Consider the following 72,089-nt stretch of genomic DNA (forward strand, 5'->3'; position numbering starts at 1 on the left):
ATATTCAAATACAAAGGAATAATAATCCTACTAACAACACTGAGATTAACAAGAATTTGTCTAATCAACACAAGGACAAGATGCAACACCTGAAGAAGGAGAAGATCACCAAGGATAGGATTGTAGCAGGAGATGTCAGGTTGTTGACTAGTCTTGACTATCATAGCAACAAGGGAAAAAGGACGGGGAATAAGAAGAAGGTTCAAGATAAAGACAAGCAGCATGAGACAATCTGGAATAACAACTATGTCATGATTAGAAACAAGCACATTTAGAGTACCTCCAAACCCAAAGACACTAAGCTGGAAGAGAACATATTAAAGTTGATGAAGCAGGAGAATTGCCAGGTAGAAGCTGACATACATATTCAAAGGAGGCCTGAGAGAGGAACAACTAAGGAGAAGAGTCACGCCCAGTTTGGAAATATAAGAAAAATTGATCAAGAGTAGATGAGAGACATAAACAACAATAACAATCAAAAGGGGAGAAAGGAAAAAGGAAAAAATAACCTGAACAATCTGAATCTGAAGCTTGAAGACACATATATATATATATATATATATATATGGAAATAACAGAAAGTGGGTCATCAACAATAAGGAGAAAAGTAACCACACCTACAAAGCTGATAAAAAGATAACAAAAGGTTGGATACCTCCGGAGCACGGATGGGTGAAAACGAACATAGATGTTAGCCTAATTGAAAAGGGTATGTGGGGTTTAGGGGAATTACTCGCAACGCTGATGGTTAGCTTTAACACTGATAGAGCTTACAATGACAATGATCCAGCGACGACAGAAGTTGCGGCCATGCATTGGGCTATGAAGAACAAAGTGAAGAAGGGGATAAAAAGAGTTATTTTTTAATCTGACAACTTTGAGATCATCAACGTGATGTGTGGAATTGAAGAAGACATCCCGAGAAACAGACTGGGGATGATTTGTCATGTAATGTGGAAGACAAAGACCCTGTTGGAGGGGGTGAAGTTCAAGCATACTCCCAAAAAAAATAACCAAGAGGCACATTTCCTTGTTAGGGTTTGTGGGACGAAAACAAACAGTTCTAGGAGTTGGGAGGATTTTGTTGGGCCTAAGGCCCAATTGTGATAAATTAATAAATATAATGGATAAAGGGTTAAATAAATAAAATTTATTTTAGAAAATTATTTAAGTCTTCTTGTACTAGAAGATATGATCTTTATTTATGTCTCACCAAAAAACTCTTAGCTCAGAACTATGAAGGTTTTGTTCGTTGGATTAAAATTTAATAGTTTGAAAATATAAAAAACTTAGTTTTAATTTTTTAATTTTTTAATTTTAAATATTGAATTAGAATTGGAATCCTTTTATCTTAATTGAACGATGAATGTAATGTGAATGTATGATTGCATGCTTCTAGTGACCGAAGGGAAATCTAATATGTGAATGTATGATTGCATGCTCATAGTGACCAAAGGAAAATCTAATCCTCAAATAAAAAGGGGATTACTTGTTGTTCCCTTAGTAGTGATCATGCACCCTTGTTAAAAATAAATAAATAATATCCCTATAATACGAGAGTGCATTTTCGAAAGCATTTCATATACACAATATTCATTCGTAAGTGAGTCACACTATCATTTTATAAAAAAGTAATACAGAGATGCATATCCGTAAAAAATACAGAAATATATCTTTGGATGGGTTTTGAGACAAATACACGTCAAACTTCCCCTTTTCTCATTTCGAACAAAACATTCTTTAAGCCAAAGCAAAAGGTGTGCGTGAGAACCCTCAAATCCACCATTTTTCAACCTTGTTCAATTTATCTACTACATTGCTTCTAATTTAAGAGGTTTATCAATCACTTCTCAAGTCCATTCAATCCAATAGGTTTCACTTCTCACATTTGATAAGTTTTTTCATTTCCCTCATTTTTTATTTATTTGTGATGCATGCATTCCTAAATAGGTTGTTTAAGGTATATTAGGTTATGTTAGACTCATAATACATAGTTTATTAAGGCATGTATTGATATTTAAAGCATTGGGCATGAGACATTTTTGTGTTTTCTACCATTTATGTTTTTTAGGAAAATACGGAAGTGCATTTCCGTATTTTCACTACATTGTTTGATTTTGTCTGTTGTGATTGTATTGTTTGATTATGTCATATGGGTGTGATTTTTCCTGCTTTGTTTGTTTTATATGGTTTAATTGTAAGTTAAATGAGTGGCAACCAATAATGATTGAGAAACAATAGAGTTTCCTAGCATGCATCTATTCGTAGGGAGAGAGACTGAACCTCACGACCACCAATTGGTGCTAGTTCATTTGATGCAGAGGTGTCCACTTATAAAGTTTAGGTGTCTCTGGCTTCGTCTTCCTAGAGGAAAGTGTCACCTTCTACTGTATAGAAATCCCCACATGTTCATGTTAATGCACCTGATGTTGATGTTCTTGAGATTTTTTGGATAAGACCTCTATGACACTTCCCTACTGCCTCTGCATGCAAACCATGATGCCAGGCATAGAGGTAATATATATGTATTTATTCTTTGAAACACATGTGTTACAATATTTGAACTTTTTGACGATGATGTATTTTATTTTTTTGCAGTATCATGATGCTTTAAAATGCATCAACCATGGTAGGAAGGTTACGAAGTTGTAGTAGTCTGAGGAGAAATTGTTTCATGATGTCATGCAACTATCTGGGCTGTAAGATTTATGCATTACTGGTTATATTGTTATTAACCATTTTATGATGTTAGATATCGATGAGAGATGACACATATAGACGTCATTTTTTCATCTTTCGCATGGTGAGATGTCCATCATTTTAGATGATGTGTCATCCCTGCTATATCTTCTTATCAAAGGAATATCATTTGACCACTCCATAATCACCAGACCTGGTGCATTAGAGATGATGGTGGCCTATTTAGAAGATGATGCAAAGGATGCTCAGAAGGAGATAGATAACATCAGAGAGTGTCATGTTAGATTTTCATTTTTGGAGAAGATGTATATATACCACCTTGTTGTGAGAGTGAAGGCTAATGGTGATGATGCATAAGTTTTGCATGATAGATGCATACAGTCATACCTCATGTATTTAATTGGCATGTCCATATTTATGGATAAAAGTGCTTATTAAGTTTATATGGTTTACCGTAGATACTTCATTGACTTCAATCAGATTCATGAGTATAACTAAGGAGTCGCTTGTTTGGCTTACCTATATTCGAAGTTAGTTGAAGGTTTTCTTTAGAAGACCAGACAGATGATAGAAAGTTGCATGTTGTTTACGATAATATATTTTCATCTTTACTGTTACTAATATTTCATAACACTTGTGTTACGTCATTACTAATATTTCATCTGTACCATTTTTAGACATGAATCCTCCAACATTTTCCATGTATATCTAGTTGATCATATGTTAATAACTACTTTGAGGGTCATCCATATGCTTAAACATTCTTCCTGCTCATATGGAATCATAAGACTGCACCCTTCAAAGTGTTTCTTTACCGCACTGCAACAAATGATATACAGTACACATCATACAACGATCACCGTCAGACGCGTCCCTTTGATGACATAGGCTTATACTTTGGATGATATGTTTATGGGTAACACTTGATGAATGCACATCTGCCTGAGCGAATCATGCGCATGTTCAACTTTCTACACATTGTTCTAAGAAACCGTTTTATGTATGCTTCTCCTGAATGGTCCGCATAGATGTTGACACGATGTTTGATGATTTCTATAATCATTTAGCACTAGAGGAAGCACAAAGTAGGTCAGATCCTTAGCCATGAAGTAGTGCATTCATCTACATCTAATGGTGTTTCGGGATATCACATCCTTACATGACACCATATGCTCACGAAGTTCCACCTAGGTCAGCTCATCAGAAGATATCAGATGAGGAGCAAACTACAGAAGATCATGTCGTTGGTCTTTTACCTGCATATTGTCGTTTATGGACATTGCGCAAGCTGGTATAGAGAAAGGAAACTTTCTAAAAGTCACTCCTAGAAGGGCCACTGTAGATGTCATTTTATCCGAGACACCGACGACATTGTAGTACATGAGGAAGGTAATGCACAAGGGGTTAGATATACCCAATAATATTTGATAGGATTTGTATTATAGATTCTGGATAATATTAGGGTTTGTAATTTCTCATTTTAATATTATCATGGATTCTGGATTGATTATAATATATGACATTTTAATCCTATTACATCAGTATATGATTTAATTAATAATAACTTATTATGATAATATACTTATTATAAAATGGCCTATTACATCAGTATACTTATTACATCATTGTATTTCTTAAAAAATATCAAATCTTACAACCTAGGAGAGGAGTGTTCAAAATAAAACCAAACAAATAGAAAACCGCTAACAGAACCAAACTAAACTGAAAAACCACAAAAGACCGCATTTAGTTTGGATGTGTTTGGACCATTTTTTAATAGAACCACACAACTTGGTTTAGTTTGTAGTTTGTATTTTGCAAACCAAACCAAACCAAACTAAATTGCATTATGTCACAACTCAAACTTAACTTAACCTACATCTAACCTAAATCCAGACATGCCTTAGCCTTACCATTATGAATAATTTTATCTTCCTCAAACTTAAGGTTTATATTTCATCCTTCATAAATCTCTCCTAGCAGTATCGCGTATTCTTTTCATCTTCTTCGTCGGGTTCATCTCATTTCTGTTTCATTATAATGTTTTTGAGATTGTTTTATGCTACTGTTTTATGTTTTTCATTTCAGTTTTGACTAATCTGATTTTTGTATATCAAATGATAAGTTGTTGTCCAAATGCGATGAGTTTTATTATTATTTGGTAATATGTAAATGATTAAACAAAAAGTTATGTTATCCTATATATGTGTATGCATGACGCAATAAAAATCTTGTATAAAAACCAACCACCCGAACCAAAGCAAATCAAACGAATGTGGTTTGCTTTGATTTGATTTCTAAAAGTCAACCGAACCAAACCGAACAACGCATTTTTTCTCTTACGATTCATATGACTTTTAGCGTCAAAATTGTCCAAACCGCACCGCAAACACCCATATCTAAAGGTTATTACGAATATATACTTCCGTAAATTTTACAAAAATACTTCTTCGTATTAATTTATAACAAAATAATAGTGTGATTCACTTGTGAAATAATGTGATGTACGGAATGTGTACGAAAATATATTTACAATTTTGATAAAGACAATTTTAATTTTTAATAAGGTGACTCTTCACCACTAAAGGTGAGAACAACAAACCCAAATAAAAAAATAAAAGTCTCCCCTTCATATACAAATTGATATCTCTAACATTACCCACCCATCAAAAGAAAACACAAACTTCAATAAATATTTACATTATAGTGTATAATTTGATTTTTTTTATATAACCAACTTTTTAAAAAATAATTCAAAAAAAAAATTATTTCAAAAAAAAAACAAAATAACCACATTTAGAAGGGGATGCGCCAGATGAACTGGTGCATCCCTTAAACATCAAGAGGAGGCGCCCAAGGCATTGAAGCCTGCATTGGGCTCCTCGTGAGGAGGTGTCGATGCTCTTGGCGCATGCATTGACCCTCATGAGGAGGCATCAATGCCTCTGGCGCCTGCATGGTGCATGTGGTGTATGCGCCAATTCATCTGGCGCATACACCCTTGTATTATTTTTTAATTTTTTTTTAAAATTTTAAATTTTTTTATTTATCAAATAAAAAAGAATAATATAAAAAAAATTATTCATGTGGTAATAATTGTTACATGGGTTGACAAAAATTTAATGACCGGCCTGATCGAAACGTCCCCTTGTTCCACATCCAAGTGAGTTAGTTTGTCTCTGAGGTCTCCCACAATTTTCTTGAGGTGTTTGAGGTTTTTGTGTGCTGACCTAATCGAACGATGGCTGGTGTGATAGTCCGACGGAAGTTCCGGCGGTATTTGACAGATGTGTCATCATATGTTCCCAATATCCGGAGGGGCTTTGGCCAACGACGCTTCCTTAATAGAGTTCGCTGCCCATGTCATCGTAGTTAGGTCGATGGAGTTGGGTGGATTGGGGATGGTATAGTTGTCCAAATTAGGATATTGAATCATTTTGGAAATGAAGCAATGGTTCCTGGGGCGTACTATAGTTAAACAATGATTGTGTGTTTTGGTGATGGGATGTTTGAGTGGTCATTGCTGGGGGGCTATGACGAAGTGACCCATATGAATCATTTAGGCTATAGACGGTTATGGTTGCAGCGTATGGTTGTTGGTGGGTAGGGTTTGATTCTTGGTTTTGTGGTTGGGTGGGTGGCATGAATGGATTGCGACGTTGGGTGGTTGGTTGTTGGGTGGATGGCATGAACGGGTTGCGAGGTTGGGTGTTTGATTGTTGTGTGTATGTGGTAGGTTGATGTTGTGAGGTTGGTTGTTGGGCTTGGGTGGTTTGACATTGGTGTTGGGCGGGGAATTATTGTGGGGCATACGATGACGAAGCTAGTTGGCATGGATCCATCAAATACCGCAGCTCAGATACAAATTGTTGAGTTGTTACCGACCTAAATCATGCCATATATTGTTGAGTTGGTCTTGCACCATGGATGATTGGTTCGTTTAAGATGTGTTATCGTCGATTCCTCCATTGACGACACATCTCTTTTGCAAAGTCTCTCCAGTCTAAATAATCCCATTATGCATCAACCCTTTTTTGATGTCAATTCCCCAAACACGTGAGAGGTTTTAAAATCTGTTGTTGCATGCTGAACTGCAGTTTGACCCGGTCACTCTGGTGCATTTCCATCATAGTGAACCGGATAATCGGTGTCTTTGTTGTCCAAACTGCAGCATCGACATGGTTCACATCATGATCAAGACCCAGATATGGCCTCCAGATAAACTGTGAAACAATACGAGACGATTAGATGATAAATAATTTGATAAGTAGTTTTAAATTAAAATACAGTTTTGTAGGAGTATTACATCGTCATGTCCAATGTGGTCCAATAGATTGCGATAGACTGCAATAGCGTGTTTCAGACACCTATTGTAGTTCATCCCCCTTACTAACCATCTTAGATAAAAAAAATGAAAAATATTATTTACAGTTAATTGTAATATAAAATATAATTAATTAAATGGTAAAGTGTTAGACTTACTTTGTTGCAAACGGGAACATGAATGGGTTTTCGTTTATCGAGGCGAATGACGACATTCTTGATCAACCATATGCTTATAGCAAATACGCACATGTAAAAAACGTATAAGTATTCTTTTTTGCATTTTTACACATTGCATTATATAGATGGGCCAACATAACTGAACCCCAACTATATGTGTTTACCTTATTAATGTTGCGTAACAAAGCTAAATACATAATATTTACTAAATCATCTGTAATTTCTGGAAATAAAAAATTACCAAATAAAATCATAATATAACACCGAGCTTTAATTATTTTCTCGTACTCGGTTGATTCTTCGAACAATATTATACTCGCATAATATTGTTTAAGGTATTTTAAATTTATACCTTGCCCCCCTTGCTTGATCGGATGACTCTCCCTCAGTTTGGTCGTCGCACAAAGGGGCACCCAATAATTTGTTGCAGATAGAGTTGTCTTAGTTAACTCTACCATTCACGGCATTTCCATCTATACAGAGACCCAACAACATGTATACTCCTCAAGTGTGACGGTACACTCACCGATAGGAAGGTGAAATGTGTGGGTCTCGGGTCTCCACCTCTCCAACAAAGCAAGAATGAACTTGTAGTCCACCGAGTACGAGACAATGTTGAGGAGATTTCCAAATCCACATCCTCTAATATATGGTTCTATCAAAGGATCGTGGGGTACATATTCATTTACACGGCATCGAAAACGCTTGGGATCCTAATAACACATAAGTAAGAAATACAATAAGAAGAAGTAATATATAATACAAACATAGATAACAAAGGTATATGACTTAAAAATGGAATAAGTAAAAAGAGAGTGATAACATACAAATGTCGAGATATTCTCGAGTGTTCCTCTGTGTTCATCACCCATAGTCAACATAGACATAATTTGATGTTGCAGAGCTTGAGTGTGGTAGAGAAATAGTATGGTAAAGAAACAGTATAGATGAGTAGTGTTGGAGATGATTTGATATTGTGATTTTAAGGCTATTTATAGATGAGTGAGTTACTAGGTTTGCAACCTACGAAGCATGTGATTAGTTTCATGCAATGACAAAAGTAGAGTAGCCATAGTTTTAGGCGCATGAATGTGAATATTCACATGCAAGGAAGAGGTGCCCTTGCTCTTGGCGCCTGCATGTGAATAGTCACATACAAGGAAGAGGCACCCTTCCTCTTGGCGCCTAGGAGTACTTGTATAGAAGGGGCGCCCTTCCTCTTGACGCCTATGTTGCTTTATGCGCCTGGAAAATGGGCGCCTGTTTGGACTATTAGGGCAGAGATTCTCTTGTGAGATTCCTTGCTACAGAGATTCCATGGGTGCATGTGTGTTCTTGTCATTCTGGTTACTGCATGTGTATTCTTTTCAATGCATGCATGGTCAAGTCTGTACAAACGAACCGAGTGATCAATGCATTCAATGTTTACGCTATTTAAGTATGTGCAGATGAGCAATTTAACAATGCATTCAATTTCAGTATAGAAAAGAAAGTTAGATTTTAAAAAAAAAATATCTTCCTCACAACATTACATGATCAGTGCCCATATCGAAGGTGAAATATTTGATCATCAATTATTCGGTTTTTGTTTTTACAATACAGAGGTAACTCGGTTTACAATAAATCGACGATCAAATTTTTCACATCTGAAACAAAGAATAGAAAAGAAATTTCAGTGCAATAATGTGGGTTTAATCATCTATAAAAATCTGGTTTGGTTTGCAAAAAACCAGGTGAAGTTTTATCAGAAGAAGATTCGAGATGATGACGATGTTCAACATATGTTTGTCAGTCACGAACAATATGGGTACAATGATATAGAGTTGTATATACTACCACATCAACAACAACTGTCTCAGTTCATTGATCAGTCACAAGTGTTTTGTGAAACTGATGGCGAACAAGTTGAGGTGAATGTTCCAGATGACGAAGAAGAAGAAGTCGAGATCATGGTTGATTCAATGGTGAACGTTGATGAGGAAGAGGAGCCAATACCAGTTAGTCATGTATACTGTCCACCCCAACACATGACAAGGTTGAATTTGAGTTCTGATGAACCTTCATCAAATATATGGTACAATCCTTATGTGCAAATGCAATGATATTTGAAACAAGGAGACACATTTCGCACAAAAGAGGAATGTGTAAAAGCCATTAAAAAAATTCACATGCAACTATCAGCTGATTTCAGAGTTGACAGAACTAACGCATTGAGGTACAAAATTTATTGTCCGAATGAGCACTGCCTTTTTAGGTTGTCAGCTTCGTACCGGAAGAGGGGCGAGTCTTGGGAGATTGGATCCATGGGTCCAGATCACACATGCATGCTGACAAACCCAATGCGGGATCATCGAAAATTAAGCTCTCAGCTAATATGCGATGAAATATTGTTTGTCATTGACGAAAATCCGTCGTTAAAGGTGAGTATAATAATCTCACATATTAGGACAGAGTACGAGTACACTCCATCATATAGGAAGGCATGGATAGCTAGGACAAAGGTTGTTGAAAAAGTGTTTGCCAATTGGGAGGAGTCTTACAAACAACTTCCAAAATACCTGTTGTCTCTAAAACAATATCCTCCAGGGACTATTGTCAAGTTGGAAACGTTGTCCGCGTATACACTAGACGAGACGTGTGCTGTTGGAAATGGAATATTCCACCGTCTCTTCTGGGCGTATCAATCATGCATCATAGGTTTTTCTTTCTGTAAACCAATTATACAAATTGATGGTACATGGTTGTACGGGAAATGTAAAGGAACGTTACTGATGGCAGTGACACAAGATGGCAACAACAACATTTTTCCAATCGTCTTTGCCCTAATTGAAGGGGAGACTACTGAGGGATGGATTTTTTTCCTAAGAAATCCCCGATTGCATGTTGCACCTCAGCCTAACTTATGTTTGATCTCCGACAGACACCCTTCAATCATCAGTGCATATAATAACATTGATAATGGCTGGCAAAATCCTCCTTCGACACATGTCTTCTGTATTAGACATATTGCTCATAATTTCATGCGGGAAATCAAAGATAAGACGTTGTGAAAGAAGGTTGTCAATGCAGGTTATACATTATCAGAACCTTCTTTCAAACACTACCGTGAAGAAATAAGATTGTCAAATGAAGATGCAGTACGATGGATCGATAGTATTCCATTGGAGAAGTGGACTAGGGCATACGACAGCGGTCAACGTTGATGCCACATGACAACAAATCTTGTGGAATCAATGAACTTTGGCTTCAAAGGCATCTGTAACCTACCTATAACCGCTTTGGTGCAGACAACATATTTCAGGCTAGGGGCGCTATTTGAGAGTAGACATTCCAAATGGAGTTCAGTGTTGCAATTTGGGCAGTTGTTCAGTGATGCTTCAATGAAATTCATTAGACATGGAGCTGCCAAAGCAAACACACATGTAGTCACGGTGTTTGACTGCACTAAAGGTTGGTATAATGTTGTCGAGTCCATGGATCACAATGAGGGCATGCCGATGGGACAATATAGAGTTGAACTAGATAGAGGTTAGTGCGACTGTAGAAAGTTCCAAGCCTTTCGTACGCCCTGCTCCTATGTCATTGTGGCATGCTCAAAGGTTCGAAGGGATCTATCCTACTTGTTATCTGAACTTTACAAAGTCACCAGCCTATCAAATATTTATAAAATTAGTTTTTCCGTAGTGGCAAAAGAGGATTGCTGGCCAGAATATCAAGGGGACATCGTCTGACACAACGAAGTTATGCGGAGGAAGAAAAAGGGTCGCCCAAACAGCACCCGAATTCAAACCGAAATGAATACGACGAGCAAAATGGTTAGATTATGTAGTTCATGCCGTCAGGCAGGTCACAATCGTAATAACTGTCCTAGTGTTGGAACAAGCACAACCAGATAAATTCACATGTACCTCTGTTGTAATATATGAAAAACTAAATTTATTTCATATTAGACGTCTATGACGAAAATACCATTACATAAACAATAACACAAACAATTAAAACAACTAGAATACAAGAACTATGCGATTACAACCATCAAAATAATTTTGAACATATAATGCATCATCCTACAAGCGTCTTGGTCGGTCTGAATATCCACCCATTTGCGCACTTCTCCATTTTGGTTGAACGTGGACACAAGCCATTGTATTCTTCAAATCCCTTCACCCTCTCCAATTTCTCCCTCTAACCAATTGTACAACGTCCGATTAAGACGTTCAAACGTATTTGTGTTCCAGAGACGAATCTGTATCGGAGCCGCAACGACGGAAAATATTACTTCGGTATTTCGCTTCTGAATGTATGCAGACATGGTTAAAACACAAAAACTTGAAGGAGAGTGGAGTTGAATTAGAGAAAATATGGTAGTAGGGGATGATATTGTGTGAAAAATATTGCATCCAATATGTGATATTTATACAGAGAAGGCATAGAATGCATGCGCCAAGAGGCTAGACACCCAACATGTGAACAACATGCAGGTGCCAGAGGCATTGACGCCTCCACTTAAGGCCAATGCATGCGTCAAGAGCATTGGCGCCTCCTCACGAGGAGCCCAATGCAGACACCAATGCCTTGGGCGCCTCCTCTTAATGTTTGAGGGATACGCCGGTTCATCTGGCGCATTCTCTTTTAAATATGGTTATTTTAGAAAAAAAATTAAAAATTTTGTTATTTTAGAAAAAAATTGAAAATTTTGTTATTTAAGAATTATTTTTAAAATAATTGGTTATTTTAAAAAAAATCGTATAATATACATACAATTACTCATAGTTATCAAAATTTTAAAAGTATATTTCAGGAAAAGAAGAGTAAAGATCCAACAAAATATGTAAAATACATTAGCAAAGAAGAATTTCTCTTGTAAACATAGTTTATAGACAAAGGAACAAACCATAATTACTGATTATTATTGAACCACAAGTTATTGATAAATATTAAGAAATGCATGTTAATAGAGATAAATGTTGCGTGTATGAGCATTGTACATACAACAACTAGACAAGACAATATAAGGCAAAGTAAGTTGCACAAAGAGTTTAGAAAACCATAGGCTAGCAAAGAAACCTACCTTGAAAGTTCCATTTCATGTGGCTTAGGAAAAGGACAAATGAAAAATGTAAAATAAGAATTGAAATTGGTATATAGAATTGTGAATTAAAATGGCGGTAATAGTGTTTTTGCATGTTGCAGGCCTCAAAAGCATAAATTCAAACGACCATTTAGTTTGACTTTTCAGGAATCTCTCCTTGGTTTGGTTGTATATGACCATCCCTTTGTATTTGTATTCCCTATGTGAAGAAGGTGCTGTGTTTGTAGGGTCACTCCCATGTCTACTTGCCTTGAGATGAATGAATAAATAAATAAAGGATGCAGCTCATCTTAAAAGAAGGAAATGTGTTACTAAACCCCTCTAAATCTTTGATCATGTAAATTTTCTTAATAGGTATAATTATATTTAAGAAATATTACATTCAACTTCTCAGATCTCTTTATCATCTCAAAGAAATCTGTATTTTGCCAAATCATATAGTGACGAATTTAATGGTTCTCTCCCTATTTGTTTGTTTTGAAAATGGTTCTCCCCCGATTTGTTTGTTTTGAAAATCATGAACAAAATCGAATAAATGAATGAATTCAAACATACCACAAAATTAGCTTCAGCATAAATTGCTTTTTCTGGAGTTGGTTGAATTCCTGTCTTTTTTAAATCAAAAGCTCTTTTTTTATTGAATTGAACAAAAGTTCTATTTGAAGAGAAAAAGATATAGAATTCTTTTTTAAAATTAAATAAATAATTTGTTTCTTTCACCAAACAAAAAAGGTAAAACAGCACATTCACATATCCACACTCTTAAGAAAGTCACCTAATAGGCGAATGTTCAAACTTCCATCATGAAAACCCAAAAACTAATTGTATGGTAGATTTTATAAAGTTATAACCCTCCAATTTGAAATACATACAAAAAAATAGATTTGATACAATTTAAAATCAAATGGAGAGAGTACAAGTTATTATTATTAGTAATGAAAAAAGACCCAGAAAAAGGAGAATGAATCATCTCTTCTATCAAATCATTCACCCCAACATCTAAATTACCCACCCTGCCAAACATCTTGAGTGCTATACAAGCCAACATCATTCTTCTTTTTTTCTATTCCATTCCACACTAAATTATTAAAACAAACAATAAATAAATAAATTATCATCATCACTACATCTACATCCCTCACCTAACAATTCTTCTTCCCAACCTATCCCTAAAAAAGTTTCAACTTTCAATTGCTATTTCAACCATCCAACTATACCATTTATAATATCAACTACTTGTTTCACCCACATAAACATTAGATGCAAAAGCACCATGGGAAAGAAAGGACATCAGATGCAAGGGCTGGGCGCCATAAGAGAGACATCATATGCAATGGCGCAACCGCGCACCAACCAAGAGACATCAGATGCAAGGGCGCAACTAAGGGCGCAATAAGAGCACCAAGAGACATCAGATGCTGAGCGCAACTAAGGGCGCAATAAGAGACATCATATGCAAGAGCGCATCCCGCAAGTAGAGAGACATCAGATGCAAGAGCGCAAACATTAATTAACCATTGGGAGGTGAAAACCTATCATCAACTATATACAAAAACAAAATTATATGAAAGTGATTTGTGTGGGTGATCCAAAAATGAAGACCAAAATCAGATGAATCTCTCAATCAATAACCATTCAAGATCTAAAAGATAGATCATAATAATCTCCAGTTTTCATCTCATAATATCCTTAGAAATTAGAGAGAACAAAAACATGGAAAATAAAATTATGATTGATAACATAATATATAGCCTTTTTTTCATACATCAAAGCAGAAGAGAAGACAAACTCTCACAGAAATTAAGATTATATCAACCATAATCTCATAACCGATCATCAATCATAAATTTCATCTTCATTTTCATTTTTTCCGCATAATTAAAAAAAGGGGAAAAAAAGAAAAAGCAAAAAAATTAAAGTAAAAAAAATTCATAATTTTCTTCACGATCCAATACATCACATATCTCAATTTTCATTAGAGGCAGAGAAGAGTGCAGTGCAGATCCTCACCGAGTCCGTTCGCCACGTCACCTTCCTCCAACGGCGGCGCGTTCAGATCAAACGGCAGCGGCTGGCGTTTAAACGAAAGCATAGTGGATGAAGCCGCGTTGTCGTTGTCGGCATCGTCGACAACCGATGATGAAGAATCGCAGTCGCTACGGCAGTCTTCAGGAGCAACCGGCGGTGTCCTTGGGTAACGCCTCCCGGTGACAGCAGACGGCGGCATCGGTGGTCTGACCGGACGTGGACCGCTGAAGGACTCAACCGTGCTGCTCATACCACTTGAGGTAGGTCTCCGATGATCCTGAAAACCTTCTCCGGCACCGCCGGCGTAGAATCTAAGCTCGCCGAACGGATTTCCGGCTTCAGGATTTTGATAAAAAGGCTGTGCGAGAGGAAAATTTGTCTTGGCTTTCGGTCCACGGAGATTTCTAGCGGCGGTGTCGTACGCACGCGCCGCCTCTTCAGCGGTATCGAAGGTTCCAAGCCAAACCCTTGCTTTCTTCAAAGGATCTCTGATCTCAGCCGCGAACCGTCCCCACGGTCTTTTTCTAACCCCTCTGTATCTCGGTTCTTTGAAAAAAACCGGTTCGACCGCCGCCGCAGCGGTTGTAGCACCTCCTCGACCCATCTTCACAGGTTCAATCTTTTTCAAGTTCTAAAACAACCCAGAAAATCAAATCTGCCAAAAAAACGCAAAAATTGATGAATCTAATGAAAAACCTTTCAAGTTTTCCTTTTTCTTTATATTCTCACAAAAAACTCATCTTCATCTTCAAAGTTTTTCTATGTCAAACAAGGGTTTGATGGATGATAGAGATATAGAGAGAGGTTTTGATGGGTTAAAGAAGAAAAGAAGAAGATTGTTATGGTGATGAGATTGAGGAGGAGAATGAGGGAGAGAAATGAAGAGAGAGAAAAAGATGAATGGGTGGTGGGAGAGAGAAAGAGAGATTGTGGTTGAAGGAAAGTAGCATAACAAAAATTAACAACAATACCATACACAACAACACCTTCTCTTGATCTTGTTCATTTATCTATATATCTACACAAATATATATATATATATATATATATATATATATATATATATATATATATATATATATATATATATATATATATTCAAAATGGACATCAACAAGAGTCTAGTTTTCTTTCTTACCTTTCCCTGTGGGTTTCTCTGGCTCTGGCTGTAAATGACTTTCATTTTATTTATTTTTACACTTATTTTTATATTGGACACCTATTAATTTTTTAATTTAATAGAATTCAGAGTGCAGGGTTACCGTGTAAAATTATATTGAGATTTAATTAAAATATTTTATATCATCAAATCATAATAGTTTTTAAAAATAAAAGTGTAATTTGATGGGATATACAAATTTTATTTATTGATAGTGTTAAAATATTATACGATATCAGTTTTTTTTTTCATTACAATTTTAATTTTTTTTTAATTTTGTGTTGGATTTTAATTCCATATTAAAAATAGAATTTCATATCAAAATTAAAATTCAACAAAAAAACAAAATTGTAATTTTTTAAAATGAGAATCCAAAATAAATTAAATAGGGATTAAAATTGCGATTAATATTTTTATTTTAATAGGGTGATGGAATTTAGGTGGGGTAAGGAAAAGACTAGAAGGTCCTTGAGGTGTGTACGCGTAAAGAGGTTGGAAGGTGAATGGGAAATGGGTTGGTTTAGTGATTCCGTGTGAGTGTGTTTGTGGTGTATTGTAAGGTCTCTTTCATGATATCACAACTGTTCCTAACTTTTATTTTATTTTATTTTATTTTTTATTCTTTTCGATTTTTGTTTTTTTTTGTTCAGCGTTACAGACGGTAAAAGTAATCATGCACGTGGATTCTTTAATTAGATTTACTTGCGTGAGATGAGAAGCAATAGATTTTTTTTTTAATTTTGGATAGGTTTTTACGCCAAATTTTATTATAATTAATTAATAATTTTACTATTAAAATAAAATAATAATTTTCTTTAATTCAATTTCGATTGTTTCTATATAGGTAGAGAATCACACTGAGTGCGATTTATAGCCTTAATGAATTAATAATCCAATTGTAATATCAAATCAGCTTTTTATAGAAGGAAAATATTTTTTTTGATTAAATATTTAAAATTATCAAATAATGTTATGGTATAATAATATATAAGATGCTTCTAATAATAAATGAATACAATACAGCTATGTAGACAAGGGTTGTTATTGATTGAATAAATTTTCATCTTATAATTTAATAATATATGAAAATATAAAGTAGATCTTCACGTTTTATCCATAATTTTTATAATACTACTAACAAAAAGATATTATAATACTATATAAAAATATTTTTCCATAAAAAAATATATTCTGATAACAGTTGTTGTTATATTTTAAAAACTAACAAGACATTTTTTCATATATTTAAGAAACTGTTAATGAGAGATGATGATAAGAAAACTTAATTCATATAGTTTTAATGCTAAATATGAGAGAGATTTGAGAAAACAAGTAATTGGATTTAAAGCTGTTAATAAAGTTTGTATCGCACAAAAAAATAAAGTGGTCAATAAATTTTGTTCGTGTTTTTAATGGTTCAAGATATACAATAACATACTGTTTGTGGAGTCTTGTTATATATATTAGATCTAAGATCCTCACAAAAATTATAGAATCTGAATTAATCACAAAAAAAATCATAATTATTCTAATTTAATCCAATCATATTAATTTTTCTATTAATATTTTTGATAAATAATTTTTTTAAAGTTTATTTATGGAATGTATTGTTTTAATAATTACGTAGACAATTATGTTGAATTTTTTTTTTTCATTTTTTTAAAAGACTAAATTGATTCTTTTTTTAATAATTCAGATTTAAAAATATCAAAAAAATCAAAATTTATTGTTAAAAGAAATCGAACCAAAAACCTTAATAAAATGTTAATCATAAATATAATTAATCAAATAGAAATAAATTAAATTATATTTAATTGAATTACCATTAAATTAATTTATTATTATTTAATTTAATTGATTAAATACTTTAAAAAAATAATTTGATTACTTGATTTGAATTAATTAAACTACTATTAAATTAATTGATTATTATTCAATTTGAAATAAGTAAATTTATATGTGTATTATTTGAAATAAATAAATTACTATTAAATTAATTTATCAGTATTTAACTTGAATTAATTTAAAATAAATAAATATTTATTTGTGTGTTATTTAAAATAAATAAATAAATATTTATTCTGAATTATTAAATTAAATATTTATCATTATAAATATTAATCATAGAAACGGATTCGTCTAGTAGTAAAATGGCTATCAGTTAATTTGAAGCACTACTACAGAAAAATAATTTCACAACGGTCCAAAAAAGAATATCACCGTGTTTGACCAACCGTTGTGAGGTTGGGGATGGTTGTAAGTATGATGTTTTCTACGCGTGTATGTTATTATAAACTAGGTAGCGTCCTATCTATAACACCCTAAATTTTTCCCGAGTAAATTTAAAATATTTATCAGAGTAAAACAAAACAACATGCAATTTATGATGCTACACTACAACATACAATCAACGTGCTCAATTATAAAGACATGTAACACTTTGCATTTATAAAAATAGTAGTAATAATTGCATGTCTGAATGTTAACTTTTATTAAATCGCAGCGGAACAACAATAACAAACAGTTAACTCAACATGACCAACATCAACATAACATGTCATATAAGAAATATTAAAACATAAAGAAAGACACAATATTTCAATCTCTCAGTGTTACACATCAGAGCAGAAGCCGACACAAAAATAAAACGGAAGACTTCATCTTCCACTCACATCTAAAGTCCTACTGCGAATTATCTGCACGTTACCCGCATGGAGGCAACATTCAAACAGAAGGAGTGAGATATCATAATTATATAAATAAAATCATGATAATGAGTAAGCATCAGATCATTACATGCACATTATCCAACATAATAACAAATGCAACCAATATCTAATGCAATGAAACTCAACAACTCGACCCAATGTATGTGGTACCGGTACGTGAACACTCAGGTTCACCACTTAGATTCTCACCTTCTAGGATCAAAGTCACCAATTCGTTACCATCACCTCCGATAACATCTCACTGATTCCATCACCTCTTTAATCAACTATCGGCCTAATCCACACAATGGAATTTGAGGCTCACCAACAACTGATCATCTATCCAACAACATGAATACATACAACATACAATACATGTAACAACAACATCATGCACAAGGATCCACCTTCATAGTCAATGTACATCGCTAATACTGACCATCATGCATCAAACACATGTTATACAACTCAACAACATCAACATACAACATAATAAGCAACAACAATGCATTTGAGGTTATGTCATACAACAACACAAACAGTATAAGGCATTCCAACACCATCATACACAAAAATATTCATTTTCAGATACTGAAACCAATTTTAAATGACAATATACACTCTCAGCTTTCCGACGTTTCGAACCGCGGATCAAACGGAGTTACGGAGTTACGGAGCTCAAGTTACGTTATTTTTTAATTTCCCCTTTCTTTTGTGTAACAGTGGTAACCGGTTAGGGTCAAATCGGTAACCAGTTAGAGGCTTCGAAAACAACCCAAAAACCTATTTTTCGTTGTTGGAGGCCTTCTGGACCTCCGATTTCGATTCCGTAAAAACCTCTGATCTCAAACTTCAACTACTATAATTATTCAATGATTAAAACATAAAATTCATATTATATCACAGATTAGCATAAAAAATAATTCATTCTCATCAATTCATATGTACCACAAACCTTTCAACAACAACAATTGCAACAATTCATCATGGGTTTAAGTTTAACACCAACATCTTCATCATTCACACAATTCAATCAAATTTTATGAGTTTAACAACAAAATTTTCATCATTCCCACAATTCAATCAAATTTCATGGGTTTAACATCAACATTTTCAACATTCACATAATTCAATCAAATTTCATGGGTTTAACAACAACATTTTCATCATTCTCACAATTCAATCAAATTTCATGGCTTTAACATCAACATTTTCATCATTCATACAACTCAATCAAATTTCATGGGTTTAACACCAACGTTTTCATTATTCACATAATTCAATCAAATTTCATGGGTTTAACAACAATATTTTCATCATTCTCACAATTCAACATAGAGAAGAAAATACAAAATCTACATGGCATAATCTACCCACCATCATCATGTTAACCCTTAGATAATCAGAACTCCACCCTTACCTTAGAGTTCCTAGCAATAGCATCTTTAACCTTTAACAATAGTGAAACTCCCCTTGAACCCTAGGCTTTTCTTCTCTCTTTATCTCCTTCTCCTCTTTTCTCCCCAAATGTTAGTTACCGAGTTGCTATCCCAATACCCCTTTTATATTTTTATTATAAATCCTATTAGTTTATTAACTTATTATATTATCATTATTTTCTTAATAATAGTAATAATAATAGTAACAATAATAATAATAATAATCCATTCAAATTAAATAATTAAATTAATATTCATATAATATTAACTAATTAAATAAAAAATAACTACTATGATTACTTAGTTTTACTCACCACACTACCATTTCTACACTTTTGCTCTCACACTCCCTAACACCTTAATTTCTAAGGCAACTATCCCGCACCAAGGATACACAACACATCAAAACACCAATCAATATAACACAACCATAACTATCACATAATTAAATTACCGAAAATAATTTAAATAAAATCGGGGCATTACAATTTTCCCCCACTTAGAACATTTTCGTCAATGAAAATTATCTGATGCGAACAACTCTGGATACGACTCTCGCATCCTACTTTCCAACTCCCAAGTCATATTTCCTATGGCAACGCCTCCCCACACTACCTTGATGAGAGCAATCTCTTTTCCTCTCAACTATTTCAGTTCTCAATCATAAATCCTTATAGATAGAGCCTCAACTCTAAAGTTATCCCTCACCTGAAAATCATCCATCATAATCACATGCGACGGATCTGGAACATACTTTTGAAGTTATGAAATATGGAACACATCATGTAGATTTGACAAATTCGGTGGAAATGTCATTCTATAAGCAACAGGTCCAACTCGCCTGAATATTTGATACAAACCAATAAATTAAGGAGTAAGCTTCCTCGACTTCAAAGCACGTCCTACACCGGTCACCAGAGTGACTCTATAAAATACATGGTATTCCTCTTGAAACTCAAGATCCTTTATCCTCTTATCATGGTAGCTTTTCTTCCTACTCTGCGAAGCTTTCATCTTCTCCCTAATTAGCTTCACCTTCTTAGTAGTATGTTGGATAATCTCAGGTCGAAGCACTACATTCTCACCAGGTTCGTACCAACACAAAGGTGTCATGCATCTTCGTACATACAAGGCTTCAAAAGGTGTCATTCTAATACTAAAATGGAAACTTTTTTTATACGTGAACTCGATCAACGGAAAATGACCATCCCAAGCACCTTTTTGCTCGAGAACACAAGCTTTCAACAAGTCCTCTAATAATCGAATGGTCCTCTCTATCTTACCATCAGTCTGCGGATGATAAGTTAAACTCAACCTCAGCTTCAAACCCAAAGCTTCTTTCAAACTCTCCCAAAATCTAGAAGTGAACTCAAATCTCTATCCGACACAATACTCAACAGAATTCGATGCAACTTCATAATCACACGGATATATATCTCAGCCAACTTCTGCATAGAAAAACTGATTAATCAGACTAAAATGAGCTGACTTCGTCAGTCTATCAACAATTAGCCAAATGCCATCGTGCCCTCTCGGAGTATTCAGTAACCCCGTAACAAAATCTATAAAAATGTTATCCCATTTCCATTATGGAATATCCAACGGTTGCATCAATCCTGCAGGTTTTTGATGTTCAACCTTTGACTTTTGACAAGTCAAACAAGCATAAACAAACTGAGCCACATCTCGCTTCATTCCAGACCACCAAAAGATCTTCTTCAGATCCTGATACATTTTAGTATCTCCTGGATGAATACTTAAGCTACTTCGATGACTTTCTTCTAAAATCATCTTCTTTAACTCAGCTTTGTCGGGAATACAAATTATGTCCCTGAACCTCAACACATCTTGTTCTTCCACTTAGAAATCACTACCATCAGTCTAATTACTTCCAACTATCAAGTCCACCAACTTCACATCCAACTTCTGACTCTCTTTAATATTATTAAGAAAATCATTATTTATCTTCAGCATACCAAACATCCACTCTGCGGTGTCAGTTCACAGACCAGACTCATGTCTCTGAACTGTTCAATCATTTCCAACTCTCTAACAATCATAGCAGACATATGCAAAGACTTCCTCCTAAAAGCATCGACCACTACATTCGCCTTATCGGGATGATAATTCAAGCCCAAGTCATAATCCTTTAAGAATTCTAACCACCTACATTGTCTCATATCTAATTCCTTCTGATCAAACAAGTATTTCAAACTCTTATGATCACTAAACACTTCAAATCTAGAACCATAGAGATAATGCCTCCAAATTTTCAATACGAACACCACTACAACCAACTCCAAATCATGAGTAGGGTAGTTTCTCTCACGAATCCTTAAATATTGTGAAGCATAAGACACAACCTTGCCATTTTTCATTAGCACACCACCTAAACCCATCAACGACGCATCACAATACACCACAAACAGTTTATTCGATTCAGGTAAAATCAAGACCAGAGTTATAATCAACATTTTCTTCAACTCTATGAAACTATTCTCACAATGAATGTCCCACACAAACAGTTTACCTTTGCAAGTCAACCGAGTTAATGGAAGTGCTAACTTAGAAAAGCCTTCAATAAAATTGCGGTAATAACCATCCAAGCCCAAAAAGCTTCTAATCTCTATCACCAACTTCAGAGCCTCCCATTGTAGAATTGTATCTACCTTTGATGGATCCACAACAATACCACCACCTAAAATAACATGACCAAGAAATCTAACCTCTTTCAACCAAAATTCATACTTCGAAAACTTAGCATAAAGCTTCCTTTCCTTCAACATTGTAATAAAACTCCCATATGATCATCATGTTCTTCTTCTGATTTAGAATAGATCAAAATGTCATCAATAAATACCACAACAAAATGATCCAAGTAAGTATGAAAGATATGATTCATGTACTCCATAAATACTTCGGGTGCATTAGAAACAATGAATGGCATCACCAAATACTGATAGTGTCCATATCAAGTTCTAAATGTTGTCTTTTGTACATCTTCATCCTTCACTCTTATCTGGTGGTAACCTGACCTCAAATCAATTTTTCTAAACACACGTGCACCCCTAACTAATCCATCAAGTCATCTATTCTCGGAAGTGGATACTTGTTCTTAATTGTCACTTTATTCAATTATTTGTAATCTACACACAACCTCATGCTACCATCTTTCTTCTTTACCAACAACATCAGAGCTCCCCAAGACGACACGTTTGGCCTAACAATCTCCTCTCTAGCAAATATTCTAATTGGTTCTTCAACTCTGCTAACTCCGATGCAGACATCGGGTATGGTGCCATAGAAACATGTCTGGTACCAGGGACAAGATCAATAGAAAACTCCACCTCTCTCTCTGGCGGCACATCTGAAAATATCTTCTGGAAACACCTCTGGAAAATCCCGCACTACCTATAATTCATCAATCACTGTCTGACTCTTAGTAGATAACGTCACGAACAATGCAAACACCTAAGCTTCCTCTTCCAAAAGCTTCTTCAACTCTCTAGTAGATAAGAAACTGGCTTCTTCCTCCTCACCAGGAGTAAGAAACCACACCGAATCAACAACTTGGGCGGACATACCGACCTGCTCTCATACCACTATGTTGTTGGTGTAAGCCCTAGAGGCCAATACTTTTGGTACTTGTATCAAATTATTTATTGATAATAAAAGGCTTTTTCGTTATTATGTTTGTTTAATAAAGTCCCTAGAATAGCTAGTCCGTTTAATATATCAAGTGTGACTTAATCATGAGATCCCATTAAACATAAGGACATTATTCTTAAAGTATCCGTAGTCTAGCTTTGTTGTAAAATGGGATAACATTAAAGCATTAAGACTATTATATATATAGACTGATGATCACATCTCATGTATCATGGATAAGGAGTTATCAAGTCTTAAACATAAGTATGAATATTAAGAGTAATATTTATACGGGATTGACCCTTTATGAGAATACTATATAGAATGTTATGCAAAGTGTCATAAGTTATTCTCATAGTGATAGTGGTGTATACCACCCTTCGACCTGAAACCACTATGGACCCTAGATGTAGAGTCGAGTGCCTTATTTCTGATCAAACATTGTCTGTAACTGGATGACCATAAAGAAAGTTGATGGATACTTCACGAAGCATGCTGAGGGACATGAGTGACCTAGAGGGAATTTGCCCATCCTGCATAACAGGATAAATGTCTAAGGGCTCAATATTGAACTGGACAAGGATGACACAGTCTATGCCTTGTGTTCAATATAGACATAGAGGAAAAAGGGTAATTTTACACATAAGTATTATCACAAAAGGATTTGTCAGATCACATGATATTTTCATGTCTTGGGTAGCAGTGATGTGTTGCTAGATACCTCTCACTATTTATTATGTTAAATACGTGATTTAATATAATTGCCAATGTCGCAAAAACCTACAAGGTCACACACAAAAGGACGGATTGATGAAAGATAGAGTAAATAAGGAACACCGTAAGGTACAGTGCACTTAAGTGAATTGTAGGACATCGTAAGATACAATGCACTTAAGTAGAATGCGAAATATGGTAAGGTACCATGTGCTTAAGTGATTTTGGTATATCATAAGATATGGCTCACATACACTTAAATGGGATTTTTTTAGCTTACAGTCCACACAAGTGGTTCTATAAATAGAACCCTTATGCATAAGCATTTGTCCAGTTGAAAATTCGTTTCTCTCTCTCTCACACTCAAAGCCTTCATTCATAGCAGCTAGCACTAAGATTGAAGGAATCCATTCGTGTGGACTGAGTAGAGGCGTTGTCACCATTCAACGTTTGTGATCACTCCTTAGATCTCCATTTGTAAGGATCACTAAAGGAGAAAAAATTTAATTTTCGCTGCATTTTGGATCGCTATTCTCCTTCAGTGGTATCAGAGCCTGGTTAAGAAACCATGGATCTGATAGCTGTTTATTTTCTGTATTTTCTGTATTAATACAATTAAAAGACAAAATGAATCAAAGAATAAATGAGTAATTAAATTTGGCATCATGTGTGTACGATTTGGATGATTGATGTTGACTATGCTTCGGAATCTGACGTTAGTATGGTGAAGCAGTGATACATCGATCGTCCATAGGTTACGCAATTGAGATTGATCAAGGTATATATATGATATAAGTAATTGATGCACAATACAATATATATGATATACTGTTTCTGTTTCGTTCATTCAAACACTTAATGGTTGTTTTCCTTTGAGCGATCAATGGTCATTTGCTTCTTGATCCGACATTAGTATGGTGAAGCAATGACGTGTTGATCAATCATACTGAATTAATAATCGGGTGTGTTTGACGGTCTGAAATTGGTGCATTAGGGTTCATGACGGTACAAGGGTTGTGTTGTCAAAGAGTTATGCGATTAGTGTTGTGACTGCGCAAGAGTTATGCTTAAAAGTATCAAGTGTTGATGCGAAAAACGACGTCGATTTCAAGTGAGTTGTTCATTAACCGGGCAGCGGAACCCCCGGCTAACTCTGCATAGTGTGATCGATCGCCGAAATTTAATTTGGTTTATTTAATTAACAGAATTTAAATTAATAATAATAATGTGTTTATTATTATTGTCTTGTGGTGACCGGTTATGGCCTTAGTTTTCCTTTATTTTTTTGGGGATTTTAAAATACGATCTGCGTGTCGTGCCTCTCTTTTAATCTCTTAATGTAACTTCTTTTCTCATCTCACTCCCTCGTATGTAAAACGAGTTTCTTTTATGTAATGTAATGTTATGAATAAAGAGAAGAATACAATATCAAAGAAGGACACCCTTGAAGATCTTGCTTGGAGAGGCTTAGATCGTTATTAGGATAGCTTAGGTTCTCTCATTGGCTTGGGAGAACAATTGCGCAAGGGGCCATAATTGTTTCATTTTGTATGTATGTTGATGCATGTGAGAGACGATTTATATGATAAATCGGCCGGTGAGATCAGAATTATTGTAAATTCCCTCAAATTAAATATTAAGTTTATGCTTTCCAAGTTTTAGCACTCATCAAGACTAGTATCGAATAATGTAGGTTTCGCCTACACGAGGTGCATGTTCTATATTAGTAAGGTGCGATGGGATAATTGTAATATCCATTTGCTAAAACAATGGGTCAAACTTAACTAAACAAATTATAATAAGATTATATATGTTTAGAAGCAATAGTTGGAAATGATCCATATGATGGATTTGAATAAGGAGTTATTCACCCAACTAAAATATCCAAGAGTTGTATTAGATACAATTGGAAGGAGTTCCTACTTAGATAACCTAGTTTTATGTAATCCGCCTACGTGGACTTAAAACAAAGTGAACTGTGGATCTCGACCCACTAGAAAATCTTTCAATGGGATTTTTCGAATCAAATGGTGAGGGTCATTTATTTTGAGTAAAATAGTGGGAGCATATTTAATTAAAGGCCTAATTAAATATGTGATTGATACTTATATTTTCATTATTTTCATGTAGATTACCATGACAACAAACACCTCCAACAATATTTTGCGATCAATCCTTGGTAAGGAAAAATTGTCTATGACAAATTTTCTGGATTGGCACCGAAATCTGAGGATTATCCTCAAACATGATAGAAATATGTATGTCTTAGAGAAACCTGTTCCTGAAGAGGAACCTCCTAGTTATGCACCTAAGGTAGAAAGAGATGCTTATAAGAAGCATGTCGATGATGCTAATGAAACTGCTTGCCTCATGCTAGCTACCATGAACTCAGAGTTGTAAAAGCAACATGAGAACATGGCAGCGTTCGATACGATCGAACACCTGAAGATGCTCTATCAAGAGCAGGCAAGGCATGAAAGGTTTGAAGTTTCAAAAAACCTTTTTCAAGGAAAGTTAGATGAGGGAGCCTCTATAGGTCCCCATGTGCTCAAGATGATTGGGTATGTGGAGAATCTTAAGAGATTGGGTTCCCCTCAGAAAGGAACTTGCGACTGATTTGATCTTGCAATCATTGCTAGATAGATTAAGTCAATTTGTCCTTAATTTCAATATGAATGATATGGACAAATCTCTTCCTGAACTACTAGCCATGTTAAGAACTGCTGAGCAGAATCTGAAGTCAAAAGGGAAGTCCATTCTGATGATCGGAAATGGAAAGAGATAGAACAAAAGACCCACCAAGCAGGGTGATAAATGGAAAGGCAAGGAAGTTGCCAAACCCAAACTCACGGCTCCTGCTTTGAAGCCTAGTGGAGGCATAGCAAAGGAAGGAACCTGTTTCCATTGCGGTAAGACCGGACACTGGAAGAGAAACTGCCCAAAGTACTTGGAAGATGAGAAGAATGGAGTAGAGACTTCAACTTCAGGTATTTTTGTTATTGAAATTAATTTATCTACTTATACATCATGGGTATTAGATATTGGATGCGGTTCTCACATTTGCACCAATGTGCTAGGGCTAAAAAGGGGTAGAGATATGGCAAAAGGTGAAGTTGACCTACGAGTTGGCAATGAAGCAAAGGTTGCTGCTTTAGCCGTAGGAACTTATGTATTGACTTTACCTATTGTTTAATAATTCAGTTAGAGAAGTGTTATTATATACCTGCAATTAGCAGAAATATTATTTTCGTTTCTTGTTTGGACAAGTTTGGTTTTTAATTTATAATAAAGAACAATTGTTGCTCCATTTATTTGAATGATATATTCTATGCTACTGCACAAATGAACAATGGACTATATGTCCTTGATCTTGAAATGCCTATTTATAACATTAATACTAAAAGGATGAAACCTAATAAGTTAAATCCAACTTACCTTTGGCATTGTCGATTAGGCCACATAAATGAGAAACACATTTCCAAACTCCATAAAGATGGACTCTTTTGATTATGAATCGTATGAGACATGCAAATCTTGTTTAATTGGAAAGATGACAATGTCTCCATTCATAGGAAAATATGAAAGAGCTAATGATCTTTTGACCCTCATACATACTGATGTATGTGGACCACTAAACATACCAGCCAGATGAGGTTTTCAGTACTTCATCACATTTACTGATGATTTCAGTAGATATGGTTATGTGTATTTAATGAAACACAAATCAGAGTCCTTTGAAAAGTTCAAGGAATTCAAGAATGAAGTGTAAAACCAAATAGGTAAGAATATTAAAACTCTTTGATCAGATCAAGGTGGTGAATATTTAAGCCTAGAGTTTGATGATCATCTGAAAGAGTATGGGATTGTATCCCAACTTACTCCTCCTGGAACACCCCAATGGAACGGTGTATCTGAGAGAAGAAATCGAACCTTGTTAGACATGGTCCGGTCCATGATGAGTCATGCCGATCTTCCAAACTCCTTTTAGGGACATGCATTATTGACAACAGCTTACCCACTTAACCGTGTTCCATCCAAAAAGGTTGAGAAGACACCACATGAGATATGGAGTGGTAAGAAACCACATATGTCTTACATGAAGATTTGGGGTTGCGAAGTTTATGTGAAACGACAAATTTCAACTAAGCTTGAGCCCAAATCTGACAAATGCTTATTTGTGGGGTATCCTAAAAAAACAAGAGGGTATTACTTCTACAATCCTTTTGAGGGCAAAGTGTTTGTCGCTCGAACTAGAGTTTTCCTAGAAAAGGATTTCAAGAATTTTATTTCCAAAAGGAATCAGTGGGAGGAAAGTAGAGCTTGAAGAAATTCAAGAATCACAAAGCATTGATACATCTATGGAGGAATTAGAGTCGGAAACAAAAGTAGTTATGGAAGACCAACTGCTCAAGTAGAACAAGACCAACGTAGGTCAAGCAGGATATGTCACCTACCTGAGAGACATGGATATCTCATAACTGATCAAGGTGATGTATTACTCAAGGATCAAGATGAGCCTGTGACCTACCAAGAGGCCATAACTGGTCCCAAGCCTGAGAAGTGGCTAGAAACCATGAAATCTGAAATGGATTCCATGTAAACAAACCAAGTTTGGACCTTGGTAGAGCCTCTTGTAGGAGTTAACCCTATAGGATGCAAGTGGGTCTTCAAAAAGAAGACTGACATGGATGGTAAGGTACATACCTATAAGGCAAGACTAGTTGCAAAAGGATATAAACAAATTCATGGGGTTGACTATGATGAAACCTTTTCACCAGTTGTAATGCTTAAATCTGTTCGGATTTTACTTGCTATCGCTGCATATCATGATTATGAAATATGGCAGATGGATGTCAAAACTGCTTTCCTTAATGGGAATCTTCTTGAGGATGTGTACATGACACAACCTGAAGGATTTGGCATACCAGAAGAAGCCTAAAAGATATGTAAGTTACAAAGATCAAAATATGGATTAAAGCAAGCTTCTAGAAGTTGGAATCTTCATTTTGATGAAATAGTAAAACAATATGGATTCATCAAGAATGAAGATGAGCCTTGTGTCTACAAGAAGTTTAGTGGGAGCATGATCATTTTCCTGGTATTATATGTAGATGACATATTACTCATTGGAAACGATGTCCATACCCTGCAACAAGTAAAGTCTTGGTTGGCGAAATGCTTTTCTATGAAGGACCTAGGTGAAGCAGCCTATATATTAGGAATCAGGATCTATAGAGATAGATCACAAAAACTGATTGGCCTAAGTCAGAGTCCATACATAAACAAAGTGTTGAAACGCTTTAATATGCATGATTCCAAGAAAGGATTCATACCTATGCAACATGGCCTGTGTCTATCAAAAACACAATCCCCTTCAACTAAGATAGAAAGGGATTGCATGAATAAGATTCCATATGCATCTGCAATAGGATCTATTATGTATGCCATGTTATCTACTCGACCAGATGTCTCGTATGGTTTAAGTGCAACGAGTAGGTACCAATCTGATCCAGGTGATGCTCACTGGGTAGCTGTCAAGAATATCCTTAAGTATTTGAGAAGGACTAAGGACTCAATCTTGATATACGGAGTTCCGGAAGAGCTTGATGTAATTGGATACACTGATGCTAGCTTCCAGACAGATAAGGATGACTTTAGATCGCAATCTGGTTATGTGGTTTTCTTAAATGGTGGCGCTATGAGCTGGAAAAGTTCAAAGCAAGATACAATTGCTGATTCTACAACCGAGGCCGAGTATATTGCTGCCTCAAGTGCAGCAAAGGAAGTTATTTGGATCAAAAAGTTCATTAGTGAACTTGGCATAGTTCCTAGCATTGTGGATCCCATTGATCTCTATTGTGATAATAATGATGCTATCGTACAAGCTAAGGAGCCTAGATCTCACCAAAGATCCAAACACATACTTAGGCGTTATCACCTCATTCGAGAGATAATAGATAGAGGAGATGTGAAAATATGCAGAGTACCTACACTTGACAATATTAATGACCCACTAACACAGTCTCTTGCACAGTAGAAGCATGATGGTCATACTAGATCTATGGGCATTAGGGGTATGCTTGATTGGCTCTAGTGCTAGTGGGAGATTATTGGTGTAAGCCCTAGAGGCAAATACTTTTGGTACTTGTATCAAATTATTTATTAATAATAAAAGGTTTTTTCTTTATTATGTTTGTTTAATAAAGTCCCTAGAATAGCTAGTCTGTTTAATGTATCAAGTGTGACTTAATCATGAGATCCCATTAAACATAAGGACATTATTCTTAAAGTATCCGTAGTCGAGCTTTGTTGTGAAGTGGGATAACATTAAAGTATTAAGACTATTATGTATATAGACTGATGATCACATCTCATGGATCATGGATAAAGAGTTATCAAGTCTTCAACATAGGTATGAATATTAAGAGTAATATTTATACGGGATTGACCCGCTATGAGAATACTATATAGAATATTATGCAAAGTGTCATAAATTATTCTCATGGTGATAGTGGTGTATACCACCCTTCGACCTAAAACCACTATGGACCCTAGATGTAGAGTCGAGTGCCTTATTACTGATCAAACATTATCCGTAACTGGATGACCATAAAGACAATTGATGGGTACTCCACGAAGCATGCTGAGGGACATGAGTGACCTAGATGGAATTTGCCCATCCTGCATAACATGATAAATGTCTAAGGGCCCAATATTGAACTGGACAAGGATGACACGGTCTATGCCCTGTGTTCAATATAGACATAGGGGCAAAGGGGTAATTGTACACATAAGTATTATCACAAAAGGATTTATCAGATCATATGACATTTTCGTGTCTTGGATAACAGTGATGTGTTGCTAGACACTGCTCATTGTTTATTATGTTAAATACGTGATTTAATATAATTTCCAATGCTGCGAAAACCTACAGGGTCACACGCAAAAGGACAGATTGATGAAAGATAAAGTAAATAAGGAACAACGTAAGGTACAATGCACTTAAGTGAATTGTAAGACATCGTAAGGTACGGTGTACTTAAGTAGAATACGAAATATGGTAAGGTACCACATGCTTAAGTGATTTTGGTATATCATAATATATGAGCCACATACACTTAAGTGAGCCTTTTTTAGCTTATAGCCCACACAAGTGGTTCTATAAATAGAACCCTTGCGCAGAAGCATTTGTGCAGTTGAAATTTTGTTTCTCTCTCTCTCTCTCTCTCTCTCTCTCTCTCTCTCTCTCTCTCTCAAAGCCTTCATTCATAGTAACTAGCACTTAGAATGAAGGAATCCATTCGTGTGGACTAAGTATAGGCTTGTCACGATTCAACGTTCGCGATCACTCCTTAGATCTGCATCAAAGGTTTCAATCGCCACAAGAGGTAACGATTCTATCACTGATCATGCCCATTCGTAAGGATCACTAAAGGAGAAAAATTTTAATTTTCGCTGCATTTTGGATCGCTATTCTCCTTCATATATAACACCCTAAATTTTCCCTGAGTAAATTTAAAGTATTTATCAGAGTAAAACAAAATAACATTAAATTCAGGATGTTACACTACAACATACAATCAACCTACTAAGTTATAAAGACATGTAACACTTTGCATTTATAAAAATAATAGTAATAACCACATGTTTGAATGTTAACTTTTATTAAATCACAGCGGAACAACAATAACAAACAATTAACTTAACATAACCAACATCAATATAAGATGTCATATAAGAAAGACACATCATTTCAATCCCCCGTTGTTACATATCAGAGTAGATGTCGACACAAAAATAAAATGGAAGACTTCATCTTACACTCACATCTGAACTCCTACTGCGAATTATCTGCATGTTACCCGCATGGAGAAAACATTCAAATAGAAGGGGTGAGATATCATAATTATATAAAGGAAAACATGATAATAAGTAAGCATCAGATTATAACATGCACATCACCCACTCCACAACACAATTCCACATAATCCACATAATGGCTATTCACACATAATAGCAATATAATAACCATCCAACATAACAACAACATAATCAGCCATACAACATAATAACAATATAATCAACCATCCAACATGATAACAAATGTAACTAATGTACAATGCAATGAGACTTAACAACTCGACTCAATGCATGTGGTACCAATATGTGAACACTCAGGTTCACCACTTCGATCCTCACCTCCTAGAATCAAAGTCATCAATTTGTTACCATCACCTCCAATAATGTCACACTGATTCTATCACCTCTAAAATCAGCTACTGGCCCAATCCACACAATAGGATTTGAGGCTCAACAACAACTGACCATCTATTCAACAACATGAATGCATGCAACATATAATACATGCAACAACAACATCATACACAAGGATTCAACTTCATAGTTAATGTACACCGCCAATACTGTCCATCATGCATCAAACATATGTTATAGAGCTCAAAAACATCACCATATAACATGATAAGCAACAACAATGCATTTAAGGTTATGTCATACAACCACATAAATAGTACAATTCATTCCAACATCCAACACCATCATACAGAAAAATATCCTTTTTTAGGTACTTAAACCAATTTTAAATGATATTACACACTCTCAGCTTTCGGACGCTTCAAACCGCATGCAAACGGAGTTACGGAGCTCAAGTTATGTCATTTTCAATTTCCCAATTTTATTTTACGTAACAATGGTAACCGGTTACGCTCAAAGAGGAAACTAGTTACGAGTTTCGAAAACAACCCCAAAACCTATATTTCATCGTTGGTGACCTTCTGGACCTCTGATTTTGATTCTGCAAAATCTCTGATCTCAAAATTTGACATACTATAATTATTCAATGATTAAAACAACAGATTCACATTATGTCACAAATTAGCATAAAAAACCATTAATTATTATCAATTCATATGTACCCCAAACCTCCTAAAAACAACAATTGCAATAATTCATTATTTCAATTCTGACCTGAAACCACATCAATTCACACAACTTTTACATCACACAATCCAATCATATTTCATGTGTTTAACAAAAATATTTTCATCATTCACACAATTCAATCAAATTTCATGGGTTTAACTTTCATCATTCCCACAATTCAATCAAATTTCATGGGTTTAACAACAACATTTTCATCATTCACACAATTCAATCAAATTTCATGGGTTTACTAGCAATATTTTCATCATTCTCACAATTCAATCAAATTTCATGGGTTTAACAACAACATTTTCATCATTCACACAATTCAATCAAATTTCATGAGTTTAACAATAACATTTTCATCATTCTCACAATTCAATCAAATTTCATGGGTTTAAAAACAACATTTTCATCATTCACACAATTCAATCAAATTTCATGAGTTTAACAACAACATTTTCATCATTCCCACAATTCAATCAAATTTCATGGGTTTAACATCAACATTTTCATCATTCAGATAATTCAATCAAATTTCATGGGTTTAACAATAACATTTTCATCATTCTCACAATTCAATCAAATTTCATGGGTTTAACAACAACAATTTCATCATTCACACAATTCAATCAAATTTCATGGGTTTAACAACAACATTTTCACCATTCACACAATTCAATCAAATTTTATGGGTTTAACAACAATATTTTCATCATTCACATAATTCAATCAAATTTCATGGGTTTAACAACAACATTTTCATCATTCTCACAATTCAATCAAATTTCATGGGTTTAACAGCAACATTTTCATCATTCACACAATTCAATCAAATTTTATGGGTTTAACAACAATATTTTCATCATTCCCATAATTCAACATAGATAAGAAAACATAAAACCTACATGGCATAATCTACTCACTATCATCATGTTAATCCTTAGATAATCAGAACCTCACCCTTACCTTAGAGTTCATAGCAATAACTTCTTTAACTTCAACAATGGTGAATCTCCCCTTGAGCCCCAGCCTCTTCTTGTCTCTTTTTCTGCTTCTCCTCTTTTCTCCCCAAATGTTACATACTAAGTTTCTATCCCAATAACCCTTTTATATTTTTATTATAAATCCTATTATTTTATTAACTTATTATACTATCACTATTTTCTTAATAATAATAATAATAGTAATAGTAATAATAATAATAATAATAATAATAATCCACTCAAATTAAATAATTAAATTAATATTCATATAGTATTAGTTAATTAAATAAATAATAACTAATATAATTAATTAGTTTTACTCACCACATTACCATTTCTACACTTTTGCTCACACACTCTCCAACATCTTAATTTCTAAGGCAACTACCCCACACCAAGGGTACACAAAACAACAAAACACCAATCAACACAATACAACCACAACTATCACATTATAAAATTACGGAAAATAATTTAAATAAAATCAGGGTGTTACACTATCTATCACAACACTTACTTAAAACAACCGTTGTGATATTCTTAATGCATAACATTTAACAATGATTGTACTAACATAACCATTGTGATATATACAGTGAGTTTATTATAAATTATGTGAAATGTTTATTTCGTCAATGTTCACTAAACATATAAACTTTTAATTTGATCTAGAATATTATAATATGACAAATTAAGCTATATTAGAAGAACAAGTTACACCGTTCAATGTTAGACAAGAATACTTCATCTCATTATCCGCTTTTGCTCTTTGACGATTAGATTTTGTTTTAATGCTCCTAGTTCTTCAACCTCTTCTTGTTTCATCTCTAGTTTATTTTGCAAATAAAATTAGAGATGGAGAAATGGACATTTGAAGAAATAAGAGCATTAAACCAAGTCCTAATTGTTAAAGAGCGAAATGCAGATAATGAGCTCGAGAATTATTGTCTAGCATTAAATGATGTAACTTGTTTCTCTCTCTCTCTCTCTCTCTCTCTCTCTCTCTCTCTCTATATATATATATATATATATATATATATATATATATATATATATATATATATATATGAAATTCTGGTATCAGATATGAAATGTCGAAGGTAATGTCACGACATTAATATCTGAGTAAAACAAACAGGATAAAGATAAAGAATAGTAATGCAAGAGACACAAGCAATTGTTAACCCAGTTCGGTGCAACTCACCTATGTCTGGGGGCTACCAAGCCAGGAAGGAAATCCACTAAATAGAATCAGTTCAAAGACTCTCAGTACACTCCACAAGTTACAGTCTTTTTCACCTAATCTCTACCCGTGTGACTTCTACCTAAGAACTCTTAGATATGAGAACCCACTCACTCCCCCTCAATCACACCAGTGATAATAAACTACAATTACTTATGAAAAGAAGACACTCTTCAAAGACACACATTTGATCTTACTTAGCAGCTTCAATCAAGTAGACACACACTTGATCTTACTTAACAGCTTCAATCAAGTGTACACACACTCATGCTTAAAAACTTTGAGTGACAAATTACAACTCACAAATCAGACCAATTCAATCATCTATGGATGAATTGAATGACTTACAAGTCACACGACCACACAAGACACAAACCCTTATTTTCCCTCAATATTTTGCTTTGTATTTCTTGTGTATAAAACCAGATGTTCCATGCCCTATTTATAGAATCGTTTGGCTGGGCTTGGACATCACAAAAACCCTAAAACTATTTTCCAATTAAATCTTCTCATGACAGCTGGTTAGATCTCTTTGAAAATAAGTAAATCTGGTTGTAATTAATGATTGAATGCGTTTGTAAATCAGATATTCAATCATACATAGATTGCCATTAGAAGCGCAATCACATAACACATAACATTCACACTGAATGTTCTGTGTACAGATGTCATGACATCGGGTCTGACATCCTGGAACAATCCTGCATAATTCCATTTTAAATATCCAGGAGGTACATTATATCAGATGTCATGACATCGTGTATGACATCCTGAAACAATCCTGCATAATTATATTTTTAAACTCCAGCAGGTACAAGACATCTTATGTTAAGACATCTCATGCAACATCTTGTGAACACCCTTTGTTTTACCAAAATTGCTGCCAACACTTAGAACCAACAATATATATATATATATATATATATATATATATATATATATATATATATATATATATATATATATATATATATATATATATATATATATATATATATATATATATATATATATATATATATATATCATATTATAATTTTTTAATGCAATCCAAAAAATTATATATTCGGTAATGGTTTGGAAAAATACCCAAACCAAATAAGATATAATAAACTCGTCTTCTAAACAAACTTTAACAACAACTTTCACCAACAACAAACCTTAAACAACATACAAGATAAAACAAACAACTCTTATTAACAACAACAAAATCACCAACAACGTAGCATAAACTACATACAACATATAACTTTTATTACTACTAACAATAACAACATATCAACTCATAAAATGTTTCATAAACGTATTTGTCTCAAAATAACATCCACAGTGAAATAAGGATGAAGTTGAAGTGAGAGTTGTATACTTGTGTTAAATTTGAATAAATGTCATTTTGGCTCTTTCATATAAGTTTGCAGCAGTCACTTTAGCTTCATCCTCATTAATTTTCTCCGTTCACCTTTCCTACCTACATGTCAAAACCAACAAAAAGTTCATTCATCATAAGTTATACACGTCATATTATCCTACGAACATTATGAAACAAGCTATTGAAATGTAAACAATGATACATAAACAACATAGTTCACTTATTAGGTTATACATTTACTCATACTAATTTAACTTCTAAACAAATTTTGAAACATAAGTTATTATGAAGACGAACATGTAACATAGCCATTTTCTAAGATTTGATGCAACAAAGTAACTCTTCGAAGAAGACGAGTTCGATGCATGAGTTAAGGGTTTCTATTTTGCATGTTTGTGAAGAAAAGTTGTTGAAACGTTAATCGATATTAGGATATATAAGAGAGAGGAGTCGGAGAGATGTTAGGATTTTGTTTTGAGAGAGACAATTGTTATCTACTGAAGCAAGTGATAATTTCACTTAAATATAAATATGTAAAATCTTTCAAAACTGTTGATAATAAGAGTCATGATGAAATGATAACATCTTATACCACATTTGATAATATGAACTGTGATGATATATAAGGGCAAACTCATTTTGTGATGAAAACATGTAAAATTATTTGTGTTGAGATTCTAACGCTTACACTCCAGGTACATTTCACCATGATTGTTAACTATGATCGTAGTCAAATGTCCTTTAGTAAATAACAACAACAAAAATGCCCCAAAAAGAGTTATTACCATGTTATAATATGGTGTTGCAAAATATCTATTTCTAGTAGTAAAGAAACTTAGGTTTGAGACACCATAGATTTTGTATTTTTTTTTTAAATTCATAATTGTTTAATATTTCTATAAATCATGAGAATTATTTGTCACCAATTTACATTGGCTTAGTGGTAAAGACATATGATGTGGTTTAAAGGTCCTTAGGTTCAATTCTTTATGGGAATAACTTTTGCCTTTTTTTATATATTTTCAAATCTAAATTTTTTTAAAAAAATTGAAATTAAAAATAAAATTCAATGTGGTTGTCCATGTAATTATTAAAAAATACATCTCGCATAAATAATACACATCACACTCCAGTCACACTTTAAAAGTAGAAAAAACACCGTTTGAAAAAATATTAAGAGATAGACTAATATGACTCTCTTAAATTTTGTAAGGGATTAAATAATTTTTTTTCTCGGGCATTAATTTGGGTTATGTAGTTTTTGTGAGAGATCAAAATGGGTTTTTACTCTATATATTATTATTGATTTACACTCCTGTTTTTGTCTCTCCACATTTTTAATATGCAAACGCGTTAAAATACTAACGTAATTTGTTTTTTATAATTTAAATTTAAAGTATTTGTGATATATATATATATATATATATATATATATATATATATATATATATATATATATATATATTTAAGATATATATAAAATAATAAAATTTAAAAGTCTATCCAAATAAAATTTGTTTTGTGTAATTCTCAAAGGATGGTGTTGTAAATTCATCAAGGAAAAGGAACTTTTTTTTGCCTTGGTTTAATAATTTATTCAATTAGGGATTGTTTATTTGGGTTCAAAGTTAAACCCTTTAAAAGCTTTGGATTGGGGATTTAGTTACTAAGTCACTAGTTCGGTTCGAAATCTCAACCTGCTCAAAAGCTTTCATTGGTTCCAAATCAACCATATATTAAAATCTCAAGTTGGTTCATGGTTATCTTGTGTAAAACTCTAGCTCGGTTCGTAAGCTCAACCCGGTTAAAAGTTAGCTAAGGTTGGAGATAAGTCCTATATAAAATCTTATAGGTTTGTGGTCAACCCGTCAAAACCCCGGTTCGATTAATGAGCTCAGCCCTGATTAAAATCTCTTCTTTGTTTATCTTGGAGACTAACCACTTCAAGTTGTTGCTCGGAAGAAAGACTAACCACTTCAATCAATTGTCTAGAAGGAAGACTAATCGCTTTTATCCTCTATTTGATGTTTGGTTGGAAATTAGACAAAAAAAATATTTTTCTTGTAGGTTTGAGAGTTCAACCTACTAAAAAATCTTAAGTTTTATTAGATACTCTTAAGATCAAATCTTGATGATAGTGCTAATTCTTCTTGACTGAACCTGGGATGTTTCAACTCCAATAAGCCTAGTCACTTCATTGCTGACTGTCCAGAAGTGAAAAAGGATAAGTCAAAGAAAGGAAGCTATTAGAAGGAAAACTTCATAAACAAGTTCAAGAAGATTCTCATGGTAACATAGGATGAACTTGACAATGAAGAAGACTCTGACAAAGATGAAGAAGAAGTCAATATAGCTTTGATGGCTCTTATATCTTCATACTCAGATATGGTTCAGATTCTAAAGACGAGGATGAGGTATTTTCTAAACTATCTCGTTCAAATATGGTTACTTTTATTCAAGACCTTATGGGCCGGTTTCAAGAAAAATCCAAACACATGAAAATATTGAAAAAGCAATATGATCTATTAAAAGAAGAATTAAAATCTTCTCAAAACAAAAATGAAGCTTTAGAAAGAGATCATATTTCTCTAGTAAAATAAGTGTATGATAAACCCCTTGATGAGCATGAAATGATTATTCAAGAGTTTAACATGTTTGGCTTTAACATAACTAAACTTGCACGAAATCATTCACAATGGTGAATTTCTCAATCTCATACTTTGTTGAATGCATCTTGTTCCACGCTCACCGAACCAGTTTGTTGAGACAAATGTTGCACCAGGAATGAATAAAACTATGAGAAATATTAAGTTTATTGAACAAACACAAGAAACCCTATTTGGGTGTATGAAAGAGAGAAGAGGGAAGAAGAAGAACGAGAGTTGGTTAAAATTGTTTTTACTATTTACTTTCACAATTAGGGCAAATTGTTTACAAGCAAATATCAACCAACCTTAAAATGTTGGAACAAAATTTATTTGTACCACATCCCCTAGGTTTTGATTAAAAACAAAGTATTTAAAGAACAATTGGGTATACTAATATTTCTTCAAGTGTGCAGGACCATAGACTAAAATTTCATGAACAATCTAAGTATTGGTTCTGACTATGAACATCTTAAGAGAAGCTTAAAGACCAGAATATGATGGATCAGAAGCTAAAGATCATACTCTGAAGAAGTCACTTCTGAAGAGGATAACGTCTGAAGGTCAGAGTCTAAAGAAGTCATCTTGTGAAGACCAAACTTTGAAGAAGTCTGCTTCTGATGATTAGAACCTGAGCTAGTCAAAGCACAAGGACCAAGGTGACTCTGATAGGTCACTGTCAACTTCCGAGCCTACTCTGTCACGTGAAAACCTAAGCTCTATTTTCTTTATAGAGTTAGCTAATATGCAACTGATAACTCCTCTTGCAGTAAAGGAATTTCAAACAAGCTTTCAACGTCGGTAACTATTTGGAGAAACATCTCAATATCTCTATTCAAGTTTCTCAAAGACTATACTATGTTGGATCTTCGACAACGTTTTTCCTTCTCTATTTAAGAAGCTAAAGACTTGAAGAAAAATCCACCAATTAATACTCAAAGAGAAGTTACTTTGTCAAAATAAAGCACAAGCTGAACTTAGGATTTCTTATCCTTGTATATCTTAGAAATCCCTAAGTCTTAAAAGAGTCCACTACATTATATTCTTTCTACACCTTTGATTGTATATCAAGTGTATTACCTAAAACAATCATTTATTCGTTAAGTAGATTGTTAGAAGTCTCTTACTAAGTGTTTGAGCATTTGAAGTGTCTTGATTGTGTGTTTTAGCATAAAAGTATCTTACTTATGTGCTTGAGCATGGAAATATCTTGCTTGTGTGCTAGAGCATAGAAGTCTCTTACTTAGGCTTTAAGAATTGGAAGCTTCTTGCTTGTGTGCTTGAGAAAATTGTAATCTTGTGTGATTATAGTGAAAATCTCTTGTAAGTACAATGGGACTGAATTACTCTCGAGTTGTAAGAGGAACCATGATAACTCTGTGTGTATTTTTTCTTTCTTGCATTTCATATTCGCTGCCTATCTCTTATTGAATCAGATTATACACCTTGTGTTTAAGATCTGACCAATAGTTTAAAAAGAATGAAAAGTCAACATAATTCACCCCCTTCTTGTATTTTTCTCACTTTTTGTTGGCATCAGAGCACAGTTCGTGCTTAACACTTTATAGTGGTGCATAAAAGATCATGAAAAAACATATTGAATCATGTTTGGTGTTTCTGAATCTGGTAATGGTACTCCTAATTCACATGTTGCTATTAATGATGATTATATAAACTTAGAAAAGAACAATTATACAGTTAGACCTCCAACTTTTAGTGGAGAATCTAACGAATTTGAATGGTGGAAGAGCAAGATGTATACTCATTTAATAGGTCTTGATGATGAGTTGTGGGATATTCTGGAAGATGGCATTGATATTCAGTCAATGGAGTTAGAATAGTGTCTGATAGAAAAAATCTCACACCTGTTCATAAAAAGATTTATTGAAAACATCATAGTTAAAGGCATTTTGGTTGATGCTCTACCTCATTCATAGTACATCAAAATAATTGATAAATAAATTAATAAGACCATTTTAAATCCTCATATTCTACTTATGAAGGGAATCAACAAGTTCATGAAACTAAGGTCAACCTTCTAGTGCAACAATATGAGTTGTTTAGAAGGAAGGAGAATGAAGACATTAAAACCATGTTCTCTAGGTTTCAAGTTCTTGTGTCTAGACTCCAGATTCTAAACAAGAGCTATACTACTTCTGATCATGTCAAGAAGATTCTTAGGAGTCTTTCTATCAGATATAGACTCAAGGTGACAACTATCCAGGAGGCTAAAGACTTAAACACATTAAGTCTTGAAAACATCATCAGCAACCTCTAGAGCCATGAGATGGAGCTCAATAGAGACGAACCTTTCAGGAAGTCAAAGCATCTAGCTTTGAAATTTGTTTCTAAACCTGCGAAGGCTCCTCAAGTCAGGGACTCTGAAGAAGCTTCTCATGTAGAAGGTTCTGAAGATGATTCAGATGAATACGAAATGGTTCTTATCATCAAAAGGTTTCATTATTTGGCCAAGAAGAACATGAGATTCTCTGGAAGAAGTAATGGCTTAAGAGGATCTAGCTCCATAGAAAAGAAGGATGATTAGAAAGGATGATCCAATTGTAAGAAGCCCGACGACTTCATTGTTGACTGTCCAGAAGTGCAAAAGGACAAGTCAAAGAAGGGAAGCTTTCAGAAGGATAACTTCATAAACAAGTTTAAAAAGAGTCTCATGGCAACATGGGATAAAATTTACAATGAAGAAGACTTTGAAAAGGATAAAGAGAGAGCCAACCTTACTTTGATGACTCTTATATCTTCTGAAGCATAATCTGACTCAGATCTTGCTCAAATTCTAATGAAGAAGATGATGTATTTTCTAAACTATCTCGTTCTGATTTAATTACTTTCATTCAAGACCTTATGGAAAGGTGTCAAGAAATATCTATACCATGAAAATATTTAAAAAGCAATATGATCTTTTGAAGGAAGAATTAAATCATGTTCAAAGAAAAAATGAAGCCCTAGCAAAAGATCATATTGCTCTAGTAAAGGAACTGTCTGATAAACCTCTTAATGAGCATGAAATGTCTCTTTAAGAGTTTATCATAACTAGCCTCAATAGAACTAAACTTTCTTCTATAATATATGGAATAAGTAGAAGGAAATGGGAAGGTATTGGTTACTTACAAAAATCTTTTAATCCAGGGTTTGAAGCTTTTAGTTAACCAACAAATCCTTCTTCTTCAAGCTCTGCTAAGAGATGACTTGACTCTTATTTTGTACTTGATGTTGGGAATGAAAAGATTATGAACCGGTTAAAACCAAAAGTTGTTGAGTCAAGGATTATGAAGAAACCAGTACCTAAGACTCTAAAGTCAAATGTTTTGAAGAAGCCAAAACCTAAGACATCAGGAGCTAAAGTTTTGAAAGATTCAGAACCTAAGGCCAAGGCCCTTTCAAGATAACAAACCTTTTAAATCAAAAGTATTAAATGATCTTAAGCCTCATCATATGAGAGAAAAGGTTCAAAACAAGTGGAAACCTGTCAAAACTAACCCTAAAGGACCCATAAGATCATGGGCACCTAAATTTCAAATTTTCTTTGCTACAAACATGCTTCAAGGGAGAAGCAAGTATTTAGTCATGGTACCTGGACAATGGATTCTCACGACATATGACAAGAGAAAAGCTTATGCTCCAAACCCCAACATTGAAATAGGGAGGAAATGTGGGATTTTGAGAAAACCAGAAAGGAAAGATGATTGGTATAAGAACTATTGGTGACTCCTTTATCTCAATTAATAATGTTTGTCTTGTAGATGGAATTAAACATAACCTACCGAGCATTAGTCAATTTTGTGAGATTGGTTATGAAGTCATATTTAATAAGAAAAATTATATAGTCATGAATTAATATGACAAGTCCATAGTGTTAAAATGTAGGAGGAAAGGCAATGTTTATAAAAAAAATTCGGAATTGGTTGATCAAAAGGTACTCTGCCTTTTATCATTGAGTGATGCAAAGTGGCTCTGGCACAGAAGGTTAGGTCATGTTAATTGGAGATTAATCTCTAAACTTAGCAAGTTGAAACTTGTTACAGGATTTCCATAACTCAATTATCACTCATATGGTCTTTGTGGAGCATGCCAAGTAGGGAAAATTAGTAAAACTTATTTCAAAACTAAAAACATTGTCTCTACCTCCAAGTCCTTAGAATTGCTTCACATTGGTTTGTCTGGTCCTACTAGTACTACATCAATCAATGAGAAGAAATATGAACTAATCATTGTTGATGGCTATAGCAGATGGACTTGGGTTAAATTCCTTAGAACATTTGAAATTGAAAAGGAGTAAAAAAATTTAAATGTAAGAAGTGATCATAGTGGTGAATTTGAAAATGAGCCATTTGAATTTTTTTGTGAAAAACATGGAATTCTCCATGAGTTATATTCTCATATAACTCCACAACAAAATGGATTTGTAGAGAGAAAGAACAAATCTTTATAAGAAATGGCTAGAACCATGATCCATAAAAACAACTTACCTGAGTCCTTGTGGGCAAAAGTTGTAAACACAACATGTTATGTTCAAAATAGAATCTATATTAGACTTATTCTGAACAAAACTTCATATGAGTTATTCAAAGGAAGAAACCCAAGCATTTCTTATTTTCATCAGTTTGGATGTACATGTTACATCTTGAACAATAAAGTCTATCTGAAGAAATTTGATGCCAAAGCTCATAGGGGTATCTTTTTAGGATACTGTGAGTGCTCAAAGGTATGCGTAGTGTATAACTCTAAAACCAATATTGTTGAAGAGTCAATACACATCAAATTTGATGATAAAGAGCCTGACAATAAAATGTTAGATCTAGTTCAAAGTTTTTTCAGAAATCTGTGTATTTGAAGACACCTAAGAAGCTAGAGGTCCAGAAGCTAGAAGTTTAGAAGCTAACAATCCATCATAATCCATATGTTCAGAAGCTATCAAAACTTCAGAAGCTGGTGATACAGAAGTTGACCCTACCTCAGAAGCTTAGCCAGATGTTTAAGATTCTAAAGAAGCTCAAGATTACTTCTTAGATGAATCAAAATCCAATAATACCTCAAAGTACAAGTCCTCTCATCCATAAAAGTTAATTCTTGGAAATAAAGATAGCCCTAGAAAGACAATGTCTGCCTTTAGAGAAGAGCATTCAATGTTATAACTACTTTCCATGAATTAACCCACTTCTATTTATGAAGCACTTTCTGATGATGGTTGAAGTGTATATATGAAAGAAGAGTTGAATTTGTTTCAAAGAAATTATGTCTCGGTTCTGGTCCCCAGACATTTTCATAAGAATATTATTGGAAAAAAATGTGTATACAAAAACAAGTTCAATGAGAAAGGAGAAGTGGTAAGAAATAAGGCTAAATTTGTAGCTCAATGCTACAGTTAGTAAGAAGGTATAGATTTCTCTAAAACCTTTGCACCATATGTAAGATTAAAGGCAATCCAGTTACTTCACTCTTATTCTATTAATCATGACATTATTTTATACCAAATGGATGTTAAGAGTGCATTTTTAAATAGAGTCATTTCTGAAGAAGTGTATATCAAACATCCACATGGGTTTGAGGATTCAGTCTACCCAAATTATGTTTTCAAACTTAAGAAATAACTTTCTGGACTCAAACAACTCCCAAAGCTTGGTATGAGAGACTGGGTAATTTTCTATTATAAAATGGTTTTCAAAAAGGGCAAGTGGACACTACAATCTTCAGAAAAACACTTGAAAATTACATCTTAATTTTCCAAGTTTATGTTGATGATATTATATTTGGTTCAACTAATGCTTTCCTTTGCCAAGAACTTTCAAAGAAAATGCAGGCTGAGTTTGAGACGAGTATGGTGGGAGTGCTAGAGTTATTTTTTGGTATTCAAATTAATCAATGCAAGGGTAGATTCTATGTTCATCAGACTAAATACACAAAGGAGCTTCTGAAGAAGTCCAAGTAATATGATTATAAGATCATGAGCACTCATATGCATCTAACCTACAACCTGAGAAAATAGGAAACCAACACCAAGGTCTGCCAGAAGTTATATAAATGTGTGATTGGCTCTTTACTTTATTTAATAACTTCTAGACCAAATATTTTATTTAGTGTATGTCTGTGTGCAAGGTTTTAGTCAGATAATAGATAGACTCACTTAACAATTGTTAAGAGAATATTTAGGTAATTGAAGGGAACAACCAATATATGGTTGCTTTATAAAAAATCCATAGACTGAAAGCTAATTAGGTTATACGATGCTAACTATGTTAGGGATAGAATTGGGAGAAAATCCACTAGTGGAAGCTGTCAATTCATAGGTGAAAACCTAATATCATGGGCTAGTAAAAGATAATCAATTATTGCTTTGTCTACAGTAGAAGCATAATACATCTCAACTGCAAGTTGTTACACACAACTGCTCTGGATGAAATATCAGTTGGAAGACTATCAGATAAGTGAAAGTAGTATTCAAATCTTTTATGATAATATTGATGTTATCTATTTGACAGAATCTTATTCAACATTCTAGAACCAAGCACATAGAAATAAAACTTCATTTTATTAGAGACTATGTTCAGAAGGGTGTGATAGATATATTCACTGAGACTGGTGTATGAGTTTAACTTCCCGTTAGATGTATTTTGTATGATGTCAAAACTAGGATACTTTAGCGTTTATGTATATTGGACGGTATCCTCTGAGTCTTAATGTGCATCTTAGAAATAGAAAACATAAAAATATTTTGTAAATGATTTAGAAAAGATTAGAAATGATTCTACATGGAAAAAATGTGTTTTTATGCAAGACACTGACTTATGTATCTACACATGTGTTATATGAATCGACACATATTGTTAAGTTTTTAAGTCTGTAGCTTTTGCTTATGCATGTGTCGTCACATAGAAGAAATATTTCTTCTATGAGTTAACACATGCAAGGTATGAGTCGACATATGTTGACGAGTTTTAAAGCCTGTAGCCTCTATTTGATGTGCCGACTATGAAGGGGTTTCAGGTCGACACATAGAAGAAACTTTTCTTATATGAGTCAACACATGAACTATACATGTCGTTACATGCTTCAAATGTGTTAACACATGACTTACATAGGTCGACACATGCGATGCATTTTTCCAAAAATTCATGATTTTTTCAAATCTTTTGCGTTCCTTTTGCCTCCAACTTGCACACACATATATATACCTCATGCATGCATCATTTGAGTAAGACGAAATCAGGAATATACAAAGAGTTATCTTCATATTTAACCTATGTTCGCTGCATACGCACAAACAAATTACACATAATCATTTTTGTTTGGGTGCCATCTAGAATAAGAGTGATAATGTCCAATTTAGGTTGTTGAATTGTAAATTAGGTTAAGAATCTTTGGGGGTTTCAAATAATAAAACCAATTTGGGGTTTTCCTTCAAGATCAATTGGTGATTTGAAGGGTTTGGACAAGATTACTTAATTCGGATACAACCGAGTGTTCGAAGAATGGTGGGTTCAGTCAAAGGAGTAACGGTAACCAGAGGATCATTTTGGTAAATCTTGGATGACAATAATTCGTAATTTGGATTCGATTGAGTGAAAGCTTTGAAGAACGGGGTTTCTTGCAAAGGAGTAGCGTGAGACAGTAGATCAAATTGGTATTGTTGGGTGACTTGATCAAGCTCAGATCAAGGGAAGAGAAAGTGTTATAATCAACATCAAACATAAGGTTTATGGGATTTTATTACTACATTTCTCTTATAAAACTACTTTTGCAATGTAAAATTGATTATCTCAATTAAAGTTTGAATTGAGGGAAAACCTACCCATAGCGAGGCCGATTGGGGAACTGCCTCAACAAATCCCCGTGTCTTCTCTCTCTCTCTCTCTCTCTCTCTCTCTCTCTCTCTCTCTCTCTCTCTTACTTTTCATTTGCAAACTATTGAATTCGTAGATTATGTGATCAATATGTTTGGTTAAACTTTTATTGATAACATTTTTAAAATGATTTTGTTGTGTTGATTACAATCCATTAGATTGTATTTATTTTTTAAGTCAACAAAGCCATATAAAATTCTAAACGAAATTGATTGTACACAAGGTGTTCGATAATTTTCCTCAATTAAGTTTTTATGTATTTTGTTATTAGAAATATACTTCACTTTTATTGTAGCATTCAAGTGATTGTTGTTAAAAATATATTGATCAATTTGTTCTCATTATCATTACTTGATTCTATTTATGCATATCTGATATTTTCAATAGCGGTTCGGTTTAGACGATTCGATCCGGGTCACTTCTGCTAGCCTTTAAATTTTTCGAAACAACTTTTGTAAAGTGTTATAACTTTGGATCTATTCACCTGTATCTAGATAAGTTGACTTCTTCTAAAAAGTGGTAACAAGAGCTCCGATTAATTCCTTGCTTTAATATTCTCTTATTAGAAAATGGATACTGAACGTAAAGGGGCGTACAATAGAGCGCCCATCTTTACCGGTGAAAACTATATCTATTAGAAAGCTTGTATAGGACGTTATCACCAATGGTCCAGATCAAATTACAATAAACAGTGGTGAAGGTGTCGTCGTACCAAAATTGGAAGCACAATGGAATGATAATAATAGGAAACTGTGATCACATGATTGGAATGCCCAAAATATTCACATATCTGCACATGGTGTTGATGAATATTATTGTGTTTCCCATTGTGAAGCCTCCAAAGCTATGTGAGATGCATTAGAAGTTACACATGAGGGAACTAATGAAGTCAAACAAGCTACGATCAATACCTTAACTCAAGAGTGTCGCATCCGCGAAAACAACCGGCGGGAAAAACACAAAACAAACAGAGCCGCCACCGTGCGTTATTTATCCCAAAATAGGGAAAGGAAACGCTCGAAGTAAACCTGGAAAAGACGTGGTCTCGCGACCAAAGAGAGATGGGATCGGGAGTCGGTTATGCGAAGGGAAGGTATTAGCACCCCTACGCATCCGTTGTACTCGACGGGATCCACGCTCAAAAGGATAGAAGAAAGGTTGCTAAACACTGCTCAAAAGAATGCACACACACACTGGAATAAAACACAGATGGAAAAAGGGGGAACGGGCTCGCTAGGATATCGCATCCTATGCCTACGTATCTCATTTGGAATGAGAATCAGAGCTACCGTAGTTCGGCTCACGCACGCCGAAACAAAACACACACAGGAAACCGACTGCCAATCGCTGGACTTATGTCAGACTCCACACAAACAGGCAAACATGGAAACCGAATGCCAATCACTGGACTTACATCAGACTCCGAACCAACAAACACACACAGGAAACCGACTGCCAATCGCTGGACTTACGTCAGACTCCACACAAACACAAAAGGGGTTAACCGGACGCTGAGTCGCCAAAAGCAACAAAAAGGTTGAACAAACAAGCTAACAGGGAGTCTGGTACTCGAGCCTGCTAGCTGTCAAGCAGACACACACAAAAAAGAAAAAGGGTGCCCGGAGAGACCTCACACGATCTCCTGCCTACGTACCTCATCTGGTATGAGGATCAGGGCGACGTAGTTCCCCTTAACAGGGGAGAAACTTCTAACCTAACCAGAGACTGGGAAATGACAAACTAGAAGGGAGCCTGACTCGAGCCTAATAGTTATCATGCAATCCACAATGGTCCTAGGTTAAGGTTTCTATCTAACTTGCACAGGCAGCAAGCTATCCTAAACAGCACAAGCAAAGTCATACAAGCACAATAAACAATCATACACACTATATGCAATTAATTGGGCTCATACAAGGTTAGGCTTTAGTCAAGGGGTCATGTCAACCTCGACAAACAAGCCACTGTAACAGGGTGATGTTAGCTCTTAACCCTAACATTGAGAGTTAGGGTGAAGCAGATGAAATGGGAAGTGAGGGTAAGACCTCACAGCTCTTATCCCTGGCCTGGGAGAGCTTCATACAAATGAAAGTGTGGGAGTTCAGAAAGTTGGAACTCTTCTCCACATATGACTGACACAACAAAGATCTTGGGTTAATATCCACAATGCATCAACACAAGGTGTGAGCAAAGTGGATGACACACTGAATAGCAGGAGATGGATTACACATCTCTTTTATCTGCCAATTGCCTCATAAGAGGACTTTTCCTGCTTGGCACAAAAGTAAACAAACACAAGCATTGCCTCTTAAGGAGGGCTTCAGACAGGTGCCTGCTGTCATACCCCGATTTTGGTCCTGAATTTTTTTTCATTTTTATTTGGCACTTGGCCTAAAGTTCATTTGCATACATTCATTCCCAAATCCATATTTTGTTACACATTGGTCATTGTCTAGGTTTTTTATCATGGTGCTTTTGATTATAAAATGGATTTTAATTATTTGACTTTTTTTAATTTTCAATTTGATTTTAATTTCGAATTAAGTTTAATTCCAAATTTCAATTTAATTTTAATTGTTATTCTTACTAATGATTCAAACTCTAATTGATTTTAATTTTCCAATAAATGTTAGAATTGATATCAAAGTAATTTTAACAAATTATGAATTAATTTGTTTTTAATTTGGTTTTTACTGATTTTTATTATTATTATTTAAATTAGTCTTGGATTATTTCTAAAAATCCATTTTATAACCAAACATGACCCAGTTTCCATCCATAGTTCATCCCAAATCAAAATAATACATACACACATTTCATAACATTTAGCTTTCAAACATTTCCAAACTCATTTTCATACATACATTTTCATGTCCAATTACATTCAATTACCATTGCATATCCATTTCCATTTCCAAATTCATTTCTAAAATCCATATCCATTTCCATAAACTACAAAGTCATGCTCCAAATTACATTTCACAACATTTTCTCACAAGTTCATCATATTACATGAATCCTACAAGCACAATCCTAATGAACAATCAAAGCTCCATTAACAAGCCAAGCCATGCGCTCAAAGCTTCATCAAGAATCCAAATCTAAACATTCATTACATAATCCCAAGTCACAATTACATGTGGGATCCTATTACATAAACCATTTCAACTATAATATTCAATCACACCATTCAAATTTTCATTTAGCCCGATTGCATCCATACACAAGGTTTCCAATCAAAAAAATACATAAAACCCACAATCTACAATTCCTAGTCAACTCCAAAGAAAACTATAGTACATCATGGAGCCTTTCAATCTTCTTTGATAGAAAACCAACACCCTGCCAAAGAAAAAACTGCAGTATATAAAGCAAGGTGGGATTAAGAGTATACACACGGAAGCATATACTGGTCAGCCAAAAGTCGAATCCATTGCTGCTGCTTGTCGCTCGATCAATTCATCCCTTGAAGTTGTGGAACATGAAGAAGCTTTGCAGAATTCCGATGCTCCGGAAATTTTCAGCAAATACGATATAATAATGGATGCAACAGATAATGCTCCCACCCGATATTTGATTAGTGACGGCTGCGTGATACTAGGAAAGCCCCTTGTATCAGATGCAGCCACGGGATTAGAAGGACAGCTCACTATCTACAATCACAACGGTGGTCTTTGCTTTCGATGCTCTTTCCAACTCCACCACCTAGAGCAGCACGCCAAAGCTGCCCCCACATGTTACATATCACAGGATTTAAGCAGGATAAGAAAGAAATCACTTGAATAGATCTCTGGCATATTCATCTCTAAGTAAACCTGCAACAAACAATCATCCATCAATGTTTCACGCTCAACTTGTACCATCCGGTTCGATTTGCACACACATACATAAAAAAAATGAAGAGCAGAATCGAAGTCGAGAAAACTCACCAGATTTGAAGTTCCGATTGCCACCAGTTTTGTTGCAAGGTTTTGTGTGGTATGTATTTGCCGTTTCCAGTTGCGGCAGGTTGGTGGTAGCTAGTTTGTGTACCGGGTCGCTCAAAGCCCAAAATTCCTCATAAGACTTGCACAAGTGAATCCACCACCTCATTAGCCTTGACAATGGTAGTGAGGATGATTTGTTTTCATTCTCGGTAGTATGTACAACAAGCCCAAAATGTTTCATTTCACCCAAGTGCCCTCTCTGCCTGGGCTGGTTCAAGCAACCTGTTTTGTTTCCTTGCAACCACTTGATCTTCAATTTCCTGCACAATATTAACCACAGTGATAACAACAGTATCATGTCTAAACCAATAGCATCCACAATCCGGGGTTTCAGACAAGAAAAAGGTTCATGAAGCGGAACCTCTATCTTCTTGATTGTTTTGCACGACCTTTCTTCTACAGTCTTGCTGCTATTGAGTGGCTCTGCCTTCGTATGGAGCTCCTGTCCACCTGTGTTTTTTCTTTCTGCATGCTATTGCTTGTTAGCTTTCCCCATGGAAGTATTGACCCTAGCATGGCTGGACTTGCTGTAACATATGGTCTGAATTTAAATGCGCGGTTATCCCGTTGGGTACTTAGCTTTTGCAAACTTGAAAACAAAATAATTGAAAGAATTTATCAGTACAGCCAAATTCCTAGTGAAGCACTGGCAGTTATTGAAGATTCCCGCCCTTCATCCTTATGGCCTGAAAATGGGACAATTGAAATAGTTGATTTGAAGGTCCGTTACAAAGAAAATCTTCCTTTGGTGCTTCATGGAGTATCATGCATATTTCCTGGTGGGAAGAATATAGGAATAGTTGGACGCACCGGCAGTGGCAAATCTACATTGATTCAAGCATTGTTTCGACTGATTGAACCTGCAGAAGGAAGTATCCACATAGACAACATCAATATTTTACACATCGGTCTTCATGACCTCCGAAGTCATCTCAGTATCATACCACAGGACCCGACCTTGTTTGAAGGGACCATTCGAGGCAATCTTGATCCTCTTGAGGAGCACTCAGATAAAGACATTTGGGAGGCACTAGATAAGTCTCAACTTGGCGAGATCATCCGCGACAAAGGACGAAAGCTTGATACACCAGTTATAGAAAGTGGAGACAATTGGAGTGTAGGACAGCGGCAACTTGCTTCTCTTGGCCGAGCTCTATTGAAGCAGTCAAAAATACTTGTACTTGATGAAGCAACAACATCCGTCGACACTGCACTGACAATCTTATCCAGAAGATTATTCGAACAGAGTTCAAAGCCTGCACTGTCCTCACCATTGCTCCATGAACCTCCTGTAATGCGAAATCCACAATTGGACATATCATGTCAGCCTACCAAACTATTCCAAATTAAAGTCAAACAGAGTAGTTCTGCGACATGAAGCAAGCCAAGATCAATACCAGCGGGTCACCTTGAACCTCAACCTCGTCCACAGTCTCCAGGTTACCCGAAATTTCACTGTAGTAAAAAGGGTACAGGTAAAATTAGTCAAGGCAGTAAAATCCAAGAAAATACCCAAAATAGAGTTAAGACAAAAGCGAAGAAGAAAGCTAAGTTCAGAATACCGTTTTCGGTTTTAGCATTAAACAGGCCGATCCAAACTGAGCACATGAAAGAGGATTTTGCAGGTTGCTCCTTTGAACACCAAATACACTATTGAAACCCTAATTCATGGGAGATAAATAGAGGGAGGCGAATCAGTAAAAGAAGGAACAACGAAAAAATTGGAGGCGACCATAAACAAAAAAACGGCGAAAAGGTTTCAAAGACAAAAACCCTAAATCCCAAATCAAAAAAAAGCTAGTATTGGAAGAGAGGAGGCGGAAGATTTAAGCACCTGATTCGTCGTCGTCATCGAAGGTGAGATTTCCGCTTGAGGTTTTTTTGAAACCGTGGATTTACGCTCTTTGGTTAACGTTTGAGCATCTGAGTTTGAATGAGTGAGGTTGAGAGCGATTGAGCGAGCTTTGCTGAGAGTTTGAAAGGGATTCGTGAGTTTGTAAGAGACGAGTTTGTGAGAGGAGCTCGTGAGAGTGTGAGAGAGACGAGAGGTTGAAGACGTGGGGTGGAGAGAGCGAGTCTGTGAGATTGGGGAGAGAGTGAGGTTGAGGGCAATCTGCATCTTTTCCAATTTCTTTTTTTTTTCTTTTTTTTCTTTTCTTTAATTCATTTTAAATAGGATAGGTTTTTGAAAATATTAAAAATTTGTTTAAACTTCCTATATTTTAGTTAGTAAATGTTTACACATTTTCAATGCATATTCTGTTGAAGAACCCAACAGCCAGGCGGCTGGGTTTTAATTTTTGGTTCCCCATCATTTATTAGGATAGTCCAACAGATTCCTCTTTTTTATTAGTTTCTTTATTTTAATTCCTTTTTTAATTTATCTTGGTTTATATATTTAAAGTAGCATCAAAATAATAACTAGTCATGAGTGGTCTGGTGGAGAAGGGTAGTATCATAGTCTTGAGTGGGGTGTGTTCAATACTCATATGTAGCATTTTTTTAGCATTTTATTTTCTTTTAGTATTTTATTTCTTTTTACATTTTTTGTTATGTTTATGCTTTATTATTTTCATAGTTTCATTATCATAACATAGATTTGTTTTCTTTTAATTTCATCATTCATTCAAAACCATTTTTAAACTATAAAAATCATATTTTTCTCGATTTAATATCGAGCCCATTTTTCCACACCCTTGTAAGTCGATTGCTTTTTAAGCGTCGCCATCAACCTCACATAGCTTACTCTTGGGCTTTCTTACAATGAGCCGGTTCTCTTGCACTTACACTCATATTTCGCATCATTTGTTGTTTGGGCCTGATCTAATTATTTCATGATTTTGAATCCCCATTTGACAAAATGTACCCCACTTCCCCAATGTGTATATAATGTTGTATTGTTTTATTTCTCTATTTGTTTTAGACACTAACACAAGAGTAAAATTAACCATTTCTAAAAATACAAAAATATGACTCGATCCAACGTCGAGTATTTTCTCAATAAACAAATCAATTCATTTCTCCCTCCTATTCCATTACAGTTCTTCCAAACTTTCATCAAATGCTTGATTCAACGTCAAGCCATTTTCTCTAATAAAAACTCAAAAAATATTAATTCATAAGTCAAGACTTTTTCAATAAAGATGGAAGTGGAACGTGGTGTATACCACGCACTCCTGAGACTAGGATTCGAGATGTATATCTCGCCAATCCTAGCTCTCGCCATCATCCAATTTATCCACTTTGCTCTATCAAACACTCATTCAAATCTTTCTCAAACGTCCATCAATACTTGATCTAGGTCAAGTCATTTTCATAACAAAACTCAAAATACTTAATTCTTATTTAACACTTTTTCAATAAAGGTGGAAATGGAACATGGTGTATACCATGCACTCATGAGACTAGGATTCGAGATGTATATCTCGCAAATCTTAGCTCTTGTCATCGTCTAAAATTGTCAATGCGGTTTCTTCAAACCCTTTCTCAATCAAACCTAAAAATACTTAATCTCTATTAAACACTTTTGCAAATAAAGATGGAAATGGAACATGGTGTATACCATGCACTCCTGAGGCTAAGATTCGAGATGTATATCTCGCCAATCCTAGTTCTCGCCATCACTCAAAGCACATCCAACCAATCAAACTCTTTTTCTCGCCGTCGAGCGACCAATCAAAACCTTTTAAAATGAAAGATATATTGTCTTAAGAGATACAAAACAATGTTTCGGCCACGATTGTTGAGTAGAGATAAATGACGCTTTTCCGAATGTAGATTTGTAAATCCTAACACCTAAGTACATATTGCATGACAACTCTAGGGCAAAACTTCCCCATTTCTTTTAGACCTTCCGTGCGTCTCCGATCTTGTGGCATGTCAATCCATCCTATTGCAAAGAGGTAACTGCCTAAGACTCGATTCAGCGAGTTGCGACACCTACTGCTAGGACGTGAACACATTGCCCACTCTCCTCTGACACAACTAGTGTCCTCCTTTGTAAGTCCATGTTCAGATGACAATCCCTATGTAGCCGAACTACGGCAACTCTGATTCTCATGTTCAGATGAGATACGTAGGCACAAGATGTGACGTCTTGCCGAGTTTGACTAACAACTAACAACTAATCCTTGTTTGTTTTCGCCCTCGTTGCGATCGAGACCTTCCCTTTCTCTTGCCCTAGTTGCAATCGAGACTTTTGTTCCCGTTAGTTAGCCGAACTACATTATGCTCTGATTCTTATTCCAGATGAGATATGTAGGCATAAGACGCGATGTCTTGGCGAGCACACATCTCTTTCACCCATAGGTAGCCGAGCTACGAAGACTCTGATTCTCATATTCAGATGAGATACGTATGCAATGGATGCGACATTCGTGCGAGTCATTTTTCTTTTAACCCCCTCTTTTAGTAAATAGTACATTAGATAAACACACACCCTTTAGACAAGAACAACAAGAGTGGATCCCGTAGAGTACTACGGATGCGTAGGGGTGCTAATACCTTCCCTTCGCATAATCGACTCCCGAACCCAAGATTTGGTTGCGAGACCTTGTCTTTTCCTTTCCTTTCTCCAGGTTTACTTCGAGCGTTTCCTTTCCCCCCTTTGGGATAAATAACGCACGGTGGCGACTCTTCTGTCATTCCTTCTTCGCCGGTTGTTTTTTCGCATACTATATTTTTTTTAGGCCGCGACAGCTGGCGACTCTGCTGGGGACCTGGTTTCCCTAAGCGAGTCCCTCCTAGCTTTTGTAGATTTCTTGTTTGTTGGGTGTTTATTCTTTTGTACAGTTATTTATTTTCAGCATTTACCCGCTTTACCTTATTGCATTCATGTACATATGTTTGCTGTATCTGGGGGTTCTGTGGGTTGTTTGTTTGTTGGGTTGGGGATGTTTTATGAGAGATAAGCCCACTACCCAGGCTTGAGCGTACATATAGGTTTTAGAGTGGATAGTCATGAGGCTTGCGTGGCATGTTGCTGCGTTAAGTCGTTCATGAAGACCCACATCCAGATGAGGTTTCTTTGGATATGTTTTGTCCTATGGGTGTTCCATAACGACAAACGTTCCTTTAGAAATCGTCGACTCTGGTGACCATTTCCCGAGAACTCAGTCGAGGCCTCTCCTCCGAGACGCGTTTATGTTAGCTCTGGTGGACGCATTCTCGCTGCTCAATCCGAGGACCCCGAGACTGGGAACTTGCTTTAGGATATCCTGTTGAGGGGAGTCAGCAGAGGGCTTTTATCCTGTAATAATGCCAAACCTTCAGTGGTAAACGTATTATTCTCGACTGAAGGGCTAAAGCTGACAAACTTCTGTTCTTAGAACCTACCAGTGAGGGGCGGGCTAAATTCAGGGAACCTTAACCTCCAACCAACCCGGTTTTCTAGAGCAGAGTTCAGCATGCACCAATCGCGTTTAAGCCCTAAAACACTATACGCAACGCTATTCCGTGGTAACATGAATCAAAAAAACCGTTGCCTAATGCTCTGTATCATCTTCTTCCACACGCCATGCATGAATAGTGAATGTTCATCAATGATCAAGAACAATTTTCTCAGAAATCAAAATTAAACACACTAATGCGTAGATCTTTCATCCTACATCACGAATCCATGCCTAGCTTATCCTAATTCTAATTATCATGAGAGAATCGAAGCCATTATCATTTGCACATGAAACTTTAAACAACCATAACTCAGCGAATATTGCATGAAATTCAATGGTTCAAAGCTCAGAATAACAAGCATGAAGAGATCTACAATAACATCACAACAATTTTGAGAAATAAGAGATTCGATCCATAACCTCTTGAAGAGAAGCTTTGGAATTCGTGTAGTTCAAGGCCTTGCAATGCTCAAAAGCTCTTCTAGAACACTTGTATGGATGATTGGAGGAAGAATTGAGGTTCAACTGCTCTTGATTTCACCAGAATTTGAGTTCACCATTAATGCTTCCAAGCTTCAAGCATGAACAAACAAGCACGAATTGCTATGGATCTATGTTCAATCTTGCTCAATGATGCTTCAGAATGATGAATCAAGCCAAAGAAATGGATCTTGATTGAAGAATTTGAGAGAAAATTTTGAGAGAAAAAGTGTGAAAAATTTCTAGATCTGAAAATTGTGATTGTTAAACTGAAAAACAGTTAGGGTTATGGTATATATATGTCATGCTAATCAAGCTTCTAATCATGTTTAGCCAAATGGTAATGGTAATTAGTAAAATGAGGTGCAAGTGCAATTTTGGTTTTTCACCTTATGCATGAAAATCATGAATGAACAGTACACGAAAATGCATTTGATTTCACTTAAAATTTCATTTTAGAGCCAATGGAAGTGGTGGAATGCTTAAACAATGCACCAAATTTAAACTTCACATTTCCCCTCCAAAAATCAAGTAAAATGCAAATGATTATGTGATGACAATTTGTGCAATGCAATTCATGTTTTGGAAACTAAAGGTCAAAATGAGAATTTAGCAAAAAGAACCACTTGAATCGGAGTTTTGGTTGAGAAGTTATGCCCATTTGAAGCTCAATGCATCCTTGGCCAAGTTTTAATCATATCTCCTTAACCACACATGAGAAATCCATGATCTTGGACTTTTTGGAAATGGGAGAGAAAGATATACAACTTTCATGTTCAACAAAATTTCATTTTAAACTCTCTTGATGATGTAATCTTGAGTTGAAAACCTTTCCATTTTTGGCAAGTTCAAATTACAAGTCACTTTCTATTTTTGGAAAGTTTTGACCTGACTTTAAATTCTTCAATGTTGATGTTTGAAATGTCAAATGAGACTTGTTTGAACATGAATGAAGTATTTCCAATCACTTCCCACCTCCAAATCCAACAGTTGACTTGCAGTTGACTTTTGTGGTTGACAGATGACTTGGCCATGCACAGATGAATTTGAGCCTCAACCACTTGATGAAATAACTCCAAAATGAAACCCTAGCTTATAGAAGCTCAATAAAATCACATGATGATCTCCATCTCAATAAAGACCTCATCTCCTTACAAAACCCTGACTAGAAGAATGCAACTGATTAGGGTTGACCAGAGGTCAAAACCCTAATCCCAAGGAACCTGATCAGGAACAATGAACCATGATGATGATGATGTACCATTTCAACCAAGATAATACCCAACCTCCTTGAGGAACCAATAAACCCTAATTGAAGCACAAACCTCAGATAATTAGTGATCAATTCATGAGACCCTCAAGCTTGAATCTTTTAACCTCTCTATCTTCTGAGAAAGACCTAGGAGGATGACTTGCTTATTTCACATGATATGCAAAGATGTAATGCCTAATGTCCTACAATATGAAATGCAATATGCTAAGCTAGTCCCAAGAGAGGAGGGCAAATTTTGAGGTGTTACAGCTGCCCCTATTCAATCCACTGTGAACCTGTCGATATGAACAGCCTCGGCTTTCAGATGATCAGGATGAAGAGTGATTGAATACCAAGAACAGACGAACAATTTGCACTCTGATGGGAAATAATTAACAATGCCTGTCAGAATCGGCGAAGAAGTAATCTCAAAAGAAGAATCCGTCTGGTACGGAGAAAGTCGGCCTGAATACCGAACAGAAATTTGACCTGTATACCAAAATAAATGGTAACACAGGGGTAACCATGGCCTGAATGCCGTATCCGCTGGGGATTATAATTATTATTTCTTTTACTTTTTCTTGAACCCCGAAACTTTCTGATTGATTTCCTCTTTTTCATTTTCTTGAACCCCGAACAAATATCTTCGCGCGTATGATCCCCGATCACCGCATTTGAACCCCGACATCTTCATATTAGTCTTGTTTGCCAAACAATGAACCCCGCTCTCCAATTGAACCCCAGTCGCCTGACGATAACTTGTGATCGCCATTGTGAACCCCGTTCTCCAGAAAACACCCCGTGTCTCCCTTTCTCCATTTGAACCCCGTTCTCCAGAAAATGCCCAGCATCTCCTTTTCTCCATTTAAACCCCGTTCTCCAGAAAATGCCGCAACACTTCCCTTTCTCCATTTGAACCCCGTTCTCCCTTTTCTTGTGGTAATTCCGCTGGCAACGCCGGAAATAACACCAAAACACCACTCTGATGGCGACATATCAGAGGGTACACCTTCACGAAAGGAAGGTAACATGTGCATCTCTTCTTCAGAAGACACCCATAACAACTTCTGTTGGCCTCAGCCAAAGTCTAAGGTGACACATGATCAGAAGATAATCCTGAGGACCTCATCCCGGATATAATCTTCAACTCCAATCTCCGTTTGAACCCCGCTCTCCAGAAAATGCCGCAACACTTCCTTTTCTCCATTCTTCGATTTTGCCGCTGATCGCTTAACGTTCTTTGATTTTATTTCCATCTCCATCCGATAGAAAAATTTCCTCCAATATCGCACTACTGGGGAACATTGTTACTCCAACGTTGCGATGCTAAACTCCTCAGAGTAACATCTTCCAACTTCTATCTCGCACGACAGAAATCTCCTCCAGTATCGCACTACTGGGGAATACCATTGACCCAACGGCACGATGCTAAACTCCTCAGAGTAACATCTTCACCATCCGGTGAAACCAAATCTCAAGCGGTAACCACGGCTCGAGTAACTAATGCTTGCAATGCTGATGCTGATCTTCCAACTAGCGAAACCACTCCTCAAACGGTAACCACGGCTTGAGACTAGCTGATGCTTGCGATGATGATGCATGGTTTTTTTTAGCGCAATGCTTCATAATTATGGAAATGCTACGCAATTTATTATGCAATATGCTATGATCTCTTAAATGATGCATGCATAAAAAGGTATCCCCCTCAAGGGACTCTTCTGGGGAGCTCGAGGCACTCTGCTGAGGAACTCGACAACACTCCAATCTCCACCCTGCTGGGGAATAGCACTGCTGCTGGGAAATAGGCCACCCTCACCAGGGATAACCTCCTCTGCACCCAACCCGCTTGGGGACTTCGCTGGGTAGAAACCACCACCTCACTCTACGGGGAAAACAACAGTCTCTGACTTGCTGGGGAATTAACAAGCTCCGCCATGCTAGGGGAAATAACTACCCACAGACACCTCCGCTGGGAAATAGCAACCTTCAGGCCTGGCTGCTGAGGAAACATCGATCTAAAACCTGCTGGGGAGATAATCATCCCGACCCTGCTAGGGAAAACTCGGACCTTGAATCTGCTAGGGAGGTAACAATCCCAACTCTGCTTGGGGAAACAAGGAAATTCTGGCACAGAACACCCGTCGACTCGTCGAACCCTGGTATTCAACATCTAAACCCAATGTCAGCTTTCCACTTTTGAGAGCTCCCAGACTCGTCTGGACTTTTCTGATTCATCACCTTGTATTCCTGACTCCTCCGTACTCGACGGCGATCGAACTCCTTGGATTTATACAAACTTTCCAGCCCTCAGACTTTGAAGAGTCTTCTTGATTAATATTCAGGATCGTCGTACGTCTTTCGTCGTCTTTTCACCATTCCTCAATCCCTGGTCCCTGATTGGACTCCACGAGGATCTTTTGTCAAAAGCTCCACATCACAACCTGCAAGTGAGTGAAAATATCTAACGGCTCCTGCAAAAGAGATCGTTAGACAAAAACATGCCCTAGGTATGCCAAAATTTCAACACTTGGGGTCACTCAACCTTCCGAATAAGATTTCAAGTTTCAATCTTATAAACATGCATTGGAAGGGACCTGTATGTTTTAAAATGCAAAGATTCTTTATCAAAAATAAACGGATGTTTTTGCAATCAAAGAGGTCATGAAAACAAAAACAAAATTATTTGACTGAATATGCATTTTATTGATTGAAAAAGTGTGGCTCATAACCGAGCAATACAAAGGAAGCAATTCCTGAAAAGAGGTAATTGCGCACAAAAGGAAAATCTATCCTAATGGCAATGTGAAACCGCGATCTCATCGAGTTCCAACTCGATTACACCCCATATGTCCTCAGACTCTCCATGCTTTCTGCCTTCTGAACAAGACGTTTCCGACTGATCCCTGCCGGGGATTATCCTGATGCCTTAACCAAAGCGCAAACGATCATGCCAGACGCAGTTGTTCGTTTCAATCCCTCTTTTGCCTGGACCGCCCTTTCGGGTTTTCAGTCCACCGGGATACCCTTTTTTGCCCAAGCCGCCTTTTTAGGTTTTCGACTTGCCGGGTGTACATTTTTCTTTTTTATCCCTAATTTTTGCCCGAACCTTTTCATCATTTTTTTTTGGTTCGCCGGGATGCCCATTTTTGCCTGGACTATTTTATTCTTTTCGTCCAGCGGGTCTCTTTATACGAAGTATTTTTTAACTGCGTCCGCATTCACAGGGGATGGAAAATCCTCGCCATCCATGGTCGTTAACAACAAGGCTCCGCCAGAGAAAACCTTCTTGACCACGAATGGACCTTCATAATTGGGTGTCCATTTGCCCCTACGATCGTTTTGAGGTGGAAGGATCCTTTTCAACACCATATCACCTACGTGATACACACGAGGTCGCACCTTTCGGTCAAAAGCACGCTTCATCCTCTGCTGGTACAACTGCCCATGACAGATGGCCGCTAGCCTCTTTTCCTCAATCAGGCTCAACTCTTCATATCGAGTCCTTACCCATTCAGCCTCCTGCAATTTCACGTCCATCAGGACTCTCAAAGAGGGAATCTGAACCTCAACCGGTAGTACCGCTTCCATTCCATATACCAACGAGAAAGGTGTTGCCCCAGTAGATGTATGCACCGAAGTTCGGTACCCATGTAATGCAAATGGCAACATCTCATGCCAATCCTTATAGGTCACGACCATCTTCTGCACAATCTTCTTAATATTCTTATTAGCTGCCTCAACCGCCCCATTCATCTTCGGACGATAAGGAGAAGAATTGTGATGCTCGATCTTGAATTCCTGGCACAGTTCTGCCATCATCTTGTTATTCAAATTAGAACCATTATCAGTAATGATTCTTTCGGGAACCCCATATCTGCAAATGATGTCTCTCTTCAGGAATCTGGCAACGACCTGCTTCGTCACATTCGCATAAGAGGCTGCTTCCACCCACTTGGTGAAGTAATCAATAGCCACTAATATGAACCGGTGCCCATTCGAAGCCGTAGGCTCAATCTTCCCAATCATATCAATGCCCCACATAGCAAACGGCCACGGAGACGACATCAAACTCAACGGATTTGGAGGCACGTGCATCTTGTCAGCATAAATCTGGCATTTATGACACTTCCGCACGAAATTGAAACATTGGGCCTCCATTGTCATCCAGTAATAACCTGCCCTCAGCAGCTTCTTCACCATTACATTTCCACTGGCATGGGTACCGAACGACCCCTCGTGAACCTCTTTCATCAACTGGCTTGCTTCTTTGTCATCAACGCATCTGAGCAAAACCCAATCGAAATTCCTCTTGTACAAAACCCCATCCTTATTCAGATAGAACACCATGGCCAACCTCCGCAGAGTCTTTCGGTCCTTCTTGGATGCTCCCTCAGGATATTCTTGGGTCTCCAGATATCGCTTGATATCGTAATACCACGGCTTCTCATCATTAGGTGTTGTTTCAACAGCAAACACATAAGCCGGTCTATCCAGACGTCCCACCTCAACACTTGGGAACTGATTCCACCATTGTACCTTAATCAAAGCGGCCAGAGTAGCCAAAGCATCCGCTAAAGGGTTTTCTTCTCTAGGCACATGATGCAAAACCACCTTGGTGAAAAACGTCAACAATCTCCTCGTATAATCCCGATATGGAATTAAATGAGATTGATGCGTATACCATTTTCCGTTAACTTGATTCACAACCAAAGCTGAATCTCCATATATAACAAGGTTCTTGATCCTCAAATCAATCGCCTCTTCAATCCCCAGGATACAAGCTTCGTATTCAGCCACGTTGTTGGTACACTCAAATGTTAGCCGAGCAGCAAAAGGAATATGGGATCCTTTCGGCGTAACCAAAATAGCACCAACACCACTACCATTCACGTTAACGGCCCCATCAAACATCAGAATCCATTCGGATTCAGGGTCAGGCCCCTCCTCCGGGATCGGTTCCTCGCAATCTTTCGATTTGAGAAACATGATGTCCTCATCAGGGAATTCAAACTTCATCGGTTGATAATCCTCAATAGGTTGCTGGGCGAGGTAATCAGACAATACACTCCCCTTGATTGCTTTCTGAGAGGTATACTGGATATCATATTCAGTCAAAATCATCTGCCACCTCGCAACCCGTCCGGTCAATGCTGGCTTCTCAAAAATATACTTGATTGGATCCATCTTGGAAATCAACAAAGTGGTATGAACCAGCATATACTGTCTCAGTCGGCGAGCAGCCCAGACCAAAGCACAACAAGTTTTCTCGAGCAGTGAATATCTTGTTTCACAATCGGTAAACTTTTTGCTAAGGTAGTATATGGCATGCTCTTTTCGACCAGACTCGTCATGCTGCCCCAATACACACCCCATAGACCCCTCGAGGACTGTCAAGTACAGAATTAACGGTCGTCCCTCCACAGGAGGCATCAGAATCGGAGGCTCCTGCAAATACTCTTTTATCTTTTCAAATGCCGCTTGGCAATCATTATTCCATCTGACCGTTTGATCTTTTCTCAATAACTTGAATATTGGTTCACACGTGGCTGTTAGATGAGATATGAACCGTGAAATGTAGTTCAATCTACCTAAGAAACCACGAACCTCTTTCTCTGTTCTCGGTTCAGGCATTTCTCTTATTGCTTTTACTTTAGCAGGATCAACCTCGATTCCTCTTTCACTTACAATGAACCCCAGCAGTTTACCGGACCACACTCCAAAAGTGCACTTATTCGGATTCAACCTCAGTCTGAACTGTCTCAACCGGTCAAACAACTTGGCCAAATCTGCCAAATGCCCCTCTTCAATCTGGGACTTTGCTATCATGTCATTAACATAGCATTCGATTTCATGATGAATCATATCATGAAACAAAGTCACCATGGCTCTCTGATAAGTAGCACCGGTGTTCTTGAGACCGAATGGCATCACCTTATAACAGAAAGTGCCCCACGGTGTGATGAACGTGTTTTCTCCATATCATTTGGCGACATTTTGATTTGATTATAGCCAGAAAAACCATCCATGAAGGAAAACACCGAGAACTGAGCTGTATTGTCTACCAACACATCAATGTGAGGTAATGGGAAATCATCCTTCGGGCTAGCTCTGTTCAGATCCCGGTAGTCCACACACATTCTCACCTTCCCATCCTTCTTCGGGACCGGCACAATATTCGCAATCCAAGGCGGATAATTAGTGACAGCTAGGAAACCAGCATCCCACTGCTTCTGCACCTCCTCTTTAATTTTCATGGCCATTTCAGGTCGAGTTCTGCGCAACTTCTGCTTCACTGGAGGACAATCTGCTCTCAATGGTAACTTGTGCATAATGATATCGGTATCTAACCCTGGCATATCTTGATAAGACCAGGCGAAGATATCAACATACTCTTTCAACAATGCTACCATTATGCTCTTAACACTCGCCTCCAAAGTAGCCCCAACTTTCACTTCTTTCCTGACCTTGTCGGTACCCAGATTCACAACCTCAACTGGCTCCTCGTGCGGCTGAATCACCTTCTCCTCTTGTTTTAACAACCTGGCTAATTCCTCCGGCAGTTCGCAATCTTCTTCGCCTTCTTCTTCGGCATGATAGATCGGATTGTCGAAGTCATATGAGGGTGTGACAGGATTGTTATCAATGAGATCCGGAGAAAGATCGCATCTGCATGAATGTTGATTCATGCATTGCTTTAGAACCGGAGCGAGACAAATTGAAAAGGAAAATGAAAATATTGCCATTTTTATTTTTTATTAAATTGTAAAAATAAATGAAAAACAGGGAACACCGCTTTTAATTGAAAAACATCCATTTATTTATGATGCAACTTTTGCAAAATGAAACATGAGGTGGCCCTTACAATGAACCATTACGTTTCGAGCAAAACGCAAGGCTTCCATGCAAATAAAATTGAAAACAGAAAAATATTACTCTTCAAGTAGAGTGACAGTGATGATCTTTTTGGCCTTCCAGTTTTGGACTTCCATCCCTGGTACGCACGGCTTTATCCACTGATTAATCTCACAGTCATTGTCAACTTCTTCACCCACCATACAGATGTGATCTGGATCCAGCATTCCAACACTGGTGAATGTGAATGACGGACGACGTCCTCTACCTTGTCCAGACAAGCCTCAGCCCGGCTGATAACCCACTCCGAATCGGTCTTTCTTGGCGGCAATGTCCATCATCTTCCCCCAACCAGGAGCTTCCCCACTCTTCACCACCTCAGCAGCCTGCTTATACGAAGAAATGGACGGTTTCTCCTCTTCTTTGGCAAAAAGAGCATTCTCCACCTTGACGGTTTCAAATGCTTGACTCGGCATTTCCCATATCTCACCGTCCATTTCAACATACTTGAACGATGACAGGTGGCTGACGAAGATGTCCTCCTCCCCACAGACTGTGACGACCTGCCCGTCCCAGATATACTTCAATTTCTGGTGCAAAGTCGAAGTCACTGCCCCAGCAGCATGAATCCATGGGCGACCCAACAGGCAACTGTATGCCGGCTGAATATCCATGACATAGAATACCGACCTGAACACCTCGGGCCCGATCTTCACCGGGAGCTCCACTTCCCCGAACACAGCCCGCTTCGAACCGTCAAAAGCTCTCACTATCAGGTCAGTGGGCGTCAAGATCAACCCCTCACAGTTCAGCTTCGCCAAGGCTTTCTTTGGCAACACATTTAAAGAGGAGCCAGTATCAACCAACACATGCGAAAGCACGGCTCTTTTACACTCCATAGCAATGTGCAAAGCCCTATTATGATTCCTCCCATCCACAGTTAGATCTAAATCGGTGAAACCCAGCCCATGACTGGTATTGACATTTGACACCATCGTCTCCAACTGATTGATTGTGATCTCTTGGGGAACATAGGCTCTCTTCAGTATCTTTAATAAAGCCTCCCTATGCCCCTCGGAGCTTAGCAACAACGACAAGATTGAGATCTTAGATGGGGTCAGCTGCAGATGGTCAACAAGCTTGTACTCTGACTTCTTGATGATCCTCAGAAATTCTTCAGCTTCATCATCAAGTTCTTTCTCCGACCCACCAGGCGCCGGTGTCACCACAGGAGTACCTTCATTTACCACTTGTTTTCCTCTTGCCCTGGCTAAAGCCTCGGCCTTTTCTTTCTTTTCTTTTTCCCCTTCCCCACTTCTCAAAGCATCAGGAGCAAACAACCTTCCACTGCGAGTGAATCCACTAGGTCCGGCATTATCAACCTTTGAAACGGTGGTTTCACCTGCAGTCTGATCCTCCAACTTCTCCCCATTATAGTATACTTCCCCACCATAATGCCACGACACGGCGTCATCTTTGTCATAAGGAATTGGCCCAGGTACCGTGATAGTAACTGGAGCCGCATCTGCCAACGTTGACAAATCGACCGGGTCGAAGTAAATAGTTATGGTGGAGACATCTTCCTTCCCCAAATCCACTTTCTCAAACCTGAGGCTTCCCTCATCCATCAGCCTCTGGACAACCTCCCTCAACAGTACACACCCATCAGGAACAACAGTGCACGCAGCACAACAGTCATCACAACCCGGAAAGACCCCATTCTTCAACAACTGTCTTTTGATCTCAGCCAGTGGAGTCTTCAACTGACCCACACTCAACAACCCGATTCTTCTACCATCTTCAGAAATCGCATTCACCCCCATTTGACCATGCGCGGGCATGGGATTAGCATTCACATTCGGAGACGGTGCAAAGTTGATGGCTTTAGAATCCACCAAGTCCTGGACCACATGCTTAAAAGCTTTGCAATTTTCTACATTGTATCCAGGGGCACCTGAGTGAAATTCACATTTGGCATTCTCATCAAAACTGGGAGGCCTCTGATCAGGTCTCAACGGAGCCAACGTCCTCAGCTGGACCAACCCCAAATCCTTCAACTTCTTCAGCAAGAATGAATAGGTCACAGGTGGTCTATCAAATTGACGATCATTCATTCGCCCTCGCACCTGATACCCAGCCCTCTACGGTATCTGTTGAAATGGCTGCCGTTGTTGTTGCGGTTGTTGATGTTGTTATTGTGCAGGCTGATTATCAGCAGGAATAGTTACCGCAGCAGTGTGCTGGTAGTAACGATCCCTACTCTGTCCTCTTTGAGCATACACGGCACTGGTATCACCCTCCTTCTTTCTCTGACCATTTCCAAAGGGCTTCTTCGATCCAGATGACGAAGCATTACCCTGTATCTTCCCCAGCTTCAACCAACTCTCAATTCTTTCTCCAGCCACCACAATATCAGCAAAATTGGTAACCGGGCAACCGACCATCCTTTCTGCAAATGTCCCCTGAAGGGTACCCATAAACAGATCTGACATTTCTCGGTCTACCAACGGTGGTTGGACCCTGGAAGCCAGCTCCCTCCACCTCTGTGCATATTCTTTAAACCCTTCGCTAGGCTTCTGAGACATACCCTGCAGTTGGGTACGGCTAGGAGCCATGTCAGCGTTGAACTGGTACTGTTTAAAGAATGCATCTCCAAGATCTTGCCAGCTCTTGATGTCAGAAGATTTCAACTTGGTATACCATTCCAAGGACCCTCCAGACAGACTGTCCTGGAAGAAGTACATCCACAACTTCTGATCCATCGTATAAGCAGAAATCTTGCGGACAAATGCCTGGAGGTGAGTTTCCGGGCAAGAACTCCCATTGTACTTGTCAAATGCAGGCGCTTTGAACTTTTGTGGGATCACAATCCCCTCGACCAACCCCATATTCGACATATTAACAAACCCTGGAGTAGCATGGCTTTCTAAGGCCCTTATCTTTTCCGCCAGCAACTGAATCTCCTTGTTTGGCGGTTGAACACCATATTGGCCAAATGGTTCATTCAACATGGAGAACTGATCAGCTTCCCTGTCCTCCTCTTTATCCTCCTCAGCCCCAAAGAAAGGAGGAAACAGACTATCCTTCAGATTATTGCCCATCGGACCTGGTCTACCGCCTGTGGCAGCACCGAAGCCCCCAACATTATTAGTCACTACACCAACAGTTGTCTTTTTTCCAAGATCTCCTCCATCCCTGGAACCACCAAGGCCATGGTTAGAGACACCCTCCAAGTTAACACCACTGTTGGCAGCTGAAGCCCACTCGAGCTTCTCTACTTTATCAGCAAGTGCTTTTTGCCCCACGGCAAACCCTTGCATGACATTAATCAGCTTGTTCATTTTCTCCTTTAGCTCGAGAAAATCTGCATTGGGTAGATCCATCAGCCTTGCCGTGTTGCGTCTGGTAAAGTATCTGTGTGGACGGGTTGTGTGCAAGGGAATGACTCTACGAGCACGAGCAATGATTCCTGTAACAACCAAGCACGTTAGAAACTGACACCTGCAAAATAGAAGACAAGTTATTATGATTATGCATGAATGCAATGTCTATCCACATGAGGAACATTCTGTCTTTCGATCCTGGCTTCATCGAGACAGACAATAATCCGGCAGCAATATTCTGATATTCATCATTTGATTTCATCATACAGATCAGAGATATATGATTTAGCAAAGATACCACCCAACCATGTGTGTGCTGTGTGAGTACATACAGGAAAGCAAATAAAGCTTGAAGACCAATCACTGAATGAAAATAACCATTGCATATCAAAAGGGCACAATAAGTTCAATAGTCATACATCAAGCTGATACGAATCAAATACAATTCTCCAGAATCAGAAAGAAAATACAGGCAAGTGAATTCCGTCGACAGGCCTGACGGTAATCCAACACAAATAAGAGAGGTCTAATCTGATGACGGTCCCACAGAGGGCTCTACGTCATCAACCATATTGGTAAACTTCACTACGAACCTAAGCTCAGCGTTCTCTTGCTGCAATCTCCCCACCTCCTTCTGGTGAATCTTCATCTGTCGGAAGTAATGATCTCTCTCAGCAAGATAATGATCTCTCTCGGCAATAATCTTCGTGTTCTCTGCTTCCTTAATCTTCAACTTTGCTTCCCATTCGGCGATGAGGATTCTGACTCTGTCTTCTCTCTGATCCCTCATAAGGATTTGTCTCCTCTTCTCATCTTCAATGACCTTCGAAGCTCTAGCCAACCTCTCCTTGGTGATGTCGTGCTCCCTCGTGGATGACTCTAAAGCTTGGCTGACCTTGCCATAATAAGCGGTGTCTATCTCAAAGCGCTTCAACTCAATGGCATGTCTCTTATCCTGGTCTTCTATTCTCCCTTTGATTTCCTGATTAGCCATCTGAATCCTAGCAACACTCATCTCCAACTCAATCTTCTCTGCTTGCAGCTGATCTCTAGCTTTCTTCATCTCAAGGAACTCTTCCATGCTGACAGAAGAACGTGGCCCCTCAATCAATGGACACCAAGGATCACCTCCAGGAAATGGTAGATGTGTGAGCTCAATCCTCTTCCTAAGCCAATCATCAAATGGAGGAAAAGACCTGCTGTTAACCTTGCCAAAAGGAACCTTGTCCTTCCTCTGAATATTTCGCCATGCCCCGGACACCTGCCTCAACTGTAACAAATTACCCTCAGCTGGGAAGTAGAAAGACTCCTGAATCTCACACTCGAGAGGAGGAACCTCCATAGCAAACCCCATTTGTCTCCTAAGAAGCGTCAGGTTGTAATTAATGCAACCCTGAACTCCTATAAGAGGCACATTGGGAAAGCTCCCACAACTATAAATGAAGTTTCGTCCAGCCATACCATTGTGAGTCCAAGCTATGTCCTGGGCCTGCAAACCCATCAACCTGGTCGCCCAATTAACCGTAGGATCAAGAGAAACAAAAGCACCTCTGGAAGGCAGATACCCCATAAACCATTTGTGCAACAGTTGAGCACAACATCTGATCAATCCCCCTCGCCTCTTCTCGTTCCGATTATGGACCGAGTAATAAACATCCCCAACCAAGGTGGGAATAGGATTCCTCTGCATAAACATCCGGATGGCATTAATGTCCACAAAGTTCTTCTAATTAGGAAACATGATGATCCCATAAATGCTCACAGCAATCAAGGCACAGACGGTCCTCCAATTACCCACAACAGCATGCTCCTTGGCTTTAGCCTCCAAGAAACTTAGATGAAAACCAGGTAACTTTCCTTTCTCCTTCAAACCCCCCTTGGTCACCTCCGAACTCAAATAAAGAGCACGAGAGATCTCAGCAACATCAGGCTCCCCCTTAGTGACATAGAATGGAATCTGATCTCTGATCGGAATACCCAGGATGCTAGCATAGTCCTCCATCAAGGGCCCTAACAAGTAATCCGGGAAAACGAAGCATCTCAAGCCCGGGTCATAGAACTGGAGAAGAGTATGAATGGCGCTCCTATCACTGTCTGTGAGCCTGAAAACCACCTTCAGAATACCGCCATAATACTCACGGAACAACCCCACATGGTCAGGTGTAATCAATGTTATCATATCCCTCAACACATCAATCTCTGAATTGAAGAAACTGTAGACGACGTCATCTTTCAAGCCGGGCCTCATGTCTGGAACAAGGAAGTCTCTCAACCGGGATCTCAATCAAAAATGTCCCTGCATATGGATAAACATGAGTTAGATGCAGATAAATGCAAAATGTGAATGATGCAGATGCATGAATGCAATGCACTGTGCCATCCTCCAAGTCATCTGAACAACCCTTATGCTGGATTCCGGTTTCTGAATTGATCTCATCTATCTGAGGTACTGAGCAACCATAAATCCCAACTCAGGAATTCCGAAATAAACGGAACCGGAGAATACATCACCATCATCACCAGAAAGTCCTATGAACAGATAACCACCAGATCCTCTGAACCAGCCCAGGGAATCCTGAAATAAACGGATCCCCACTGATAAATACCACGGACAGAACTCCGGCGTCTCAGAAATAAATCCATAAATCCGACTTATAAATAGAACTCTGATCAATAACTGAACCATTAGTCACCATCAAAGTCACCATCAGAACATGCACCTGTAGGAATCAACCCTCCCCTCACAGGTGAATTCTAATCAAGTCATCCTAAGGCGGATAATGGTCTCGACAATCGGGCAAAGATACTCAACGGGTTTGCCCTTTCGGGCGTGCCGTTGCAGCTCTCTTAAGATCGTCTAAACCAAAGATCCGGGAAAGCGCGGTCACCGAAGTCAACAACCCTAAAGAGATAACCCAACCAAAGTGGAATACCCCACTAAGGAAGAGCTCACTCAGAAGAACCTCGTCCGATTTGTGGTATGTCACGTCGCAATAACATGCTGATCCAACATGTGAGGAAACGTGAGACCACACTAATCCTAGGTGTATACTCGGGCCTGGGTTTTAGCCCCACTCAGAACACCCACCCCAAATCAGAGAAACCACCTGTACAGAAGACAACACGATGATAGTATGATGCATGCAAACATTTATGCAAATATATACACAACATAATAATCATAAATACAATAAATAGAGCAACACAAGCAACCTAAACTATCCTAGAGAATGCTAGGAGAGACTCGCTTAGGGAAGATGGACCAGCGAGAGGTCAACTTCTAGTCCCCAGCAGAGTCGCCAGCTGTCGCATCCGCGAAAAACAACCGGCGGGAAAAACACAAAACAAACAGAGCCGCCACCGTGCATTATTTATCCCAAAAGAGGGAAAGGAAACGCTCGAAGTAAACCTGGAAAAGACGTGGTCTCGCGACCAAAGAGAGATGGGATCGGGAGTCGGTTATGCGAAGGGAAGGTATTAACACCCCTACGCATCCGTCGTACTCGACGGGATCCACGCTCAAAAGGATAGAAGAAAGGTTGCTAAACACTGCTCAAAAGAATGCACACACACACACACACTGGAATAAAACACAGATGGAAAAAGGGGGAACGGGCTCGCTAGGATATCGCATCCTATGCCTACGTATCTCATCTGGAATGAGAATCAGAGCTACCGTAGTTCGGCTCACGCACGCCGAAACAAAACACACA

At 37.1% G+C, this 72,089-nt stretch overlaps 2 protein-coding genes, 1 long non-coding RNA gene and 1 pseudogene across 3 annotated transcripts in view; 2 read left to right on the top strand and 2 right to left on the bottom strand.

Moving 5' to 3' along the window:
- Window positions 1-1,083, bottom strand: part of LOC127084865 (uncharacterized) — a 1,116-nt gene extending 33 nt beyond the window's left edge. The window contains exons 1-2 of the long non-coding RNA XR_007788815.1: window positions 734-1,083; window positions 1-625 (exon numbers count right to left, since the gene is read on the bottom strand). The exon at window positions 1-625 is cut by the window's left edge and continues 33 nt beyond it. This is a non-coding gene — a long non-coding RNA (uncharacterized LOC127084865). The remainder of the gene's footprint in view (window positions 626-733) is intronic.
- Window positions 1,084-13,902: 12,819 nt separating this feature from the next.
- On the bottom strand, window positions 13,903-15,351 carry LOC127084867 (ethylene-responsive transcription factor 3). The gene has a single exon (XM_051025381.1). The coding sequence runs from the start codon at window positions 14,925-14,927 to the stop codon at window positions 14,271-14,273; it is 657 nt and encodes a 218-aa protein (XP_050881338.1). The 5' UTR covers window positions 14,928-15,351; the 3' UTR covers window positions 13,903-14,270.
- Window positions 15,352-41,464: 26,113 nt separating this feature from the next.
- Window positions 41,465-50,819, top strand: LOC127080795 (adenylyltransferase and sulfurtransferase MOCS3-like). The gene is made up of 2 exons (XM_051021090.1): window positions 41,465-41,614; window positions 50,364-50,819. Exons 1-2 carry the CDS (start codon window positions 41,465-41,467, stop codon window positions 50,817-50,819), a joined length of 606 nt encoding a protein of 201 aa, XP_050877047.1.
- A 546-nt stretch (window positions 50,820-51,365) lies between these two features.
- On the top strand, window positions 51,366-52,303 carry LOC127080796 (ABC transporter C family member 5-like; annotated as a pseudogene).
- Window positions 52,304-72,089: the final 19,786 nt, after the last annotated feature.

Source organism: Lathyrus oleraceus, chromosome 5, assembly GCF_024323335.1.
Source record: "Lathyrus oleraceus cultivar Zhongwan6 chromosome 5, CAAS_Psat_ZW6_1.0, whole genome shotgun sequence".
Classification (NCBI taxonomy): Eukaryota; Viridiplantae; Streptophyta; class Magnoliopsida; order Fabales; family Fabaceae; genus Lathyrus; species Lathyrus oleraceus.

Bases quoted from the DNA above. Each gene is read 5' to 3' on its own strand.
- LOC127080795 (XM_051021090.1), top strand. From the start codon at position 41,465: ATGGAGCTCAATAGAGACGAACCTTTCAGGAAGTCAAAGCATCTAGCT. The intron at 41,615-50,363 runs GTTCTTATCATC...CTTCTTTGATAG, and splicing joins ATTCAGATGAATACGAAATG to AAAACCAACACCCTGCCAAA.
- LOC127084867 (XM_051025381.1), bottom strand. From the start codon at position 14,927: ATGGGTCGAGGAGGTGCTACAACCGCTGCGGCGGCGGTCGAACCGGTT.